Below are 72,089 nucleotides of genomic sequence, written 5' to 3' on the forward strand. Positions count from 1 at the left end.
TTCTGCCGCCGATTAAAAGCGCCACAAACACGAATCCACTGCACCTCCACTCGCACAGATAGATATAGCCGCAAGCCAAGTCTAAAAGTTTCAAAATGAGACGGCATCTGGAGCATTTTGCTTCTTGGTTCTGGCATTCAGTGCAGTCGTCTGTGTCGATGGGGCAGCGTTCGGTACAAATGAAGTTTATTATGCAGTGCAACATATGCCAGATCTCATAACCCATGATGTGACGCTCATTTTCTCAGTCATTTTATCTAGACTGCCTCCTGTTTAAGCTTGGATTATGGTTCTGAGAGGCCCAAGGCTCCAGCTTCAATATGAAAGCCCCCACTTGCTGTTATTATGTCCATTGTAAGTTCATTATTGTAGATGAGATTTTTGTTTGTTTTCACAAACAATGGTAATCAATACAATGTCACAAATGCTTATTTTGAACCCAGAACAATCTTTTAATTATGTACTTTTGGCCCATTTCAAACCCATAATATGAGAAGTCAGAAGAAGCCAACATTTAAAATGTAAAATAAGTTAATAATACCACAAACAAACCTGTAAGATAATGAATAATAATAATGATCAGTCTAGCAAGCGACAAGTTCAAACTAGACGGAAATGTAAGGGATACGATACAGTCATACCGCTTATTACATGGCATTTCACCACATAAATAATTATGAGGATAAGAGATATTGATTTGAGTGAAACTCTTTTACCTGTTGGTTATCTTATAATCCATTACAGTGTACAAAACAATCGTCGGGAAATGGCAGCAGATGCGTATAAACAAGAGAGCAAATCTGTGATACCCGGATGATATAATAACTGTGCACGAAATATTGATTTGAGTTTTAATATTAGCTCACCAAACGCAAAACTTATATGAAGAAAAAACATTCCTAAGCATACAACGTGACTTCAGTAACCCGGATGAGCCTGTGTTATCATTTTTTACTGGTTGTTATCGGGGAATAAAACCACTGAATGGCGCGATTGACCAATCAGAATCAAGTATTCCACAGAGCCGTGTAATAATAACAAGTAATATTTATCATTATAATTATTCTCTTCATTTTTATTTAGTCAGCATGATTATCATTACAGTCTCCCAATAATTTTATCCCTTAAAACTAATCTTTGATCACCAAAATTGCATGTATGTGACAAAAATTCCTTCATGCTATAAAATAGTTTGAATTAATTAATTAACTATTGTCATAGTTAATGATAAGCTAAAGCACTTCGGCACATTGACCTGATTGGTTACAAGGTAGTTTGTGACGTCAGAAACACCAGCGATTTCAAATCGCGGTTTTAAAACTGTCTTTGGTTCACTGGAGTTTTAAAGAGAAAACACTCAGCAATGGTTTTGACTTATGAATCTGCAAATGGTTTGTCTTAAAGCATATTAAAAACACCACATAGATCAACAACAAAAACTTGACTTTCACCACAGGGTTTTTTTTTAATAAAAAATAATCATAAATTAAATAAAAAATTAAGAGAATAACAATAATGATAATAAATATTATTTTTGTAATATAATTGATATAATGTTGCTATAATAATAACTCTTTTAAAGTTATCGTTATTATGTTCATTTTAATTTAATTATTATAATTGAAATGTAATGCTGATATAAAAGTAATTGGTCTAATAATGATCTTTTCTTTTTAAATAAACACCCAGGAAATTAGCATACAACCTTTAGACTTTTATCAGAATTTTTGGTCAACACAAAAGTATAAGCACCAATTATTTCAAAGACCTATAACCAATTCGAAGGGTGTCTTTTGTCAAACAGTTGGAAAACCTGCCAGCGGTTGTTCTCACAGTCATTTCCCCTTTCGGATTTGATCAATACACTCACTCTCCTCTCTCTGCACTTCTCATTCACACTCTGAAGTGAACATCGTCACTTCAACGTACAAAACAATCCCCTGCTGCACTCCCACTGAATGTCCCTCACCATGTGTCCATGCATCTCTCCGATCTCCCACTCACTCTTCAGGACGGCCAGTATGATTCTCCACGCAGTCTTTCCCTCGTGTGTCTCAACTGCAGTGCTTGTAATGCGCTGCCATATCTTTAAAGTTGCCATTTAAAGCTTTTATGTCAGTTCGTAAAAGGATACGGAAGCCACTACAGCTCCGTGTTATGAAAACCTTATTTTAAACTTCGCAATTATGTCTCTGACGGTTTAACGATGATTATAGATGAGATGAAATTATCATGATCCATCATAATTATGAAGGTCTCGGTACTTTCTCTCCCGGCTCCGGCATAGGCTATAAATGTATATTGCTGCCACTTGGGAACTTTAACCTCAGACAGTGTCTTACACTGAAAATGCTATACAGAGCAAACAGGGACATTTCTGAGGTGAACGCCGGCCGGTCAACTGATACGTTGAAGTCAAACTGAACTGAGAAACGGGCAGAATAATTGATATGACGAGATAATCGCTGACAGATAACCTTTCCTTTTTGTTCATTAGCTGTGAAAGTCGAAGGGGTTGCGCATGTCATTTTCAGAAAACTTCGAAGGCTCAGAATAAGAACGTTACAGGAATACTTTCTCGAACACGCGCGAATTAATTAATAACAAGAACCGTGATTGGTCAATTTCCATGTCAATCAAACCGTGGTTGTTTTTAATTGGGCGGGTCTTGGCCAGAATAATTTGATAGTTGATAGCTACGATCTGTTTCGAAGTTGTAAATTTTATTTTACAAGAAAATACTATTTTCGGTAACTTTATTTTACAATGTCCTTGTTACAGATGTTACATGTACTTACTATAGCAATAACAGTTAATTATGCATAATTACATGCAACTAACCCTCAACCAAATCCTAATCCTACCCTAACCATATAAGAACATGTAGTTAATTAAAATTACACTGTACTTAAATATTTAATTACACTGTAACAATGACACCTTAAAATAAAGTGTAACCCTATTTTGTACTTCGAAATGTCATTTAATTCTCTGTTTTACTTGATTCTTCGTAATTATGGAAATTTACTAGCAATTTCTGTGGGGGGGGGGGGGGTTTGCTGCCTTAAATTTTTAAGTACAATCAACTTGGATGTTGTCATTTAAACTTAAATTGACTTAAAAAATGGTTGAAAATTGTCTAACTTATTTTGATGAGTTAAACTAAAGCAAGCGTGTTGTCATATCTTTTTGATCATATAATTTTTTAGTTTTCATGAGTGAAAACCATATCTGTTTTCAGTGTCTATACTTTTGAAACAGCTTGTATTTTAATATTGATCCCAGTCAATACTTTACTTTTGCTTTTCATAAGACATAAGTTGCCTTTCTAGAATGATAACAGACAAAAACAAATGTTCTGTACTTTTTATTTTTTCAGTGTTTTCTCTCTTTGTCAGAGTGTGTGTGCAAATACATTTTTTTTTTTTTTAGATCTCAATGGTAAAACACGTTGAGAGCACAACCAGGACAACCGGAAAACAGGCAAAATAAATGGAAGTGAGTCATACATCACGATTAGGGTTTTCAGATATGGCAATAATGCACAGTGACGGGTAGTTTGTCGATGTCGTTCCAAGACCTTTGTTTTGAACCATTGTACTCGTTCACAAAGCAATTGGACTGGACACTCACTCCATCTCACTCCAACTGGATCTCTCTCGTCTCTCCATGCATCCCAAGAAAACAGAAAACACACGAGAGGTCTGACCTCACCTTGACCTGGAGAAGCTCTGTTGTCAGTCATTCGATATCTTGCTGAATATTCAACTTTGTTTTGTTGTGCGTCTCTACAAATTCGGCCAGCTAAACCAACAGCCTGTTCGACACACAGTCTGCAACTAACGCTGTAATTCATTTGTGTTGTGGCACTAGAGATCCATCCGTTATATCTAGGGTGACATATATAATCTACATCAGAAGCAAAAGAAATTTGTTTTGACACCGGCCTGTCAGGTTCCAGTCAGACGAGCTCAACGTCTTTTTGTTTAATAGTCCACAGCAAGATTTTGAAATGAACCGTTACTGGCAGGAAAAAAAAAAGACAATCTGTCCACCGAACAATATCAACACCTTCACTATTAATTACACAACATGTCAGGGAAATAAACAGGCCCTGCGAGAAGACATCGACATGCACGTTGTGGCGTAGTTGGACAGATTTGCAGTTGCAGTTCTGACTCCTTTGGCACTTTTTTTGAATCGTTTTTCACATTCAGCGTGGTTTGATGCATAAATATCCCTCCACGCCGGCAGATGATCAAATATCACAGTTACGAAACTTCACCACACATCAAGAACGACACAATACACTTCTGAAATGGACGAATCCACCACATATTGTGCTGTTTTTGCATAACCATGCATTTGTACAAAGCATGTGAGTCTTTTTTATTCCCCCTTCGGCTTTGTTGTGTAGTGAAACACAACATGTCGGCTTACAGTACACGAGTATTACATTTGATAAAGCAAATGCAGGTAATTTACACCATTCTCCTGTTATCTCTCCGGCAGAGGATCTTCTTGAAGGATCTTCGGAAGTCATTGTTGAAGATGGTGTATATAATGGGATTGAGGGAGCTGTTGCAGTAGCCGAACCAGAAGAAGAACTTGAAGAGCGTCAGGGGAACGCAGCAGGCGCAAAACGCCATCAGCGTGTAGGTGAAGAAGAACGGGAACCAGCAGATGACGAACACGCCGATGACCACGGCCAGGACAAACGTGAAGCGCTTCTCCCGGTTCTGGCGGCCCTTCCACCGGCTGCTCTTGACGGCCTGGCAGGCCTCAAGTTTGTCCACGTCCCCCGGTTTGATTTGGCTCAGCTTGGTCTTTCCCTTCGAGCTCTTCTTCTTGAGGGAGCACGGATTGGAGACCTTGTGGTCCGAGGAGGACGATTCCTCCATGTCCATGCCGTTTAACTCGCCCTTGTCGTCCGGATCCCCGTTGAGCTTCTCATGAGGGTCGATATCCTTCTTCCCCGCTTCCTTTTTCCTCCGGTCCCCCGGAGGCGCTCTGGTTCTCTTCTTGGCGATCTGGTAGATTCGGACGTACACGAGGACCATGATGATGCAGGGCAGGAAAAACGACCCGATTGAAGAGGAAATAATGTACCATTTTTCTTTGTTGATCTCGCAGATGTTCCCCTCTTTCTTCTCTATGGTTATAAGAGGCGGGAAGGAGATCACGGCGGCGATGACCCAAACGATAAAAACGATGCGTTTGATTCGTTGCGGCGTGCGCTTGAGGTTGTACTCGATGGCTTGCGTGATCGACCAGTACCTGTCCAGGCTGATGGCGCACAGGTGAGTGATGGAGGCCGTGCAGAAGAGGACGTCCAAGGCCAGGTAGATTTCGCACCACACCTGTCCAAAGACCCAGGAGCCCATCAGCTCATTCGCCAGCGAGAACGGCATCACCAGAGTGGCCACCAGTATGTCGGCGGAGGCCAGCGAGACCAGGAACAGGTTCTGGGGAGCCCGGAGAGCTCGGCTCGTGAACACGGCGATGATCACCAGCACGTTGCCGAAGACGATGAGGAGGATGAGGAGCCCCACCAGAACGCTCAAAGGAAGGGCCACTAGCAGGGTGTACGGCTGTTCTGTCCCATTGGTCGCATTGTCACACTCCATTGCTGAGAGTCACGATCTCTTCCTCTCACAACTGAAATTATGTATTCAATTGATGGCACTTCATTTTTTCTGTATTATTGAAGGCAAAAGTGACATTTTTGGTCACTTTGACATCTACAAAAAAGGAGGAAATTTGTATTATTCAAATAAATAAGGAGAGATGCATTTGATAAGCAATAAAAAAGTGAAATCATTTTAAAAATCAAAACAAATAATTAAAAAAAAATGTTTTTTCATACTTTGTTTAAGAAATATACCATATTATTAAAACAGGAAAAAGTAAGGCAGGAATGGACCTTACCTTTGTGGGGAGAAAAGCCTGATACGACACAAACTTTTTAAGCCATCCAAGAAATCTTCCTCAGAGTGTAACTTCTCTTTTTAAAGTCGCTCGGCGTGACAAAAACGGCATGGTTAATTCCTCGCATCTCTTCGGTGGAGCGTGTGAAGACCGCGCTTCATCATCAGCGCTCAACTCAGCTGTGCGCGCGCAGGATCTTAATCGTGTTAGCTGTGTGTGTGTGTGTGTGAGAGAGAGAGAGAGAGAGAGAGAGAGAGAGAGAGAGAGAGAGAGAGAGAGAGAGAGAGAGAGAGAGAGAGAGAGAGAGAGAGAGAGAGAGAGAGAGAGAGAGAGAGAGAGAGAGAGAGAGAGAGAGAGAGAGAGAGAGACTTGCACTGCCACTGAGGAGAGTGTGAGTGCGCGCGCTCGCTCGCGTTCTAAACGACTTCCCTCATTATTCTGCTGTACTTGAGCCACGCCCTCTTTCTCATGACGTTGCTTAGCAGCAGCCGCCAGTAACATTCAAAACCACTTAAAACACTTTTTATACGTGCCTGACTGGTTTAAATCAATTAAACCATTATTCTGTTTTAGTGATAAGAGAGAATCAACTAAGTGCTTGTGTTCTAGTGATGCATAATCATCAACTCGATGAACAACGTGCAAACACTAGACTAAATACACATGCTGTTAATAAATATTGTTATATAACGTTACCTCAATTATGCAGTAGTTTATGATCATTAAGTAGATCGTTTTATATACGCTGAGGTGAATTTCAAACCAAATGTTACCCTAAAAGTAAAGGAATATCTACCTGATTCGATACTTTAGATCTGACTGAAGTAAACAGATTTGCACTCACTGGGATCCTACTCGTGTCGATGACGTTTCCAGCGCTGAAAATCAGCTATTTAAAAAAAAAAATCTCTCACATTTCCAGGCTTTCCATGGCCGTGGGAACACTAAAATTATCCGAAAACGTTACTGCAAAATAGTTTTTTTCACGGACCAGGCAAAAGAGATGAACGAGAAACCAATAAACAACGCAGAGGAAGTACTGAGTCAGGAGCGGCGAAACAGCGACACCTGCCGGAAATGTAAGATACCGCTATCAACGCTACACAAAAATAATACACATAGTTGGATCAGATGACAAGAAAGTAATGATACAACACGACCTACTGTAGAATAGTTACATTCACCGTAGGTTATACAGGAGACTGAGTAAAATATGTTGTTGTGAATTTATATAAAGTTTTATTAATTATATTTAGCCCATTAGACATACAGTACCGTGTAAGGATCCTCTATGAAATATCTGCTGCACTATTCTCTATTGGTCGTCATACAGCTACAAAACAGTGTCCTACATAGCATTTTATTAAGACAAACACAATTTATCCCTTTTCTAAAATTCTAAGGGCCATTAAGAAGAAAGAGACAATATTGTTGTTCACAAAAAAAAAAAAAAGATTTATTAACACCATTTTATGAATTATGATGACTCCCCTATGGCTTGCCACTCTTATTTAACTGTTTTTCTATCCTCCTGTCAAAGTGCTCCTGCTCACTGATAAAAAAAAAAAAAAAAAACATAAAAAAAAATGAAAAAGGACATCCATGGTGAATTTGATCTTGTCACTGTGTGTGTGTGTGTGTGTGTGTGTGTGTGTGTGTGTGTGTGTGTGTGTGTGTGTGTGTAGCCTAGAATTGATGTCAGGTGAGTGTGGATTGCATCAGTTTGCTCCTGATCTTCAAGGTACGGCACAGGCACTTGTTGGTGGAACACTTTTGGAAAAGTGTCAAGCCACTTTGATTTATTTTGGCCACCGATGATGGACTGTGCAGAGAAAATTGAAAATGACATTAAAACATGCCCATGTCTGTCTCTGTAAGTCGTTTATTTACTAGACAGGCTATTGGTTTGGAATGTAGTTAAAAAAGAGATGGGTGTTTATAGTTTATACAAGTTTAGAGAGAGAGAGAGATTTTAATTTCCTTAAGCAAACACACACCTTTATGAGATGCAAGTTAAAGAGAACTTGGTAAAGACAAAACCCACATTAAATGCACAAACCCTACATTTTTAGTCCAGATCAGTAAGCTTTTAAAAAAAAGAAAGAAAGTATATTAAGATATAAATTAGATAATCTCATTTATAAGAAACAACTCAAACCAGAATCTACATTCAAACATATGGGAAAAGTTTTTAGTGTGGGTTTTATCATGTATGACGTACGTTGGAAATAATCAAAATATTTTGAGTGTGTGCGCAGTTCAACTCTTTACTTAGAGAGAGAGAGATTTACATACATATATGCCTATTATAAATGTGTATTTTGTGTGTTCACACCATAGACTGTAAAAAAAAACCCAAATTCCAATATCTAGGACTGTAATGTTGCCCCAGAAACCCCGTGGAGTAGGCTATGTTTCAATGCAAGGAGTAAACAGGGTCTTACCAGAAGAGGCCATCTTACGCAAGCTAAAGACTGCAGGCAACAAACGAAAATTAAAAAGAAAATTAATTTGAAAGTGAGTAGAGAAGGGACCGCTAAACTACACGTGGTTAGCTAAGTTTGAGCCAGAGAACATCAACCTGACCGTCAAGAACTTCTTTATGACTCTCGAAATAAATTATAGACCCATCCATTGATATATAGAAATGAATTGATATCTATCTACCTACCCTAGCTTTATATAGCCAATCGTTTATAAATAATAAATGTTGCATCACTGCTAAACAACAACTTTCGCAGATTATTTACCATTCCTCAGCCCGTGTCTGTACAGCCTCCCCCTACTGGCCGCATCGGGAACAACGGGGCCGTGTATCACCGCCGGCTCCAGGTCTGCAGCCTCCTCCTCCTCCTCCTCACACTCGATGCAGATCATAATGGGAAATGCGTAGTTAACCAAAATGTGAAACCATCTTATATCTCAGTTTCTTCAAAGTGGCCACAGTCTGTCTATATTCGTGAGGAGCTTTTTAAGCAGTATTGACGGACTTCACATGCACGCCGGACACTCTTTACTTCTGCTTAGTGTATCAGTTTAAACCAAATCAATTAAAATTGTTTTCATTTAAAATATTTTTTTAAGCTCATTTGATTCTCATTAAGATGAAAAAGTGTTTTTATGATCATGAGATATTGAAGTCAAAGACATTCTTAAAACATTTTCATTAAAACATTAGACAATCTCAATATTGAAACATGTTCAGACATGTTTTACTGAGACTATAGACAGACTGATAGAAAGACAGACAGACAAAGAGACAAACAGATAAACAGACAGAGACAGACAGATAGATAGTCTAACAGGCAAACAAATAGCCAAAGTGAGTTTTCATAGTTTTATACTCTCTCTGACATAAGCAAAGATTATTGATCTGGACTGGGAAATGTATGACGGGTGAGAGTAGCATATTTGACATTCATAAGGCAGTCAAATGAGCATTTATTTGAAGAATGCTTATCAAAGCAAAGACTTGATCTGACGGAAGAGGGTCCTGTTACTCGTTCGGGCTGAGTCAGAAAGAAAGAGAAATCAAGAGTCCCCTTTAAGGCTGTTTTGTTTTTCTTCTTCTAGAGAAAAGTATGTTAGACATGTCCGCACAACACTTGATACCCTATGAAGAGTAAAAAAAAGAGAAACATTTTGCAGTTACGAAAGAGCAACACTTTTATCTTTTGCACTTTTTTACATCCCTGTCCACACAACCAGACAAATATGAATCTTAAAAAAAAAAGAAAAAGAAAGAAAATCAACATGCTTTTGTCCTATACATAGCAAGGCAAAAAGAAAAGAAAAGCAGGAAACATAACATTCCTATGTTTAAGAAAAAAAAACACGGAATATGAACTTCATTTATACAGCTTCAATGGCCAAAATGCACAGACAATATATAAAAAAAAATAAACCATACCCTTAAGCTCCAATCATAAGGATTCACCAGAACAATACAAGAGCAACATGAAAAACTGCCACCGCGGCTGATTACAACTGCACTGTCATTATTCACCATCAAAAGTACAATTACGTTTTCATTGTCTGTTTAAGTGACTACATTCCTGATTTGTGATGCATTCTCATCCAAAACCGATCATACTGTTACCCCACATAAAACCAGCCTGCATAAATGGCACATAAATTAAACAAAAATTAAACTGAAATGGGACACATCACAAGGCCGTGTCCCTAATGCACGTCTCACTTGAAGTACTCAAAGGCATTTATTGTCACATCATAATTCCATTTTTAACATCTAACTATTCCCTCACACACACACACACGCTCACGAAAGAAAACTCAAATGTACAGTTCTAAGCTTATACAAAACCAGGAATGCAATGCCTCTGGCGTATAGTTAAGCATGAACAGAGAAAGCCCTTTTTACAATGTTTGTATTTGTATTCTCGGCCGAGCAGGTCCAGAGGGAGTTCGTCTGTAGCAGAACCGGCCCGAGAACCCAGTCCGTAACGTCTCGCGCGGGCCGGCTCTCTCACAGCATTACGTTTCTAGGAGGTCCGTAAGCAGCAACAGGTTCTGCTGGTTGATAAAAAAGCAGCGAATTGTGTCCTTTTCATGGCCCCACGAATGCCAAGTGCCTCTCCGAAACCTTTACACTGCTGCCAACGCACACGTCTTTACGGATCAAAGGAAAGAGCGAGAGGGAACATGGAAAAGGAAAGGAAAAGCGTGGACAGAACACCAACAACATATTGGCTTGAGAAACTAGTGGAGGTGGAAATTTACAGTCACTTGATATAATAATACTAAACCAAAAGAAATTCCATCTGTTCTTGAACACAACTACATTGTTTAAAAAGGCAAAATTAAAAATATATAAAATCAAAACATTTCAGTTTTTAATTGCAATACTTGATCTGCACCATGCGAAAGTGATATGATAGAAACAAACTAGTCAGACAGAAGTTTAAATCAAAACATTTAATAAAGAGAAAGAAGAATAAGGTTCTTAATAGAATGTTTACGTTCGAATTTGCTGAGGCAAATTTGTTTCATTCATTGCTATAAAATATACATGATAGAGAATTAAAATAAAAGATAAAGTACTTCAGAAACAACAACAATAATAATAATAATAAATGCCCCCATCCATACGTTTAATCGGTAACATGAAATATCACGACCCTTTTACTTGAGGAGGATGCCAAATATCAGTACAAAGTGCATTAAAGGCAGCAGCATTAGAGGGGCGGTGTGTGTGACGAACGGTGCAAAAAAAGAAAAACAGTAACCAACCGTTGTTTAATATTCTGGAGCAGAAATCAAGAGGTGAAGTTTAAAACTGGTCCGATGACACGGACCAGGAAATCCTTCAAATGCGGAATAAAAAAACAAAATTAAAAAAGGATTTAAGTGATGTTGAATGGGCGTTTGGCATTCCTCACAGTAAACGTGGGCCTTCAACTGCTAGCATTGTTCAGCACCTGATATGATATGTAGATGCGACTCTCACCAATAGGACACAAGCAGAGCGCAACACTGGATATGGCAAACAAGTAAACAATTACAAAGAGACCCCCGATACCAGGGTGACGCACTAGCTTGATAAACCCATGACGTGATTGCTGTCAAAAGTGATTTTTGATTCATCCGTTGCTTCGTTTTCACACTATATCGCAGAAAGAAAGAAAAAGAGAATTGCAGATCTATCATTTTAAAACGTCCGAATGGCGAACGGGAATGAGTATTTCGAAAAGGGACCGACAAAATAATCAACAATAAATTATACTTTAGCAAATTCATCCTTTTTGTATTAAAAACCTCTTGGATATTTATGTTCAGACACAAACCACCCAACTGCACTGGATAGGCACAATTCTATAATAAACAACAATTTAAAAAAAAAAAGAAAGAAAGAAAACGCACTAAATTTTGTTCACTGCTTCCAAACAGGTCCTCTGTACAATAAAAAAAAACTTTTGGTTGTGGGATGATAAAAAATAAAAAGAACTGGCTAAAATCAAATCAAATAACTCGCATACAGTATGGCGGCAGCAGCAGCAAAAAAATGAACTTGTAGAAATGTTTTGTTTTTGCATACAACTGTTTCCCGGCATCGAAAACCCCTGTAATGACTTTCAATAAATTGGCAAAATGATTGGAACATTTTAAGAGCGCCTCTTCAGAATCACTAATGTACATTAATTTTGGCAACAGAAGTCTAGACGTTGTTTTCTACGGGGGACCTAATTGGCTATGATTCCTCCATCAATTGGAACCCAGTTGCGCAGTTTCTTGTCCTAGATATGATGAGCACGACGGCACGGTAGCGTCGCGTGACGATTGGGTTTCCTCTTTGTACGGTGTGCGAGCGTCTCAGACCATGGCCCGGTAGGGACCCTGCATCTTGAGGAACTGGATGATGAAGGAAGGGCCTCCGGCGACGATCTGCGGTGGGAGGTGGCTGAGGGGGCAGTTCTCGATGCTCATGATGGACAGCTTGCTGCACAGGGCCAGCTCGAACGGCAGACTGTGCAGGTTAGGGTTGTCGTTCAGGTACAGGTCCTCCAGGTTCTCCAGTGTGCCTGTGGGTGGGACAGAATAGGCTGTGAGCGAGTTGCGTGTAGGGCTGTCACTTTACGTTCGAAAATCGATTGCACAATCGATCGGACCAACCAACACAAGTATCGAAAACGAAAAGAGGGAATCGATTTTAACGACTTTTTTTTTTTTTTTTTTTTTTTTAACCAAAAATGTGTTTTAGGTGGACAGATCAATACAGCACACAGATCTTGTAGGATGTTGGAAAATAACAATGCCTTTTCTGTTAACCAAATGCTTTTTAATATTCGCTATTACTTCAATGCAAGTGAACAAGAGCGCCGTTATTTGTTGCGTAGCGACGTGTGTGTTCAAGTAAGCCAGAAATGCGCAGATTCTGCTCAATACGCTGTATTTAATATATCAGGAGGACTCACGAGTTGCGTATTTGCGCTAAATCCGCGCAGATTTGGCTTACACGAACTTCCACAGCAAAGAAAGTGAGTAAACATAGAAATACGCCAGATCGGCTCGTGATTGGACAGCGTTACCCGCCAAAGTTCATTTTTACCCGCATTTGGCGGGAGTTAATTTCAATCCCTGAATGCTGCGCTCCTGTTTGTCATTGTGCACGAAACTTCACGCCAATAAATCATCAGGAATATTGCTGACTTGTGCGTCTCAAGCGCCCTCTTTACGCTCGTCCTAATGCCTGTTAGGTGTCCGTGGATTTGCCTATATTTGGTGTTGAGAATGGAAACGAAAATGGAAAATCGATTTTACAATCGATTCAATGAACACTTACGTCTCAAAAATCGAACAGGATTTTTTCACAAAAGTGACAGCCCTAGTTGCGTGTGTGTGTGTGTGTGTGTGTGTGTGTGTGTGTGTGTGTGTGTGTGTGTGTGTGAGGGCGGCGGGTGAGGTCGTACCGATCTCCTCGGGTAGGTGCTGCAGTAGATTCTCTCCCAAGCCCAGGTACGTCAGGTTGGTCAGGTGACCGATTCCTCTCGGCAAAGTGGTCAGCTGGTTATTGGTCAACACAAGTTTCTGCAAATAAATGCTTGAAATGAGTTTCACAATCAAAACAAACAGTATAACAGCATCCATACAGTTCATCATGTGTCCTTTGTTGCAGTGCATTCTGGGAATGCCCTGTCCACAAACAAACCTTAGGAAAAAAAAAAATCATCCAAACATACTTGTAATTTTTAGTACGGAGCACCTAAATGGGACATGGGGATGCGAAACAACCGAGATGGAAGGAAAAATTATACTTCACTGCTTTTGCGTTCTGGACATCATTTTTAATATTATTATTTTAATGTTTATGCAAACAAAAAGTGCATATTAATGTTAATTTGATTTGTTGTTTGTTGGTTTTCGACATAAAAAATAAAATAAAAACATGTGAACTTATTTGTCTGTGTAGTATCAGTACTTTCTGAACCTTTCCAACACATTTTAACGATATACCGTGATCAGTTTGGTCACTAATCATGACATTTAGTCTCTAGTTATGATGCACTATACATGTTTTTACAGTATGCAAAGTACCATTTTCAGAATTCTCTGATTCTATATAAAGAATTCTCTGATCCTATATAAAGAATTCTCTGATTCTATTTAAAGAATTCTCTGATCCTATATAAAGAATTCTCTGATTCTGTTCTGTCCTGTGACATTAAAGAGTGACGTATATATAGGGCTACAAAAATAGCTTTCAGGTGTAAAACAGTTTGGATAGTTGTTAATATGAGAGTTGTTTAAAGTGATTTAAGTATTGTATAACATGTCTAGCTCTTGGCCAATTTCATAAAAAAAAAAAAAAAGTAGCTCTCAAATGAAAAAAAAGGTTGGAGACCCCTGCTTTACATTCACTCGTAAAAGTTTAGGTTCTTGCAAAATGTTTGCGTTTTCTTGTAAAACTTTTGCAATCCCTCACAAAGCATTTGCATTCCTTCAAAAAAGTTTGCTGCTGTTTGTAAAAGGTTTGCGTTCTCTTTAATAAAAAAAATTGCGTTCCCCCATAAAACTTTGTGCACACTTTGTGTTCTCTCATAAAGCATTTGTATTTCCCCAAGAAACCTCGCTCACAGAACTTATTAGAACCCAGAACTAATATGAGGTGGGAGGAAGAACTATATTTCAATGCTTTTGTGAGCAAGTTTCATGGGGGAACGAAATACATCAAATGCATTAAATTATATTTTTTCCTCCAATCTATTTGACATCATCATGTCCCCTTAGGTGCTCCGTACAGTTCTGCAAAGTTTCAATATAAAAGTTTGACCCACCCAACTAAAAAAAAAAAATGTACACAGTATTAGTCAGCTGCCTATGTAGACAAATGTCCAACCTGCAGATCCTTAAGGTAGGCAATCTCATTCGGGAGGGACTCCAGTTTGTTCTCCTCCAGGTCAAGCTCTCGTAGTTTCCTCAAGTTCCCAATCCCATGAGGCAACTTCTTCAAGAGATTGTTGGACAATATGAGGACCTGAAGGAACCAATGGAAAAACAGAGTCAAAACACAGACCTAACTACATGACAAAAATGGGTTTGCAATCATGAAACTCTTGTTAAAATACAGAACATGATGTCACCTCTAAAGACACAAGTCCGCAGATATCCTCTGGAATCTTGGTAAGCTGGTTTGTTGCCAGGTTCAGCTCCACCATACTGGTCCACGTCCCAAAATCCAGCGGAAGAGATGTTAACTGGTTGTCCTGTAAATATAGTTTAAAAAAAACTTTGAATGGTAATGTTTTTCACATTTACATACTTGGCCATGCAAAACTACCCACAATGCTGCTTTTCAGTCCAGGACAAAACAGCCCACCCACAAGCCTCTACCATATTCTGCTCTGTAGTTAAAGCCCGTGTCCTACATATCTTCAGCAGTGACCTCATGTGAACAATCACCTTCATATTGAGCTTGCTGAGCACTTTGGCTCGGGAGAAGATGCCGAAGGGGATCTTGTTGATACGGTTGTGCTCCATGTTGAGTGAGTAGATGGTGGAAAACTGGGACGGGCCGCCCACTGGGTAAGACTGGAAACAGTTCCGCGCCAGCGTCAGACTCGTCAGGTTCACCAGACTGGACAGAAGCCCCTGAGGAGGAACAGACAGGGATCGATAAATATACACAAACGGGACCCTGACAAGTAATACAAGACTGAAAATGATTAAAAGCTGGAATGTGGAGAAGCAAGCCTCACCTCTGGTAACACTGAGATGTTGTTGTTCTCAAGGTTGAGCTCTTCCAGCTCTCGGCACTTCGCTAAAGATCGAGGGATTGCTGACAGGCGGTTGTATCTCAGACCCAGACGGTTTATACTCGACAAATTACCTGAAACAGTAAATTAATGTTGAGAAATGCCACAGACACTTAAGTTTATGGTTCAAGGGCCAGATTTATTAACAGCTTGGCTGGCGCAAAACCCTCTTTTGGCGTTAAAAACTACTGTCAGGATTTACCAAAGACACGCACTGAAAAATTAGCGCTAAAAAGGCTTGACAGGGTTATTTTTGCGGCTGATCTTATTGCATATGCATTTGTAGGAGTTTCCCTTTCAGAAGCAATATTTATGGGAGGAAAGTATTTAAGCCGATCATGCAAGGGGATTTACTAAGGTTTGCGCTAGTCAATTTACTGGTATTTGCGCTAATATGTACCGTCCAAACAAGCCTGTCTTAAACCACACTAATTTGCGCTGCTTTTGGTAGATTGTGTTGGTCATTATGGAAATGATCCGGCTGCGTCTGTGTTCTTTAATGTGAACTTTCCACTCCCATCTGCGCTTTTATGGGATTTCACTCTCACGTTAATTTGCCCTGTTTAGTAAATCTGGTCCCAAATGTGTTGTCTGTGGTCCAAATAAGTTTATGGTCCAAAACTGTTGATCTAGTCCAGGGGTAGGCAAGTTCGGTCTTAGAGAGCCGCTGTCCTGCAGAGTTTGGTTCCAACACTGAAAAAAACCTCTCCTGCCTATAGCCTTAGTAATCCTGAAGACATTGATTATCTTGTTCAGGTGTGTTTGAATAGGGTTGGAACTAAATTCTGCAGGACAGCGGCTCTCTAGGACCGAACTTGCCTACCCCTGATCTAGTCTTTACACGGGCATATAGGCATACTTCCTCCACTGATCAGATTATACTTATTAATGCTCACAAAACCAACACATTTCCCCAAAGCAGAACTGTAGAGTACAATTTTTGTTTAGCCTCCAACCATGAGCAGATCCTCACCTATAGTCTCAGGTAGGTCAAGAAGTTCATTGTGCTGCAGGTCAAGGTTGGTGATCTGAGTGCAATTGCCGATCTCTTTAGGAAGGTGCTCCAACTGGTTGTGGGCTACATCCAGCGTAATCAAGTTACAGAGCTCACCTATAACACAAGCCAGCAGAATCATCGCAAATGAACACTCAACGTTAATACTTGCAAGAGATTTAATGGAATGACACTATATATATTTATATTTTTATAAAAATAAATAGATAATAGAACATGGTCAGATTTGTTAACCAATCAGAAGACCCGGACTCAAAAAACTCCCAGAGCAGCCAATATATACCGATAAGGCAATCATTATTTTTATGCTATGGCTGATAACATATCGTCGCTGTCCGATGAAAACCGCGTATGTCCATTTTGCCGATTTTGAGATTTTTCGACGGATAGAATGTCCAGGTTCATTTCCGTATACAGCATGCTTCACATTATCTAAATGACCAATGAAAAGTTGTGAAATCATGTCATCTGATTTTCACGTTTATCCATTTGGTGTCAAAGCTGTCAATCACGCCGCGTATCTCCCACCCTGTGGATGCATCTCGCCGGTCTCGTGAAGTTTCGAAAATGGTTTCGAAGCACTGCTACTTGGGCGCAGAGATATCACGCAACACCTGAAATAAAGCTGCCACAAAGAACCGGCGAAAGTAATGATTATGCATGAAACATTTGAATTGTTGATAAAGTTGACGATGCAGACTCGCCATCTTCGCAGTAGTGAACGCGCCCATAGAGAGAAATGCACACTTCATATGAAGTGCTTCTTATTTATTAATCCAGGCAAATTTGTTGATGAAACATTGATTAAAATGAAGATACAATTTATACCAAACGAAATAAAATTTAAAGAAAGGCTTTCCACAAAACAAAACTTAGTAGATCAAAATCTGACCCAATCCAAATGTTTTCCGATATAGGCCTATTGGTCATCTTATGATCCTATCTTACTCATCTCATGCGGTTCCGTTTTCATATAATCAACATAGATGAAATAAAAAAAATAACATTATATTATTTAAACATAAATATGAAACGTATGTTTAAGTTTTTTAACTTATAAGCGTCACACCGCTCCGCTTTGCTCACATGCTAATAATCAAATAATCGATCTTCGAATCTTCGAATATTATTTTTGCTTGAAAATTTCGTTTTGTATAAATTGAATCTTCATTTTAATCAATGTTTTCATCAACAAATTTGCAAGCTTTATTTCAGGTGTTGCTTGATAGCCCATCTCTGCGCCCAAGTAGCAGTGCTTCCCCCTCATTGTATCAGTCTAGCATTGCCATGTCAGTGTATTGATTCATTGTCCCTTCATAGTTTGCAAGAGACATATAATAAACTGAGCGTATTAATAAACTGAGCGTAGCCTATTCATCTGTCAATATGAAACGCGACTGGGTCATTCTAATTAATGATCGGAAAAACGCGTATCGACCACCGTTACTGTAAAATATGCACGTATGTCCATTTAAACTCGATTTTGGTCAAATGTGGATTATATCATTACACTGGCAAGAATATGGTTACATTTAAAGTTGTCATACCAAGTATGACAACGCTACGTTCAACTGCTTTTGAAATTACGTGTTTTTTTCACTTCCTGAAAAGTAACCGTTTTGGACATACGTGAGTTTCATTGGGCAGCGACGATATATACATTATATTTATATATATACACACACACACACACAATCCGATATCAATTAATACAGCCATTATATATATTTTTCGATTTCGATTTTATATATTTTTTTTATATTTTTATATATATTTTTCGCCTTTAAAAAGGAAAAAAGGAATAGTTTTAAGCAGCAGCAGCAGCAGCAGCTCACTCACCGATCTCCGCGGGCAGCTGTTTAATCTTGTTCTCTCGGATGCTGAGCATGGTGAGTTTGGACAGATTCTTGATGTCCTTCTCCACGGTGGTGATCCGGTTAAAGCGCAGGTAGAGCGTGGTGAGGGAGGTGACGCGGTACACCACGGCCGGGATCTCCCGCAGCTTGTTATGCCGCAGGTCGAGCATACGCAACTTCTTCAGGTTGTCCAGTGAGTCGGGCAGGCTGGTGAGAGAGTTCTCGCTGAGCGCCAGCGTCACCAGTCCTGACAGGCATCCCAACTCGGGCGGCAGACTTTGCAGCTTGTTGCTGTACAGGTAGAGCTCGGTCAGCTGGGTCAGCTCCCTAATGGAAGAGGGCAAGAGATGGATGGATCTCTTGGACAGGTCCAGGCGCATCGAGTTCTCCTCACGGCACTTGTTCAGCTCCTTGATGACCTCTGCGTTGCTGGATTTTTTGCGCGTGCTAGGCGGCGGGTTGGGCCGCTTTATCGTGCTGTCCAACGTGAAGGCCACCGCGGGCGAAGCGCCGCTCGTGTCTTTCTTCCCGTCTTTGGCATCTTTCCCTTTGGTTTTGGATTTCCCTTCAGCTTTGGGTTCCCTCTCCTTAGAGTCTTTATCTTTGCCCAGAGTACTGCTCATGGCGAAAGCCCCGCTGCCCAATGGCACATGGGACCCTCAGTCTCTCGCTCTCTTTCTATCGCTCTAGTATTTTGCTCGTTATTCAAGGGCAGAACCAAAGGGAGGGGCTGTTATATCGGTGTGTGCTCATACATACCCGTGTTCCTTCACCAGTGTCGGTGGACCGAGGCAGCCTGTACTCCTGCAGGGGTTAAAACTCCATAGGGGCGACGCGTGTGTGTTGTAGTCGGTGTGGCGAGGAGGCCAGCAGCCTCATGCTTGTTTGAACTGCACTCTTTCCCTCGGCTCGGCTAGAGCTGTTCTACACAGACAGGTCGCCGGGATTCACATCCTTTGGCTGTAGAACAAAACAAACAGTTTCAGTTAAGACGCACAATGCCCCAAAGACGAGAATGACTTGCAGACAAAGTGTCGTTCAAATTTCAGAGTGAGAAAGGTCTTTAAGAGCTTCCCTCAATGACGCAAATGTGAGCTGCTATCTAATAAACATACAGTTCCTTCCTGTATGCTTGTACCACAAACGCTTTCAGGAAGAAGCAGCATCAAGTCATTCAGGCCGTCAATGGTCAGCCACTTGAGGCAATTATGAGCAATTAAATCTCAAATCTCTTTCGGCGATGCATCAGATGATCCTTTACTGGTGCATGTGCGGGAAAATATTAACTAGCCTGCAAGAAAAATTATATAGGGTACTAAGCTTCCACAATTGGAAAAGCCTTAAAGCGTTTCAATGATAAGAATGCATTAGACTCATTTTAAGGGTGTGGACAAAACCAGGCTAGATTCTTCCGAAAGCACAACTGGGGCCGTAATAATATAGTTGGCTTTTTATATTGTAACTAAAGCAAACACTAAAACAGTGTTTCCCCTAGGATTTTTTTCAGGGGGGGGGGTTATTGCAAAAAAAAAAAAAAAAATTTGCAATAAAAAAGCATGTCTAATTAATTGAAACCATGTATTATGAATCATTAAACAATACATTTTTTTTTAAATATATTAAAAAAAATGTCACTAATTCTGTGTTGTGTTTTTTCTGGTAATAAAATGAAGACATAAAACACAAATTGTATCATTTATCATCAATTTTAATCATATGAAATTAAATAAAACTTTGTCAAATAACTTGCTGCACAATGAGTTTTACTGTTAAAATTAAAACATGGATTATTCCAGTTTTGATGATAATTTATTTGGATTGGTGTTAGTGTATTATTACATTGGGACATATCTAAATTCAAATGTACAACAGTAATATATTTCTGTCAAGTTAAACCGAACTTTTATTTTTACGGGTTGCCGTGAAGACCTTTTGAGTTTCTGTGTGTTTATGTCATGATGATAGTTTTTCTCAAATGAAGCGGTGAAATGATCACGAAGTGACTTTCCTACTGTCTATGTGACTTTCAGAGTGGATCTAGAGCCTGGAGAGGAAGTTCATGCATTTGTGTCTTCATATAGGCCAAAAAACAGCGCAAGCGTCACACGTGCTTCAGTGTGTGAGTGTGTGTGTGTGTGTGTGTGTGGTAAATGAAACTGCGCGTCGGCGGCACCATTCATTCACACAGAACATGCAGGATTCGTATTTAAATAGTCTTTGCGTTTTAATATTCACACACACTAGTCTACATCGCGATTTGATTTCAAGTGTACTGAACTGCTTTCTATTTATTCCTCAAATTTACAAATTCCGTGAAATTCCGCGTTATACACTAAATTCCTTTTTTATGACTGGATTTCGTCAGCATTTTAGGGGGGGCGGGGGGTCGTTTTAGGGGAAACACTGCTAAAATATTATCAGGAAAATATTTTCTTTCTATCAGGTTGACAGTTGGGCCGGACACATCGATGACGTTGATTGCATAAAAATGATTTGCGTGTGTTATAATGAAATGAGTGTGATATAATGAGTATAATGCAAGTGCCACTGAAGTAAATCAAGCTCAACACTATTCATTCACTATTGACTAATAACAGGGATGTATGCTGCATTCAAAACGAACTAGAATAAGGTTGTCAGCAGTTTGTTATGCTATAATACGCATTCTATAACCGAACTGACACCTGCAAAGTTTCAGGATTCAACTGCATTCTCTGCAAACCTGTGCTGTCTGAATGAAATATTGAAAGATCAATGCTGTTGAAAGGTTAAGTTAGAGTTATTATTTATTGGTAATGAAGGGTTGGTCAAAATCCCTTGCCTCTTCAAATACATATATAACCATATATCATTTTGAATGGTTATATACTTCCTTTATAAAAATCAATAATCAAATATATTCATTATCACATAATAATTTTTATATTCTTGTGCTTGTGAAATTATATTTTCTTAAATGCATGGATGCAAGTAACCAGTTTCTTTTAGGTGCATTCCAATCTTACTTTGAGATTGCACGTAGTACACGCAGGACCCGAAGGCCACGTAACCCACAAGGCCGTTTGTCTCTTTCTCTGGGATCAGTAGAAAGGTTAGAGGGTCCTAAAGGCAGCGTGGGCACATATGATTCTTCGCTGGACATATGGTCAAGCTATATTGAGTGTTACTATCAAACTTTAATTGTTGTATTAAAATGTATTCTTTGCAGTATATTTCCTTCCTTGGGAGTAAATGCCAGTGATCTGTTTTTCTCCCAAACGAGTGAATGTTTTAGCATTATGTTTTGGTATACTTAACTGATAATAAGGAGCTCAGACTCTCTTCAGCCTTGATGGGAGCTGTTATTTGCTAGTGTCTGTTATTTGTGTGTGTGTGCGTATAACATTCTATGTAGGTTCTGGACGGTCGGACCAGACACCCCGGCGCCCTTCTCTAACCTGCGAGGCCACCACAGACCTAAATCCAATGAGTGGACGACAACTATCTTTACTAATGGCGATAGGCACCCCTATCTCCTCACATGTGTTAAATTGTTTAGGCTCTTAATGTTTCTTAGCCAATGAGAATCATTCAACCTGTAAGCAATGACGTAGCTTAGACCTTGGAAATGGTATAACTGCTGGGATCTTTGTAACTGTAAGCGGGGCGGCCTACGAACTCCTGTGTGAGTCTTGAAGCTGACTTCTGCTGATGAAAATGCAAACTATCTTCAGTAAAACTTTTCTTTAATTTTTTATAATTCTGACTCCGGGTCTTCATTCTTCATATCTGGTTCTGGGTCTTTGACTGTATACCCCTTACAGTTATGGTGGAGGATGCGCTGGCAATTATTCTCGGTGACACCCCTGGCAAATCAACAAACAAGGTAGTAAGCTTTTGTTAATTGTTAGGGCTGTCTGACTGGAGGAGATTTTGAAGGAGAGCGGGAGAGCTTCACTCCGATGAGGCGAGTGAAGCTTCACTCCGATGAGGCGAGTGAAGGAGTAAGTTAATTATACTGCTGACAGTATAAGAAGTCGCTGAGAGCGTCGTTAAGGGTAACGGCAGCAGACAGCGCAAGCGAAGCGTGCTCTGTGGGGGCCCCGCTGGGCATTACTGGTGTAGCACCACCCCAGCAGAGCACGTCCCTGGGCTAGAGGTCCAGTGGCACCGTAAACCTGCTCAATCTCTTCCATCTCAGATAGGGGATCCCCGAACTTAGTGAAGTGAATCAGGCAGTTAGGGATACTAACAATAATAGGGTTGTTTGCCAGGGATGCATCAGGAACAATTCCGAGAGAAAAATTTAAAAAGTTGTGACCCAAATTGGCATGGACCAGTATATGTAACTGTGATTTTGGAGTATACTTTGCAGTTTCATCACGCAGAAGCCAAGCTGTGTTGTTCAAAGATCGCCGCCTCCATTTCTGCAATAACTTCAGGTGAGTATGAACCATGATTAAGATATGGCAGAAAAATGTAATAACTTAATCAGTAACCTGAAGAGTCCTGAAACAAATAGTGAGTCAGGAAAAGCAAACGCTGTAAGCAGCTGTGCTCTAAAGCCCTCACTTTAAATAAATTTGCAGAAATGATTAAGTAAATGGTAGTCAGGATTTTGATTCTGATTGGAAATTTAAAAAACTTGACTGGCTACAAACAAACAAAGAAACTGAAAAATTAAAATGTTTAGCCTCGTATTGCTTACGATGATTACAAGAAGCAAGTGAAAGAAATTCTGGGTCTGGGATAATTTCCCTGGACAAGCGACTAAAGTTAAACAGACACTTTGTGAAAACAACTTAGAATATTTTGCAGCTTATGAAAATTAATGTTCTGCCAATAATAATGATGAAGATTATGATTGGGTTATTATGATTAAATCCGCCACTGGTGGACTGTAAAAGAATACAGAGAACTGCTTAATCAGTGGCTCTGTTTACATTCCTGAATGGGACACACACTGCTTCAAGGGCGTGCTTGTTGGAGCCGTTGAGGCTGACACATGAACCCTTTTGAAGAAAAGATCTATAATACTAATTTTTATAAGTGAATTGATGAATACAGGTTGATGTAAAATTAATGACTCCAACAAATGTGAGTTGCAAAATATATCAAAGTAACTAAAAGGATGATTGTGTTGTAATTCAACATTTTAAAAAGGTTTTAGATGATATAGAGAGACTAATCTCACAGATGATTTACAATAACTGCAAAAGTATCACAAGCAGAGAGTGCTTGCCTCGTCAAACTTAGTGTGTGAATCCTAATTGGAGATTGATAAACTCCAAGAGAAATCTTAAGTCAAATATTAAACTATGGTTGAGAACTTGACAATTAAAATTGAGATTGAGAAATGTGAAACGTTATTGAGAACTAGAATAATTATTTTTATGTAAGAACAAATAAGCAGAAGCAGTACTGGATTAACAGTTGCTAAATGCTGATTAAACAAACAGCTTGAAAAGTTGACCATGAAAGAACTAGAAGCTGATGTTTTGCTTTCAAAAGATAAGTTTGTTATTGGCTGTAATGAAACAGTTTGCTTATCTGAATCTGATGTGTGCTGTGGCTGAAACTGCCAGTGCAACAGACTCAATCTGAGTGGAAATTTGTAATGCCTAAATTTCCTGATGTGTGGGCAAAAGACAAATATAAATAATATGTTTATTTGAAACCGTATGTAATATCTGGCAAAGATGCCTTAAGCTGGGATAGAGTTAAAAGATGGTAGATAAAGTTAGACGTTCAGAGTGCAGTGTACCAGTCCCTCCCTCATTCAATGTCTCTCTCTCAGTCAATGTCAGCTAAAAGCTGTTACCTGAGTCGGTGTCATAAGTGATAATAAGCTATTTGTAGTGACATCTTTGATTAGGTTATTTTAGGACCCGTAACTTCTTTGTCTGATCTTAGTCCCCACCATGAAACGGGGGAGGGGCAGACGGAAAAGTACACTGAATGTACGGTTGTGATCTAAATTCACTGAGTATAATCCAAGTAGCTAGGTTGCTGCTTTTAAGATAGTTAATGGATTTAAGTGATTAAATACTGTTGTTCTGACCTGTCTCCATATGTGAACACTATTAGGCAATCCGAATGGCTCTGGTGACTCTTGAACGTGCCTTTCCTAAGCTCTAGAAAACAGCTGAGTTCTGTTGAAGCAAACAGCCTGTGATGGGAAAGAGCGGTCACCAGTGGGCACGAGTGGCTACTCAATGACGGGTAAGACCTTCTATTGGCCAGACAGGGGGCAACCCAAGCCAGAGTGGATCACGTAAAGTCACTGGGCATCTCAAGATGGAGGTGTTTATGTGAGAAAGGTATGAGAGTGGAGCGGATGACTGTGAGGCCAGCAGCATCCTTTATCGTTAGGGCGGATGCGCTGTGAGGAGTTACAGACAGTCTGACCCCGAAACGTGAGTGTTCCTCTAATACCAATCACCAGAAACCGCATTCATTGTATGGCTTGTTTTTTTTTTATTGTGACAAGCGTCTGCAAATATGCCAGGGGAAAACACCCTGATGGAGATTATAGATAAAGGGCTAACAGGAGTGGGCTTTCAAGAGCCAGCTGAGGCCATGAAGTGATTCCCATTAGTTGTTGTGGAGACAGTAGCAAAACTTTTTATGTACTGGTTTGCCTTATGGGCAAGGAAAATCATAGTGTTGATTTTGAACTAATAGGTCTATGACATAGTTTTAACTCCTGAAGGTCGTTAGACATGGTGGTGGCTAAAGATGAAGACAGTTTTTGTAGATTTGAGAAAAGTCTGGATAACAAGGTGAATGGTCAAAGGTTATTGTAATTAATTTAATATTACATTTTGTCTAAGTTACAGCCTTAGAAGGCTGTTGAAAAAGATTATTTATTTATAGTGAGAGAGACTGCTTGAGCAGAGGAAGGGATGGTAACTGTGTCTGTCTTTCCATTATTGGCCTGCTAGAGCAAGCTGAAGCAAAATAATGATAATGAAACAAAACAACCCAGCTGACCTTGTTAAATTCTAATGAATAATGAACAAGACATGCTTTGAAACTGGTTGGGAGACCATGTAAAATTAGGTAGAAGCTACCGGAAAATGGGAAGTTTAAAATCTTATTTAAAATTTAAATCTTTTAGCAATAATATAAAGAAAAATTAACATTGAAAATGAACAGTTAACATATGTGTGTCTAGTATGAGTGCGTGTGATGGTGACAGCACTTTATGTCTTGTATGTATTAGTTTGGGGTACTATTATTTCCTGATTTTGAGGATATTGTGTCATTAACCTCTGGAATTAGTGTTTTATCATTACAGATGGGTTAAGTGAAATGACCAACTTTAGAAAAGTTGATAATTCTAAGACAATCTGATGAAAAGACAATGCAGAACATGGGATGAGCTTTAATTGGAGTGGTTTTCCAGCTCTGTCTGCTATTGGTAATTATGAATGCTTTTGTCATTTATGATATTGAACTGAATTACTCTCTGGATTAGTATTTTATATAAATTGGAATTGTAAAGAAGATTGCCGTCCATTATGGGGTAAAACTCTTGTCTAAATTCAACTGAGGGTCTAAATTTAAATAGACAACTAGGTGGGATCAGAAGGAACTGGCATGTAGGGCAAGATGGAAGAAATATAGTAGAAGAAAATGTATGTTATGAAAATACAATTTCTGATAGGATTTATGGAAGTCAAATTAAGTTTAAATGGTATGAAAAAGGTTAGGGTTAGACATTGTATGATTGACAGGGATTCAAGTGATATAAGGATAAGGAATGGACAAAAGCTTTATTAAGCAGAATGGGGAACGATCCTATATTTTAGTGGTAAAATAATGACTGAAATGATGATGTGAATTTGTTTTATTTTATTTCTATTTTTGAAACAAACAAAAAAGGGTATAAGATGTTATACAATTAAAATGGTACATGCTATGTGACTGTAAACTGAAGGATGATTTCAGTAAAGACTTAAAGTGCTTACATCGATTATTATGGGTCTTAATTATTAATATTTTATTGTTTGTTGTTTATTTTTAGTTAGACAACCATTGTGTTTTAAACCTAAAGGGTCTATAAAAGGGGTAGTGAAAATAATGGATTAACCATCCAACTTTGTTTATAATAAATGGATTTGGAAATCATAATTTTATAAATAAATAAAAAACTAGTGCATATATTCTGGTACTCATGATTATAGACAATGTCTTTATTTAGGATCTGAGTAGTGACTGTGGATCTAGCCCATGCTAGTAGGAATACAGCAATAGTGCTTGCTTATTTAGCCTGGCTTCCAAAGAAAAAATATGTACTTGTTTCGTAATCAGTTATGTGTTTTATAAAAATTTTAACCTGACTGATAAACTGAGGAAGAATGACATTGATGTCCTGTTGTGAGTGGAAGGTGGGAGAGCCTCTTAATGGGGACTGGAATTTTTAGTATCCAGCATGTCCATGACGAGGTGAAGAGACAAGTGTGACCCGTCAGGGGAGCATGCGTCACCACTCCTCCCTTCCGTAGTGACCTCACTGGTTAGACCAGACGTGGCGGTATTGGACCCCACATTGGTCTAAAACGGGGGACTGAAGGGTTGGTCAAAATCCCTTGCCTCTTCAAATACATATATAACCATATATCATTTTGAATGGTTATATACTTCCTTTATAAAAATCAATAATCAAATATATTCATTATCACATAATAATTTTTATATTCTTGTGCTTGTGAAATTATATTTTCTTAAATGCATGGATGCAAGTAACCAGTTTCTTTTAGGTGCATTCCAATCTTACTTTGAGATTGCACGTAGTACACGCAGGACCCGAAGGCCACGTAACCCACAAGGCCGTTTGTCTCTTTCTCTGGGATCAGTAGAAAGGTTAGAGGGTCCTAAAGGCAGCGTGGGCACATATGATTCTTCGCTGGACATATGGTCAAGCTATATTGAGTGTTACTATCAAACTTTAATTGTTGTATTAAAATGTATTCTTTGCAGTATATTTCCTTCCTTGGGAGTAAATGCCAGTGATCTGTTTTTCTCCCAAACGAGTGAATGTTTTAGCATTATGTTTTGGTATACTTAACTGATAATAAGGAGCTCAGACTCTCTTCAGCCTTGATGGGAGCTGTTATTTGCTAGTGTCTGTTATTTGTGTGTGTGTGCGTATAACATTCTATGTAGGTTCTGGACGGTCGGACCAGACACCCCGGCGCCCTTCTCTAACCTGCGAGGCCACCACAGACCTAAATCCAATGAGTGGACGACAACTATCTTTACTAATGGCGATAGGCACCCCTATCTCCTCACATGTGTTAAATTGTTTAGGCTCTTAATGTTTCTTAGCCAATGAGAATCATTCAACCTGTAAGCAATGACGTAGCTTAGACCTTGGAAATGGTATAACTGCTGGGATCTTTGTAACTGTAAGCGGGGCGGCCTACGAACTCCTGTGTGAGTCTTGAAGCTGACTTCTGCTGATGAAAATGCAAACTATCTTCAGTAAAACTTTTCTTTAATTTTTTATAATTCTGACTCCGGGTCTTCATTCTTCATATCTGGTTCTGGGTCTTTGACTGTATACCCCTTACAGTTATGGTGGAGGATGCGCTGGCAATTATTCTCGGTGACACCCCTGGCAAATCAACAAACAAGGTAGTAAGCTTTTGTTAATTGTTAGGGCTGTCTGACTGGAGGAGATTTTGAAGGAGAGCGGGAGAGCTTCACTCCGATGAGGCGAGTGAAGCTTCACTCCGATGAGGCGAGTGAAGGAGTAAGTTAATTATACTGCTGACAGTATAAGAAGTCGCTGAGAGCGTCGTTAAGGGTAACGGCAGCAGACAGCGCAAGCGAAGCGTGCTCTGTGGGGGCCCCGCTGGGCATTACTGGTGTAGCACCACCCCAGCAGAGCACGTCCCTGGGCTAGAGGTCCAGTGGCACCGTAAACCTGCTCAATCTCTTCCATCTCAGATAGGGGATCCCCGAACTTAGTGAAGTGAATCAGGCAGTTAGGGATACTAACAATAATAGGGTTGTTTGCCAGGGATGCATCAGGAACAATTCCGAGAGAAAAATTTAAAAAGTTGTGACCCAAATTGGCATGGACCAGTATATGTAACTGTGATTTTGGAGTATACTTTGCAGTTTCATCACGCAGAAGCCAAGCTGTGTTGTTCAAAGATCGCCGCCTCCATTTCTGCAATAACTTCAGGTGAGTATGAACCATGATTAAGATATGGCAGAAAAATGTAATAACTTAATCAGTAACCTGAAGAGTCCTGAAACAAATAGTGAGTCAGGAAAAGCAAACGCTGTAAGCAGCTGTGCTCTAAAGCCCTCACTTTAAATAAATTTGCAGAAATGATTAAGTAAATGGTAGTCAGGATTTTGATTCTGATTGGAAATTTAAAAAACTTGACTGGCTACAAACAAACAAAGAAACTGAAAAATTAAAATGTTTAGCCTCGTATTGCTTACGATGATTACAAGAAGCAAGTGAAAGAAATTCTGGGTCTGGGATAATTTCCCTGGACAAGCGACTAAAGTTAAACAGACACTTTGTGAAAACAACTTAGAATATTTTGCAGCTTATGAAAATTAATGTTCTGCCAATAATAATGATGAAGATTATGATTGGGTTATTATGATTAAATCCGCCACTGGTGGACTGTAAAAGAATACAGAGAACTGCTTAATCAGTGGCTCTGTTTACATTCCTGAATGGGACACACACTGCTTCAAGGGCGTGCTTGTTGGAGCCGTTGAGGCTGACACATGAACCCTTTTGAAGAAAAGATCTATAATACTAATTTTTATAAGTGAATTGATGAATACAGGTTGATGTAAAATTAATGACTCCAACAAATGTGAGTTGCAAAATATATCAAAGTAACTAAAAGGATGATTGTGTTGTAATTCAACATTTTAAAAAGGTTTTAGATGATATAGAGAGACTAATCTCACAGATGATTTACAATAACTGCAAAAGTATCACAAGCAGAGAGTGCTTGCCTCGTCAAACTTAGTGTGTGAATCCTAATTGGAGATTGATAAACTCCAAGAGAAATCTTAAGTCAAATATTAAACTATGGTTGAGAACTTGACAATTAAAATTGAGATTGAGAAATGTGAAACGTTATTGAGAACTAGAATAATTATTTTTATGTAAGAACAAATAAGCAGAAGCAGTACTGGATTAACAGTTGCTAAATGCTGATTAAACAAACAGCTTGAAAAGTTGACCATGAAAGAACTAGAAGCTGATGTTTTGCTTTCAAAAGATAAGTTTGTTATTGGCTGTAATGAAACAGTTTGCTTATCTGAATCTGATGTGTGCTGTGGCTGAAACTGCCAGTGCAACAGACTCAATCTGAGTGGAAATTTGTAATGCCTAAATTTCCTGATGTGTGGGCAAAAGACAAATATAAATAATATGTTTATTTGAAACCGTATGTAATATCTGGCAAAGATGCCTTAAGCTGGGATAGAGTTAAAAGATGGTAGATAAAGTTAGACGTTCAGAGTGCAGTGTACCAGTCCCTCCCTCATTCAATGTCTCTCTCTCAGTCAATGTCAGCTAAAAGCTGTTACCTGAGTCGGTGTCATAAGTGATAATAAGCTATTTGTAGTGACATCTTTGATTAGGTTATTTTAGGACCCGTAACTTCTTTGTCTGATCTTAGTCCCCACCATGAAACGGGGGAGGGGCAGACGGAAAAGTACACTGAATGTACGGTTGTGATCTAAATTCACTGAGTATAATCCAAGTAGCTAGGTTGCTGCTTTTAAGATAGTTAATGGATTTAAGTGATTAAATACTGTTGTTCTGACCTGTCTCCATATGTGAACACTATTAGGCAATCCGAATGGCTCTGGTGACTCTTGAACGTGCCTTTCCTAAGCTCTAGAAAACAGCTGAGTTCTGTTGAAGCAAACAGCCTGTGATGGGAAAGAGCGGTCACCAGTGGGCACGAGTGGCTACTCAATGACGGGTAAGACCTTCTATTGGCCAGACAGGGGGCAACCCAAGCCAGAGTGGATCACGTAAAGTCACTGGGCATCTCAAGATGGAGGTGTTTATGTGAGAAAGGTATGAGAGTGGAGCGGATGACTGTGAGGCCAGCAGCATCCTTTATCGTTAGGGCGGATGCGCTGTGAGGAGTTACAGACAGTCTGACCCCGAAACGTGAGTGTTCCTCTAATACCAATCACCAGAAACCGCATTCATTGTATGGCTTGTTTTTTTTTTATTGTGACAAGCGTCTGCAAATATGCCAGGGGAAAACACCCTGATGGAGATTATAGATAAAGGGCTAACAGGAGTGGGCTTTCAAGAGCCAGCTGAGGCCATGAAGTGATTCCCATTAGTTGTTGTGGAGACAGTAGCAAAACTTTTTATGTACTGGTTTGCCTTATGGGCAAGGAAAATCATAGTGTTGATTTTGAACTAATAGGTCTATGACATAGTTTTAACTCCTGAAGGTCGTTAGACATGGTGGTGGCTAAAGATGAAGACAGTTTTTGTAGATTTGAGAAAAGTCTGGATAACAAGGTGAATGGTCAAAGGTTATTGTAATTAATTTAATATTACATTTTGTCTAAGTTACAGCCTTAGAAGGCTGTTGAAAAAGATTATTTATTTATAGTGAGAGAGACTGCTTGAGCAGAGGAAGGGATGGTAACTGTGTCTGTCTTTCCATTATTGGCCTGCTAGAGCAAGCTGAAGCAAAATAATGATAATGAAACAAAACAACCCAGCTGACCTTGTTAAATTCTAATGAATAATGAACAAGACATGCTTTGAAACTGGTTGGGAGACCATGTAAAATTAGGTAGAAGCTACCGGAAAATGGGAAGTTTAAAATCTTATTTAAAATTTAAATCTTTTAGCAATAATATAAAGAAAAATTAACATTGAAAATGAACAGTTAACATATGTGTGTCTAGTATGAGTGCGTGTGATGGTGACAGCACTTTATGTCTTGTATGTATTAGTTTGGGGTACTATTATTTCCTGATTTTGAGGATATTGTGTCATTAACCTCTGGAATTAGTGTTTTATCATTACAGATGGGTTAAGTGAAATGACCAACTTTAGAAAAGTTGATAATTCTAAGACAATCTGATGAAAAGACAATGCAGAACATGGGATGAGCTTTAATTGGAGTGGTTTTCCAGCTCTGTCTGCTATTGGTAATTATGAATGCTTTTGTCATTTATGATATTGAACTGAATTACTCTCTGGATTAGTATTTTATATAAATTGGAATTGTAAAGAAGATTGCCGTCCATTATGGGGTAAAACTCTTGTCTAAATTCAACTGAGGGTCTAAATTTAAATAGACAACTAGGTGGGATCAGAAGGAACTGGCATGTAGGGCAAGATGGAAGAAATATAGTAGAAGAAAATGTATGTTATGAAAATACAATTTCTGATAGGATTTATGGAAGTCAAATTAAGTTTAAATGGTATGAAAAAGGTTAGGGTTAGACATTGTATGATTGACAGGGATTCAAGTGATATAAGGATAAGGAATGGACAAAAGCTTTATTAAGCAGAATGGGGAACGATCCTATATTTTAGTGGTAAAATAATGACTGAAATGATGATGTGAATTTGTTTTATTTTATTTCTATTTTTGAAACAAACAAAAAAGGGTATAAGATGTTATACAATTAAAATGGTACATGCTATGTGACTGTAAACTGAAGGATGATTTCAGTAAAGACTTAAAGTGCTTACATCGATTATTATGGGTCTTAATTATTAATATTTTATTGTTTGTTGTTTATTTTTAGTTAGACAACCATTGTGTTTTAAACCTAAAGGGTCTATAAAAGGGGTAGTGAAAATAATGGATTAACCATCCAACTTTGTTTATAATAAATGGATTTGGAAATCATAATTTTATAAATAAATAAAAAACTAGTGCATATATTCTGGTACTCATGATTATAGACAATGTCTTTATTTAGGATCTGAGTAGTGACTGTGGATCTAGCCCATGCTAGTAGGAATACAGCAATAGTGCTTGCTTATTTAGCCTGGCTTCCAAAGAAAAAATATGTACTTGTTTCGTAATCAGTTATGTGTTTTATAAAAATTTTAACCTGACTGATAAACTGAGGAAGAATGACATTGATGTCCTGTTGTGAGTGGAAGGTGGGAGAGCCTCTTAATGGGGACTGGAATTTTTAGTATCCAGCATGTCCATGACGAGGTGAAGAGACAAGTGTGACCCGTCAGGGGAGCATGCGTCACCACTCCTCCCTTCCGTAGTGACCTCACTGGTTAGACCAGACGTGGCGGTATTGGACCCCACATTGGTCTAAAACGGGGGACTGAAGGGTTGGTCAAAATCCCTTGCCTCTTCAAATACATATATAACCATATATCATTTTGAATGGTTATATACTTCCTTTATAAAAATCAATAATCAAATATATTCATTATCACATAATAATTTTTATATTCTTGTGCTTGTGAAATTATATTTTCTTAAATGCATGGATGCAAGTAACCAGTTTCTTTTAGGTGCATTCCAATCTTACTTTGAGATTGCACGTAGTACACGCAGGACCCGAAGGCCACGTAACCCACAAGGCCGTTTGTCTCTTTCTCTGGGATCAGTAGAAAGGTTAGAGGGTCCTAAAGGCAGCGTGGGCACATATGATTCTTCGCTGGACATATGGTCAAGCTATATTGAGTGTTACTATCAAACTTTAATTGTTGTATTAAAATGTATTCTTTGCAGTATATTTCCTTCCTTGGGAGTAAATGCCAGTGATCTGTTTTTCTCCCAAACGAGTGAATGTTTTAGCATTATGTTTTGGTATACTTAACTGATAATAAGGAGCTCAGACTCTCTTCAGCCTTGATGGGAGCTGTTATTTGCTAGTGTCTGTTATTTGTGTGTGTGTGCGTATAACATTCTATGTAGGTTCTGGACGGTCGGACCAGACACCCCGGCGCCCTTCTCTAACCTGCGAGGCCACCACAGACCTAAATCCAATGAGTGGACGACAACTATCTTTACTAATGGCGATAGGCACCCCTATCTCCTCACATGTGTTAAATTGTTTAGGCTCTTAATGTTTCTTAGCCAATGAGAATCATTCAACCTGTAAGCAATGACGTAGCTTAGACCTTGGAAATGGTATAACTGCTGGGATCTTTGTAACTGTAAGCGGGGCGGCCTACGAACTCCTGTGTGAGTCTTGAAGCTGACTTCTGCTGATGAAAATGCAAACTATCTTCAGTAAAACTTTTCTTTAATTTTTTATAATTCTGACTCCGGGTCTTCATTCTTCATATCTGGTTCTGGGTCTTTGACTGTATACCCCTTACAGTTATGGTGGAGGATGCGCTGGCAATTATTCTCGGTGACACCCCTGGCAAATCAACAAACAAGGTAGTAAGCTTTTGTTAATTGTTAGGGCTGTCTGACTGGAGGAGATTTTGAAGGAGAGCGGGAGAGCTTCACTCCGATGAGGCGAGTGAAGCTTCACTCCGATGAGGCGAGTGAAGGAGTAAGTTAATTATACTGCTGACAGTATAAGAAGTCGCTGAGAGCGTCGTTAAGGGTAACGGCAGCAGACAGCGCAAGCGAAGCGTGCTCTGTGGGGGCCCCGCTGGGCATTACTGGTGTAGCACCACCCCAGCAGAGCACGTCCCTGGGCTAGAGGTCCAGTGGCACCGTAAACCTGCTCAATCTCTTCCATCTCAGATAGGGGATCCCCGAACTTAGTGAAGTGAATCAGGCAGTTAGGGATACTAACAATAATAGGGTTGTTTGCCAGGGATGCATCAGGAACAATTCCGAGAGAAAAATTTAAAAAGTTGTGACCCAAATTGGCATGGACCAGTATATGTAACTGTGATTTTGGAGTATACTTTGCAGTTTCATCACGCAGAAGCCAAGCTGTGTTGTTCAAAGATCGCCGCCTCCATTTCTGCAATAACTTCAGGTGAGTATGAACCATGATTAAGATATGGCAGAAAAATGTAATAACTTAATCAGTAACCTGAAGAGTCCTGAAACAAATAGTGAGTCAGGAAAAGCAAACGCTGTAAGCAGCTGTGCTCTAAAGCCCTCACTTTAAATAAATTTGCAGAAATGATTAAGTAAATGGTAGTCAGGATTTTGATTCTGATTGGAAATTTAAAAAACTTGACTGGCTACAAACAAACAAAGAAACTGAAAAATTAAAATGTTTAGCCTCGTATTGCTTACGATGATTACAAGAAGCAAGTGAAAGAAATTCTGGGTCTGGGATAATTTCCCTGGACAAGCGACTAAAGTTAAACAGACACTTTGTGAAAACAACTTAGAATATTTTGCAGCTTATGAAAATTAATGTTCTGCCAATAATAATGATGAAGATTATGATTGGGTTATTATGATTAAATCCGCCACTGGTGGACTGTAAAAGAATACAGAGAACTGCTTAATCAGTGGCTCTGTTTACATTCCTGAATGGGACACACACTGCTTCAAGGGCGTGCTTGTTGGAGCCGTTGAGGCTGACACATGAACCCTTTTGAAGAAAAGATCTATAATACTAATTTTTATAAGTGAATTGATGAATACAGGTTGATGTAAAATTAATGACTCCAACAAATGTGAGTTGCAAAATATATCAAAGTAACTAAAAGGATGATTGTGTTGTAATTCAACATTTTAAAAAGGTTTTAGATGATATAGAGAGACTAATCTCACAGATGATTTACAATAACTGCAAAAGTATCACAAGCAGAGAGTGCTTGCCTCGTCAAACTTAGTGTGTGAATCCTAATTGGAGATTGATAAACTCCAAGAGAAATCTTAAGTCAAATATTAAACTATGGTTGAGAACTTGACAATTAAAATTGAGATTGAGAAATGTGAAACGTTATTGAGAACTAGAATAATTATTTTTATGTAAGAACAAATAAGCAGAAGCAGTACTGGATTAACAGTTGCTAAATGCTGATTAAACAAACAGCTTGAAAAGTTGACCATGAAAGAACTAGAAGCTGATGTTTTGCTTTCAAAAGATAAGTTTGTTATTGGCTGTAATGAAACAGTTTGCTTATCTGAATCTGATGTGTGCTGTGGCTGAAACTGCCAGTGCAACAGACTCAATCTGAGTGGAAATTTGTAATGCCTAAATTTCCTGATGTGTGGGCAAAAGACAAATATAAATAATATGTTTATTTGAAACCGTATGTAATATCTGGCAAAGATGCCTTAAGCTGGGATAGAGTTAAAAGATGGTAGATAAAGTTAGACGTTCAGAGTGCAGTGTACCAGTCCCTCCCTCATTCAATGTCTCTCTCTCAGTCAATGTCAGCTAAAAGCTGTTACCTGAGTCGGTGTCATAAGTGATAATAAGCTATTTGTAGTGACATCTTTGATTAGGTTATTTTAGGACCCGTAACTTCTTTGTCTGATCTTAGTCCCCACCATGAAACGGGGGAGGGGCAGACGGAAAAGTACACTGAATGTACGGTTGTGATCTAAATTCACTGAGTATAATCCAAGTAGCTAGGTTGCTGCTTTTAAGATAGTTAATGGATTTAAGTGATTAAATACTGTTGTTCTGACCTGTCTCCATATGTGAACACTATTAGGCAATCCGAATGGCTCTGGTGACTCTTGAACGTGCCTTTCCTAAGCTCTAGAAAACAGCTGAGTTCTGTTGAAGCAAACAGCCTGTGATGGGAAAGAGCGGTCACCAGTGGGCACGAGTGGCTACTCAATGACGGGTAAGACCTTCTATTGGCCAGACAGGGGGCAACCCAAGCCAGAGTGGATCACGTAAAGTCACTGGGCATCTCAAGATGGAGGTGTTTATGTGAGAAAGGTATGAGAGTGGAGCGGATGACTGTGAGGCCAGCAGCATCCTTTATCGTTAGGGCGGATGCGCTGTGAGGAGTTACAGACAGTCTGACCCCGAAACGTGAGTGTTCCTCTAATACCAATCACCAGAAACCGCATTCATTGTATGGCTTGTTTTTTTTTTATTGTGACAAGCGTCTGCAAATATGCCAGGGGAAAACACCCTGATGGAGATTATAGATAAAGGGCTAACAGGAGTGGGCTTTCAAGAGCCAGCTGAGGCCATGAAGTGATTCCCATTAGTTGTTGTGGAGACAGTAGCAAAACTTTTTATGTACTGGTTTGCCTTATGGGCAAGGAAAATCATAGTGTTGATTTTGAACTAATAGGTCTATGACATAGTTTTAACTCCTGAAGGTCGTTAGACATGGTGGTGGCTAAAGATGAAGACAGTTTTTGTAGATTTGAGAAAAGTCTGGATAACAAGGTGAATGGTCAAAGGTTATTGTAATTAATTTAATATTACATTTTGTCTAAGTTACAGCCTTAGAAGGCTGTTGAAAAAGATTATTTATTTATAGTGAGAGAGACTGCTTGAGCAGAGGAAGGGATGGTAACTGTGTCTGTCTTTCCATTATTGGCCTGCTAGAGCAAGCTGAAGCAAAATAATGATAATGAAACAAAACAACCCAGCTGACCTTGTTAAATTCTAATGAATAATGAACAAGACATGCTTTGAAACTGGTTGGGAGACCATGTAAAATTAGGTAGAAGCTACCGGAAAATGGGAAGTTTAAAATCTTATTTAAAATTTAAATCTTTTAGCAATAATATAAAGAAAAATTAACATTGAAAATGAACAGTTAACATATGTGTGTCTAGTATGAGTGCGTGTGATGGTGACAGCACTTTATGTCTTGTATGTATTAGTTTGGGGTACTATTATTTCCTGATTTTGAGGATATTGTGTCATTAACCTCTGGAATTAGTGTTTTATCATTACAGATGGGTTAAGTGAAATGACCAACTTTAGAAAAGTTGATAATTCTAAGACAATCTGATGAAAAGACAATGCAGAACATGGGATGAGCTTTAATTGGAGTGGTTTTCCAGCTCTGTCTGCTATTGGTAATTATGAATGCTTTTGTCATTTATGATATTGAACTGAATTACTCTCTGGATTAGTATTTTATATAAATTGGAATTGTAAAGAAGATTGCCGTCCATTATGGGGTAAAACTCTTGTCTAAATTCAACTGAGGGTCTAAATTTAAATAGACAACTAGGTGGGATCAGAAGGAACTGGCATGTAGGGCAAGATGGAAGAAATATAGTAGAAGAAAATGTATGTTATGAAAATACAATTTCTGATAGGATTTATGGAAGTCAAATTAAGTTTAAATGGTATGAAAAAGGTTAGGGTTAGACATTGTATGATTGACAGGGATTCAAGTGATATAAGGATAAGGAATGGACAAAAGCTTTATTAAGCAGAATGGGGAACGATCCTATATTTTAGTGGTAAAATAATGACTGAAATGATGATGTGAATTTGTTTTATTTTATTTCTATTTTTGAAACAAACAAAAAAGGGTATAAGATGTTATACAATTAAAATGGTACATGCTATGTGACTGTAAACTGAAGGATGATTTCAGTAAAGACTTAAAGTGCTTACATCGATTATTATGGGTCTTAATTATTAATATTTTATTGTTTGTTGTTTATTTTTAGTTAGACAACCATTGTGTTTTAAACCTAAAGGGTCTATAAAAGGGGTAGTGAAAATAATGGATTAACCATCCAACTTTGTTTATAATAAATGGATTTGGAAATCATAATTTTATAAATAAATAAAAAACTAGTGCATATATTCTGGTACTCATGATTATAGACAATGTCTTTATTTAGGATCTGAGTAGTGACTGTGGATCTAGCCCATGCTAGTAGGAATACAGCAATAGTGCTTGCTTATTTAGCCTGGCTTCCAAAGAAAAAATATGTACTTGTTTCGTAATCAGTTATGTGTTTTATAAAAATTTTAACCTGACTGATAAACTGAGGAAGAATGACATTGATGTCCTGTTGTGAGTGGAAGGTGGGAGAGCCTCTTAATGGGGACTGGAATTTTTAGTATCCAGCATGTCCATGACGAGGTGAAGAGACAAGTGTGACCCGTCAGGGGAGCATGCGTCACCACTCCTCCCTTCCGTAGTGACCTCACTGGTTAGACCAGACGTGGCGGTATTGGACCCCACATTGGTCTAAAACGGGGGACTGAAGGGTTGGTCAAAATCCCTTGCCTCTTCAAATACATATATAACCATATATCATTTTGAATGGTTATATACTTCCTTTATAAAAATCAATAATCAAATATATTCATTATCACATAATAATTTTTATATTCTTGTGCTTGTGAAATTATATTTTCTTAAATGCATGGATGCAAGTAACCAGTTTCTTTTAGGTGCATTCCAATCTTACTTTGAGATTGCACGTAGTACACGCAGGACCCGAAGGCCACGTAACCCACAAGGCCGTTTGTCTCTTTCTCTGGGATCAGTAGAAAGGTTAGAGGGTCCTAAAGGCAGCGTGGGCACATATGATTCTTCGCTGGACATATGGTCAAGCTATATTGAGTGTTACTATCAAACTTTAATTGTTGTATTAAAATGTATTCTTTGCAGTATATTTCCTTCCTTGGGAGTAAATGCCAGTGATCTGTTTTTCTCCCAAACGAGTGAATGTTTTAGCATTATGTTTTGGTATACTTAACTGATAATAAGGAGCTCAGACTCTCTTCAGCCTTGATGGGAGCTGTTATTTGCTAGTGTCTGTTATTTGTGTGTGTGTGCGTATAACATTCTATGTAGGTTCTGGACGGTCGGACCAGACACCCCGGCGCCCTTCTCTAACCTGCGAGGCCACCACAGACCTAAATCCAATGAGTGGACGACAACTATCTTTACTAATGGCGATAGGCACCCCTATCTCCTCACATGTGTTAAATTGTTTAGGCTCTTAATGTTTCTTAGCCAATGAGAATCATTCAACCTGTAAGCAATGACGTAGCTTAGACCTTGGAAATGGTATAACTGCTGGGATCTTTGTAACTGTAAGCGGGGCGGCCTACGAACTCCTGTGTGAGTCTTGAAGCTGACTTCTGCTGATGAAAATGCAAACTATCTTCAGTAAAACTTTTCTTTAATTTTTTATAATTCTGACTCCGGGTCTTCATTCTTCATATCTGGTTCTGGGTCTTTGACTGTATACCCCTTACAGTAAGCTAATGAAAGGATTCGTGAAGCACTAATAATGATTTTTCACGGCCGATTCAATTTTTTTTACAAGCAAATTGACAATCCGATACCGGTTGCCGATATTTCCCCTTTGATTAGGCAAATATATTTGATGTTTATTTGCTCTATAACATGCCAAACTGACCTTAAACAAACTGCACCGACTCATCGATTTTAATGCTCTGCCATGACACCTTAAGCTTGACATCGACTAGTCGCTGGTCATGGCCTATAAAGGGCGCAACAGGATAAGAAATCTTGGAAGTCCACTTTAAAGCTTCATGTCCAAACAGTTAAAATGACAAATACATACATACTCAGAGCGCTCCATAAGGTGTTTTATTATTCTATCTAGATGCTCAAAATTGATCGGGAGAATGGACGTTTTAAACAGCTTATTGTACACGTCATTTAATTCCCGTTCTGCATTGTAACACACACACATACAGAAGCTCGATAGAGCTGTTTCAAAGATATAGCCGCCGAGTGAAATGACTTGCCTGAAAGGGACTTTGATGTAGTGGAAAAAATGTCACGTGAGTTTTGTATCCGATAGGCCTTTATAGAGACCACCGATCAAACTATATAAAGCTATTATCAGCCGATAACGGCATATTAACAAATAAATTAAATGTTTAACAATTCCAAATGATTTCTGATTGGGTTTTAGTGAGCAGAATTAAACTGTAATATCAAATTTGTTACAATTTAGAGTAAACAAAAACAAAATCACACAGAACATAATTCATTATCATCTTAAGTGCACGTAGGGCAGGGCGATATGATCCCCGATTTTTTCACAAAAAATCCGATTTACGATTTAAATCGATTTTTTTTCTCTCCCTACTTAAAATCAATCTGCAGATGACAAAGAAATTGTTCAAAACAAGTTTTAACTTTATTTTGTTTTGATATTCCCTTCTGGGATATTATCTGAATTAAAGTGTAATCAGAAACAACAAGCCAAAAAGACAAGAGGGCAGGCCCAGTCTTTGTAAATAGTGTAAATGTAACATAACATAAAATGGGTGGATTGGGGGGGTGTGTAAAAAAAAAAAAAACTTGCATCACAATAAGTTTATTGTGATTGTCAAATTATTTGGTAACTAAACATAATTGTATCAAGTTTATTAACTATAAACACAATGTTTACATGGTACAAAGACTGGTATGCTACTGTTTTTATTATTGCTTAAAACAAATTTTACAATTTCAATTCAATTCTTGTGATTTTGACTCTGATATTGATTCAATATCAATTCCTTTGGATAAATATTAGGTACAGTAGATACGTTAATGTGTTATGTTAATTGTTCTCCAAAAATAAATCACCTAATGCTGTAAACATACAGAGAGCCCTGTCAGCTATTATTATTAAAGGTTAAAACTAACTCAAATTAAACATAATGCGTTTTTTATAATAACAAACAACGTTATAATATTTTAATGATATAGGTAAAATATAATAAATGTGTAATATAGTTATCATATTTAGCAAAATACTCCTCTCTATAGCAATTATTTTAAGTCCAACTAACGTGCGTGCTATGGGTCATTAAAAGGCATTCCTGAGGTAAATGTAACGTTACGTGACATATGTTGTTCTCCAGCTGTTTTATGGACATCTTTCCGCGGTTGAAAAACACTGATCGATCGATTTTATTAGCTACATTTGGGTAAGTTAGTAGTAATGAGCCGCTTGAACCGTTAGTAGCCGCTTGAACTGAGATCTGTCAGCGATCTTTCACGTCACATTTACAAGCGCCAAAACTGTGTTTATTGTTTGAATTTCGTATTAAAATTGACCGAATCTGAGAGCTGAGAATCTGTTTCATATCAATAGTAACCTGCTCTGTCTAGTCTGTCGGTGTCAGTGTCCTCTTGATCTTTGCTTCGCGATGTTTCTCTGCGTTAGAAAATGGATGTGTGCGTGAGAGCGTGTAAAAAGAGACAATTGCGTGTCTCACACTGAACTCGTGAGAGTTGACAGCCCTGCAGATTCAGTTTGTAAATGTTTTCGGCGGGTGTGCTTCTGCTGCCGCGGTCTTGTTCATTTGCCATGTTGTTTGTGTATCTCCATCATGGCAAGCGCTGAGCCCGGTCGGAACTACGGGAGCCCAGATTGGCGCGTCGGCGGTTGTTAAAGAGAAAACCGATTTTCATTCAAAAAAAAATCGGCGTAAACTCACGTAAACTACACATTCGAGTTAATCGATAAAATCGATTTATCGCCCAGCCCTAAGTGCACGTTTACCATGACAGCCCCCAAAATAAATTCTTAAATACCTTTTTTTCTGTACACTTTAGTACACAGACCCCTGCTCACCTGCTCATAAAAATATAAAGCAGTTTTGCATCGGGTTTCCATCAACCACCTTTACCTGTGAGATGCCAGGTGTCTCACGATGTTCATTAAATCACCAATGACATTCAACACTCAGTAATCCCAATAAAAACGTCAACCAAACCGAATCAGTAAAGCCTCAGTACTCTGTTAGATGCAATCTTTGCATAAGCATGTGTTCCTCAGCCCTGTATTGTGAAATTCAATGTGCAGTCGAAGTGTGTGTGTGCCGAGTCCAAGCACAGATCAGAGCTGCAGAAAGGTTAATGCCGCTGGGAATAATCTTTGGGAGTGCCCTTCAAAGCTCAGGCCTCCCGCAGGTCAGAAGACCTTTACGGCCAAAGAGTCCAGCTCGTCTACAATAATAATAAAGCAATGTGTAGACGCACATGAACACTCTGACAGATACTGACAGATGGCATATGCACCAAACTCCTCACATTAAGACAGCAATGTGTCATACATTAACTGACCTCCACTATCACTGAATGCGTAACTGAGGTTACCTGAAGAGAAGACAAAATATCTTTCAGTTTCATGACCTTCCACCTACTAATCTGGTTTACTTCTTGAGATGAGCGGAGTCCCCAGAGTGAATTGCAGCAGTTTCTGCTGACCTGTGTCCATGGAAAATGCTTTGATTGAACTGTAAACAGGTCACTTTGTAAGCCACTTCAAAGCCTTTGATTTACTGTGGGATCTGTATGTTTCCACTGTCAACTTTAGATGCTGACACTCGTGAAATCTCCTTTAAATCAGAGGCAGGTAAGCCTACACAACTTCAGATAAGCTGCCTAGAAATCCCAAGGCTGTGATATTTCGCAGAAAAGCCACTTCTGAGCAAGACACTGGTTTCGCAGAACAGGTCTGCTATGAGGGAAGAGTAAAACAAAACAAACATTTGCAGATCAATATCCAAATATGAACAGAACCCCATCCAAATAAATACGTATACAGAAAACAAAAGGCTTTTGAAACATGGGCTATGGTAAACTGTAAAATGGTTGCCATCTCTTCCCTTTCTAACAGGGATGGGCAGAAGCACTCAAAAGTGACAGCAATGACTGATCATAAAAATACATTAAAGCTGCAGTAGAGAGTTTTGAGAAAACGTTGACTTAGCCTGAAAATTTGAACAAGCTCAACTTACAGGTCCCACCCCCTCTTGCTCTCTGCTGCGCTACAGCCCTCCCTCCACAGCGGAGCCTGTCGTGAACGCGCAGGCTAGTAAACAGGGCCACCGATGACGGCGGATAACCAGTTATGGCACATTCACTAGTAGGGACGAAACATCAACAATATGCTTTACATTGACTAAGGCCTGCCCATACTTTGACAACAAACTTGGTCCTCAAATCATTACGTATTTTGCAATACATGTAATGTAACTTTAAAACGTTCCACCCTTTCTATAAGTTATAAATAGCTAGTAAGATAATATAACGGTAACTAACATAAGAGTAAGTAATTATTCTAGCGATATATAATGCTAGATAAGGTGTGCTAGTACATTATTTCAGCAACATGACAAGCCAGTGAATTAGCAGGTTTCAATTGTTGCTTAGCAGAGTGCGTGACATTTTATCTACATGTTATGCGGCTAGAGTTTTGACACCGAGTCAATGGGCTCTGTGTAATTCTTTCTTTTTCGCTTGTTTATCGTCATCGGTCTTTTTCCTTTTACCTCTTTGTTTTATGAGCAGGTGTCACTCGAGAATTGGCAGTTTAGGTTGTTTCTCCGTCATAAGCACAGCTGCGGCACGCCGGCAATCTTGAGTTTGAACGACGGCTCGCGCTCCGGCGCTCGCGCTGTGCAAGAGAGGGGTGTGATCAGCGCGTACAAGAGCGTGATTGACACTGCTAAGACACTCCTCTCGGCTCTGATTGGTTGTTTCTGACCGGGAGCGTGTATTTCTGCAAATGGCAATAGGACCACTGGGAGGAGCCAGAGGAGCTTGATTTTTTCACAGATTATCTGTCTCATATTCTACTGTCAGGACATAATGACAGTTTTAACAAATATGTCAAAAATATTATTTTTTACAAAAGTTACCTAAAGCAGCTTTAAGAGTGGGATTTTTTTTAGCTTTTCTAAATGGTTCATACCAATTAATTATCAGCAACAAATATACACAAATGTGTCAAAAAGAGGCTAATTTGGATCCACAGGTGGTGCAAGATCCTAGCCTGGGTTTCCCCATACTACCTTGCCGCAGCACGATTTTATTCACGCTGCTAGGTAGTCTGGATACCATGGACCAAATTTTCGCCTCATCTAGGGAACCAATCACAGAACGGGGAGGGAGCAGCAAGACGATGACGACGTCTATGCGACACACCGAAGCAGTTTGTTTATACCCAGTGGTTAATTTGTAAAGTGGGAGGTCCCGGAGCATAGAGGGGGGGTGGATCCGGCGACTCAAAACGGGGGTTGGAGGAAACGAAAAAAAGAAATGAAAAAAAAAGCTATGTAGCTCTCTCTTCGTTCTCTGACTAAAAAAAAACCCTTAACAACGATGTGTGTGTATCAGGGCAATGTTTATTTTAATTTCAGAACATGCACTACATGGGTGCAAAATGTAAAAAACAAACAAAAAAAACTTTTCACAAGCAGCAAGGGGGTCGCACAACGGACGAGAAGCGCCGAGTCGCGTCTAGGACAACTCGAGCAGGGGCGGCGCCAGATAATTTTAAAGCAGGTGCTGAGGGGCGCATCTTACTAATGCTGTTCAATTTTCATAATCAGCATGTAAAAAAATAACATTATAATATTTTTACAAAAATTAAACAAAATGCGCTTATTTAATGGCTACAACAACACATAGTGGGCCATATATACAGACTCTCTAAATATTGACATTGACATTAACAATGCTGTAGAAGTGCAGTTTGTTACGAGCTAAATGTTAACTAATCTATAGTTAGGTTAGGTTAGCCTACCGATTTTTTATACACCGATTCAGAGGTCTCGTGAGTTCAGTGTTGGACAGGTCAGTTGTTTAAACTATTCATTAAAGTAAAGTTAAAATCAGTGTTAATTTCGTTGACGAAAATAACGACGAAAATTATTCGTCAACGACATTTTTTCACAGACGAAAACGAGACGATAACTAAATAAAACCTAGTTTTGAATGACAAAGACTATGACGAAAATCTATTGACATTTTCGTCAACGAATAAAAACTAGACGAAAATGTTAGATAGTGACGATTTGGGAAGCGATCCGTCAGAACTGATGTCCTGAGCGTGTGTGATAGATGCGCACATTTGTAGGCTACTGTAACGTGATCTACCCCGCGGTCATAAAACGTTAAAAAATGTGAACGTCTGGGAGAATGAGTAGAGCAGACATATAGATCTGAATAAGAGTGACAATGCAAAAAAGAGTTCTATTCGGTGCGGTTTTCTGTGCGCACACACCTAACCCGAAGCGTGCAGTCATGCACAACACACCTACAGCGCGCGAGTAGGCTACTGAATTGAGCTCTCTTTCGTGTCTGAATGGACAAATACACACAACAGTCTGTCTAAATGTCCGTTTTAGAGAGTATTCATGTAAACTATGCTGGTTATGTCTTAAACTGTGAGTGTATCGGATGTGCATCAGTGCAATTGTATCCGCATGTCATTGGACATGATCCGACGTCTTAAAGTGACAGTGGCAATAAACATAATGCGGTCCGTGTCCTTAATTTTGATCAAGCAACAAAAGAAAAAGAGAAAAGCATTCACTGTTTGTTAATAGCTTTAATAAGGATTAATTATATTGAATTCATACAAATAAATATGTCTGCTTGAAAGAATAAAGAATGATGTATGCAAGTAGTTATAAGGAATGCATATATCATTCATTGTAAAGAAGACTGTGTTGTACTTTAGGAAAAGTGGTTTTATTTAATTTTAAGATATTTTTTAAGTAACAGCAGTTAAATCTGTATCTGTATTGCATGTTCAAACTTAAAAATCATTCATATTAATAGGTTAATAGATGTTTTCTCCGGGAGTAAATGGGTTTGGAAATTTTAGAGAAATTCTAAATTAACGCATTACAATTGAACTAAACCCATTATATTTTAGTCGACTAAATCTACTGTAGATTTAGTCGACTAAAATGTTATTGTATTTCGTCGACTAAAACTAGACTAAAACTAAAACAATTCAGATGACTAAAATATGACTAAAACTAAATGCCATTTTAGTCAAAAGACTAAGACTAAAACTAAATCAAAATTTGCTGACAAAATTAACACTGGTTAAAATGAGTCATTCGTTTGCGTAGGCCTATCGGACGTGTCATTAGTGGACGTCCAGCCACGGCACGCTTGTGTGATTATCTCGGCAGTTTAGGACAAGATTTGCGTCAATACAGAAAACATTTAATCACTGGATAGGTTTTTTCGGTTATTGAAATGTGGTTTATGTCAGCTGAATGGGCGGAACGCTTTTTAGAGAAGATAATAAGGCAACGTGTTTTTTTTTTTTTGCACAATTCACACACCGCGGTAATTCAGGAGAAAAAATCTCCAAATGCTCCACGTGAAACTGCGATCTTCCGACCTTTTACTATCGTGTCAAGTGATTTTGATTAATATGCGCGCGCGAGAGAGAGAGCAAAACAGCGCTCGTGTTGTTTGAAGACGTGAGAGTGCGCGCGCGCGGCCGGGACGCGCTCTCTCTCTCTGCTCGTTATGCGCCCTGTCAAGCGCAGCAGTCATTCTACATCACTTACCGATCAAAAAAGGCTTTGGCGGGACAAAAAATTGCTTTGGTGACCGCCAAAAAAATTAAATGCTGGAAAAACCCCTGTTATTATGTCGAAATAACGAGAATCTCACCTGAAAATCCGATAACATCAGCAATTTTAATTCAAGCAACTGATTTCTGTAAATGAATGTAAAACTAAATGTATATTGCATGCAGCACAGGGTGAAGTCAAACAGTATTTACATTAATAAATGCCGAATGGTGCTACCGGTGTGTGTAGAGAATAATGTGTTAGAATTTTAAAGACGTGGCGCTGCGCGACGCGGCGCTGCGCTTCTCGCTGTGCGACTCACTTTACCCTGAAAATTCACCTCAAAAACGCATCGAAACTGCAAACACAAGATTTTTGTGGAACTTCAATGGGGAATAAAGACTAACAAGACAGATAACAACATTGAACACTACACAAACAGTAATTATTAATTTGCCATAGTGACACAGGAGGTGCTGGATCCAATAAAAAAAGGTTCCGGATCCAACGTCGGAGGTGCCGGAACATGTTCCGGCGTGTTCCGGCTCAAATTAAGCCCTGTTTATACCTATGGATCCAACATGGCAGCAGAAGCGAAGTTACCTTTCGATGCAGTTTCACACCGCAAGCGTGAGCGGCACTTGAGCAGCGCGTCAGCATAACTACATCGTCACTGCAGCTGCATTTATAACATTGATAGTCTTGAAAGTTTGTAATGGGGAGGTGTACAACATTCACATACATGTTAAACAACCCAGAAAATGGCTCCAATCTATTAGTTTCAGTCATACTTTCGATATGCTTACAAGACTGCAACTCCGCGGATAAAAACAAAACACACAAATAAACCACACACTCGGGTTTGATTTGGGTTGTGCTAGCCTGTAGCTGTCTGTGTGTTACATAAACTAAAAGAACGTTTATATATAATATTTTCTGGCTAGTTTACTTTAGTTTTTTTTTATTATAATACACAACTTTCACCCAAACTGAATAATTAAAAACAAGTTTTTACCGGGCAGCCTAAATCTTCTATAAATATTTTTGAGTCTTTATTTTCTTTTATTTGCCTACTCAAGTTCTTGTTAAAACTCACTAGACATGCTTATTCTGTGCATTTTAGGCACTTTTTGTGTGAAATCATATTTATTTTTTGTCCATCAAAAGTGTGCTTTCACTTTAATTTAGCGTGAGCAGAGCAGCAAAAACAGATTCGACGCCGAAACCCCCGCTTCACTGCTCAAGCGCCGCTCCTGCTCCCACTGTGAATGCACTCATTGATTAACATAAAAAAAAAAAAACGCCGCTCACGCATGCGGTGTGAAACGACCGTTAGATACACGCCATCGTGTACACATAGATCTCTGACCTTTGCTCTGACCCATCGTCTTCTGCCTCGTCTAATTTCTGTCGCTCTACATACGTCAACTAGTATAATTGAAACGATTGGCTATGAGCTACGTACAGGCGCATTTGATAGACTTTATTAGCACCCAATAAACGGCTCTGGGCATTCGTAAACCACGCCTCAAATACGAGAAAATGAACATGTGGTTCCCACTTCCCAGACCCAAGTCTCAATGAGACTTAGGTCTGACATTAGCCAGGCTAGCAAGATCCTGGAAAAAAAGCATCAAAACCAACAGTCAAAGAATTGAGTCTTGTCTCGAATAGACATAACCAAAACGCCTGTGTGTACTTTCTAGGGGTGTAACAATATATATCGATATATCGCAAAATAAAGTTGTGACAATATATATCGGAAAACGGAGATGTGAACAATGAATAGTGATATTAATTAGTTTTATCCAAGATTCAGCTTCCTAAAAACTAAGTTTACAGAGTTTCAGTAACAGTACTACATCAAACTACTATATATAATATTGAATATTATGCATAAAGATGCAATGGGGGAATATTTGTGGGTCCTGATAATGCCAAATGTCTGCACGAAACTTAATGCACGGATCCAATATACTGATACACATGCGATGTCTTTCTCGACTGTTCACGTTCACTTAAAGGTGCCCTAGAATGTGTTGAAATAATATTTTAATTTTGTCTCTTATACCTACATAGAGGGTATGTGGCTTATTTAAGGGCATTTAAAATGTCCAGATATGGTTTTACGGGTCCATTTTCAACTCTAGAAATTGGCCCTACAATGAAATGGTCTGTTTTTACCTTATTTGGAAAGGTCATGAATAGTAATGAGGAGTTCTGCTCTGATTGGCCGTTTCATTTGAACCTCATTGTGTTCAAAGATCATCTGTGTTCCCTCACACAAGACGATAGGATCATCTGTTTGGCAGCCTACATCATTAGTACGCAAGGGCTGTGGTGCACTCTGAAATACAAGCGTGCAAAATAACCATACGTCCGTTTTCAAAAATTAAAACATTTTAACAAATGGACTAACGTTAGATGCCTTGTCAAATAAATATAGCTTTAACTTATGTGGTGGAGAATGTGACGTTAGCTAGAAGCAACTAAACTAACGTAGTTAGCCCCTGACGTGTTGTTGATGAAATAGACGAAAGTAAAATTATTTGACAAAAGGGAATTTACATATGAATTTACATATGAATTTACATATGTATCTACAGTAGGGCTGTTGGAACGAATTCCGAAATTCTAATATAATTCGAATATTAAAAAAATCAATACTATTCGAATGCTGAAGTTACTATTCGAATATTGTTTTTTTTATGTATATTTTAATTTTTTTATATATATAAACAGGAAAGAGGCCGCACTATGCATAAATTGTTTTATTTGCACAAACGCGTTTCAAGAAGGCACGCGCCGAAACGCGTTTGTGCAAATAAAACAATTTATGCATAGTGCGGCCTCTTTCCTGTTTAACGTTATATATTCTAATCATCAGGCCAGCATTCTTAAAGTTTAAGTTTAATCATTGAGTGAAGCCTGCTCCTATTCCCATTCATTAATTTTTTTTATATGGAATCTTGCCTTTCTCGCCACCTTGACTTACACACATGTGAAAATGAAATGCTTTTGTTTCGTCTGATGAACAATAACGTTTTTGAATCGTAACACAATTGTGCACGTTATCCACGCTGTATCATCATAACAATACTGTAAAAAATGGTAAATGTTTAACAACGTAAAAAAGCGCCCGTGAAGCGCAAATATCTTGGTGAAAACTCAACGGATTCGGCGAGCACCAAACTCGTTGCAACCGTCTAGTCGAACTGAAAAGAACGATATAAGTTTCAGAATTTTTGGTGGTGTTTTAGCGGAGATATTAGCCGAAAACCATCGGTAGCGCTTCAACCATATTCAGCACGAATAAAATGTTTATTGTAATGTTAGATATCCCTCTAGTGGACAGAACGTGTAACAACAACCACATGCTATAGTGGCATTGGCGATCCATAAGCCTGAGTAATGTCGTAAATATTAATAATAGGATGAATTTGAGCATTTAATATTCGAATATTATTCGAATATTAAATAAAATAAGGAATGGAATTTGAATAGTATTATAGAGGAAGATTGACAGCCCTAATCTACAGTATTATTTTGTAGATTTATATGACAACACAGGCAGTAAATATTAACCTCAGCGTAAATACTTTGTCATACTAGTTATGTATGCTCGTTTCTTGGAGTTCGCTATTGTTACTGTACTAGGATCTTGCGCTGGATAGATAACAGTGTAAATTGTCGTTAATGAAATCACTAGTTTACCGCTTGCGGGAATATAGTTGGAATTGAATCTTCAGTATGAGATGCTGAGAGAAGCCTGCTTTATATTGTCCCAGGTTAGAAAATAAGTCCGTGGTGAAATGGGCAGAGCAAACTAACAACTTCCAATTAAACTGTTGCGGTATCCGATTATAGATAAACATCAACCACGCCTGTTGACATTTCTTTTCTGTGGGAAGGGTTTGAAAAGTCCTCATCCCCTGCACAGCCTGGAACATAACATTTGTCTGTCTCCATGATCTGCCATTTTCCCTATGATCCTCGCTTGTCTCTTCACCTGCAGAACTTCAGATGATTCAGCTGGCATTGAACATGGGCTGGCATATGCAAATTTTTGGAGGCGTGCATATCAATGATCCCGACTGTTGCGTCACAGTCGGTGTTGTGTGGAGATTCGCCTATTTTTCAGGGGTGTTTTTCAAAAATGAGATTTAAATAAGAAGGAGAAAACAATGGTGTTTGAGACTCACTGTGTGTCATGTCCATGTACTGAACTCTTGTTATTTAACTATGCCAAGATAAATTCAATTTCAAATTCTAGGGCACCTTTAAGACATAACCGACTATGTTTGCATTTTGACATAATTTTGAGTGAATTTGTCCGTTCAAGTGCAAAATGACGTGAAAAACAGCTCAATTTAGTATTCTGAGACACAGCTTTCCGTGTGCGTATAGAAAGCTTCTCACACAGCGCGCATGCGAATAATAAACTTTCATGACGATGCAACACTGACCCGGGACAGTTGACGTAACGGTCACAGTCCTGAGCGGCTGAGCCTTTTTTTGGACTGGTCCCGGGCCATCAAACAGTCCTCATCGTCGAGCCCAGCGCTTTTGTTATTGTTTTGTGCCTGTCCGAATGAGCACTATCAACACCGGGAGATGACGGCATAAATAAATGTTCATATTAGAGCATACAGAACTCGCATCGAACAAAGTGACTGTTTCTCTCGACAGGAGATTTATGTAATGCAGGCAGCGGCTCTATCAGCGTCTCGTCTCCTTCGCTTGCCATGCTGAACTGCAACACACCAACATGTGTGAGGAACCGTGATGTCAACAACAGATTTACATACTAACAGTTGATTGGACAGCTACTCTCATGTAAAAAGCATGCGGAGCGTATCCATCGACAGAAACATACATAAGAACTCTGTCCATCTGTTTTAGGCATTATTTCACCAAACCATATTATAGATGCGTCGTCAGATTTGAGATTAACCGTTGTGCAAATGCGTACCAAATCATGGGAGGAAAACGGCATGGTTCGTGTGGTTCGTTTTTTTTTACAGAGAACCGTTACACCCCTACTCTCTACTAAGGCTGGGCGATATGGCAAAAAAAATCAAATCTGGATTTTTTTCAGAATGATTGACCAATTCTGTTTCAACTTTTTAAAAAACGTAAGTACAATATAATTCAAGTAATGTTCTCTTTATTAACCATCTGGTTAAAAAAAGGTCTATTCTAAGTGCACCACACCTGAAGTGATCAACAATGTAAACCAAATGACTTATTTGTTAAATATCTTTGCAGAAAATATTCATGAAATATGAAGGCAAATATTGTCCACACTTATGTTGTCTTTTGTTGGACAAGAGGTTCATAAATGTTTGGAAAGATGTTTAAAGCGTGTTGCTTTTATAACAAATGCACGTTATAAGTGGCTCAAACTCAGTGCTTTCAGACTGAGCAGCGTTTACAGAGCCGTACTTCAATGACAAGCTGCACACAACAAATAATCTCAGCCTTTGCCATTTCATAATCGCGATAAGCCAAATCGGTTTAAGTGCGATTTTATGTAAATTACGATTCATCATGCAGTCCTACTATATACTCAGAAATAATATAAAAATAAAATAAAAAATGCTAAATATTTCTTTCCCAAACCTTAAGCAATAAATAACACCAGTAATAGGCTATTATTAACAGCAAATGCTTCGTAAAAACAGAAAGACAGCACCTTTCAGCCTCTCACTATCATGCAAACTAGTAGTTCTTTACAGGTTTTTGCATTTCATTGTGCTATTTTTCTATTGTTTTTATGTTTGACAGACGTGTTTGGCTGTTGCACTCATGTCTCGCGTCTTTTGCAGCGTCTCTCACCCATGAAACGGCATTTTAAAAATGTGGTGCTCAAGTTTAAAAAAAATTCAACTCAAGTCTAATAACTTCGCTTTTTCCCATTCCACTGCCAGGGTCTGGGTTTTTTTCAAAGCAATAACTCATGTCTGAGTGAACAGCGATGAGTTGAACGTTCGTAGAGCGTCACACACGTACGGTTAATCCGGCGCGCCATCATGTGGTCAGATCATTCTCTTGTCTTAACTGCTATCATTGCTGAATTGTCAACATGTCTATAATTGTAACGTTTGCTACCATTTTTATTCAAAACAGCAATTTCTCGATTTAAAAATAATAAAATAATGGCAAAACATTACATTTTAATTAATCAGAAAAAAAAAAATCTGAAAGAAATCGCCCAGCCCTACTTTATCTTAGTATCGCCAGTTAGGGTTGTCACGATACCAGGACAGTCCCACATGATTGCGTTCCTAAACACTAGGTATCCGCCAGCGAACGCATGACAGCGTTTATTGCATTTATGATAAAGGAAGAAAAAAAAAGTCGCAGTGGCTAACCGATTGCAGCAACTTCCATTTTCATTACAGATATTGTGCGCCAATTTCCCAGGAATTTACGATTTTGTTCTCTTGGGATGGAGACGCTGCTTTATTTGCAAATGTTTTATGCGATATTCCAATTTTGCACATAAGTAAAATATGCTACTTTGGATAGAAACATAGCTAGTGTGGCTCTTACAATTGCGTGTGACTTAGCTTAACTTATTTCTGAAATATTATATAACTGCTTTATTAAAAATCTGTATCCCAAAATCATTAACATTTGACAACAGACTGAGAGGCATCCTCCCGCCCTCAATATTTCTTGCTTAAATGAAGACAGAATTTTCCTTTTTGGGTGAACTATCCCTTTAACTGAAATCAAAATTGCTCAATTACAAAAGCACCACACCGAAATCAATAATTCTGTAAAACTACAAGTCTAGATTGGAAACTCATTGTGCCTGCTCAAAAGACAAAACAATATAAAGATTATTACATTGATCATCAGCTATAATAATTATCAGCTGTTGGACAGTGCATCTCAAATGAAACACAAAGTGCAGGGGAAAAAAACAGGACAGTTAATATGAAGAAAACCGGAGAGATTCTGGATGTGTGTGTGGTGGGCGAAGACTGTTGAACAGCACAGTACGGCAGGGGTCATCCTGCATAACTTTCTCCTAATCTTACATCCGACTGCAGGAAAAAATACATCTTTCCTCCCTTACCACACATCTAACATACTTACATCAGCTCGGAGAGATGATGCATCTGATATTTATAAAACTGATCCTGAAATGCACAGGAATGCCAACTAAGACAGAAGCAAATAACAATTGTTTACCATAGCATCAAAATTGCATGGCTGAGTGCAATACAGGGATGATGTATAAAGTCTACATTAGTTCATGAGTCATGACATATTTATTTAGCTAAATATGACAATGTCACTTGCTCAGATCCACTGTAGGATGTTGGCTTTAAAACAAGGCCACCAAACCCACAGAACTCTGCCTAAATAGGTTACAGATGCACTTGTGCACATGCTACAAATAACACACACACGCACAAAGTCGAATCAGAACAGGGCATTTTTCCTGACATTGCAGCAAAATATCCCTCAATTAAAGACTATTCTTTAATCTCACACATTTTTACCAACAGTTTCAGTGTCATATGCAATGTAATAGTCTTTCTGAGAACTGACAGCACAAGGGTACACAATAAAACCACAACAGCAATAACAAAAAAGTGCAAACCAAAAGCTTTGATTAAGACTTACAACTTCTAGTGAATGTATTTCAATGTAGATTAGGGCCTAAGTTACATATATAACCCTGCACATCAACGGGACAGGAAGAGATGCAAATGCCCAGTTTCGTATACCAATAGACCAGATTATCATCCTACAGCACATTTACATGTATAATAAAACGTTTAAAATGGTAAGCAATAAAAAATCTGATGTGTGAGGGGGCTCAGAGTACAAAGCGTCTGTTTTGATATGGCTAACTAGCTAAACATTCCTTGCTATTAAACCACAGAAACACCATACATGTCATTAATACCGACTAACATTATATAAGTTTCAAAAAATAAAAAAACGAAAATAATCTGAGCACATTCGCTGTGTCGTGATATATGACAGCATATACGGAAAGCTTGAAAGCTGGCTAAGGAAATCTCTCTGCTAGCATTAGCCACCCTTCAGCTGCGGCTAACAGGCTAGCAACATTAGCCCTGCGCGAGCTCCCAAAAAAAAAAAAAAAACACCACAAAAGACAAATGTCACCTCACACTTCTCACCAAACTCGTACATTTTGGAATAAGCGGCCTCATCTTGACGACAAAGCGATGAACGTCCCGTAGTTGAGGACTTAAATGTTCGTTCTTCTTTTCATACAGGCCCTCTGTGAAAACAAACTGTCATCCGCCAAACGGCACTCGGATCAGCTCGAGCTCAAAGCGGGAAGAGCTCCGCAGCGTGCGCGTGCGTGTGCGCGTGCGTTAGTAATGGAAAGTCCGACTCTTTTCCACGAATCGGTTCTTTCGAACGGTTCGTTTTAAAGAATCAGTTAAAAGGTATCAACGAATCTTTCAGTCATCATGAAATCAAAATTGACAATATTGCAGTATTTATTCTAAATAATCATAAACTTAATCAAAATGATGACGTGTTTACTGACGTGAGGGTGAACCAATAGCAAACCAAAACCATCCAATCAATTCCCCATAAAAAAAATCAAGTCCCGCCCTAATTTTTTTCTTGTTCGAGAACCGTTTCTTTCGGATATACGTCCCAATAGGAGGGAAAAAAGATTAATCACAACTTTCATTTCATGCTGACTTTAAAGCTGCCTTCGGCAACATTATTTTGATCATATTCAGTGAAATCGACACTATAATCCGACAGAACAACATAAATAAAATGGTTTTAGAAAAAAACCCGAGCTTCTAACTCCACCTGGAGCGTGTTATTTGTTTTGGAAAAATCCACAGCTCCCGGATCATCGGGTCCAATCAGCGCAGGGGGGTGTGAGACCTGACTGTCAATCACAGATCGGGCGCAGTTACAATCACATGCACACGCCTAAGTTCGCGGAAGTTCGCGCAGTAACGAAGAGTGATGGCGGAAAATCAAGTAAGCTCATTTAGAGTATAAATGACGTTAGCAGTTGCAATCTATCGGTAGATTAGCCAGGACAGCATACCTCCAAATACTCCATGGTGTTGATGGATGCTGATGAGACGGGCGCGTTCACAGATAACCTGGTGCACACGCACTGACGAGCACGAACTCGGTGGGAGGTATTCGTTGATAGTGGGGGAGGGGCATGAGAGTTGTAAACATTCAAAATTTTGCCGAAGTCCACTCAATCTGCCAGACTTGCCGACTGCAGCTTTAAACCCCCTCCCCTGCAGGTTCACGTACGTCTGCCTCCATTTCAAACAGTCTGAACACCAAATCACTGATCCACCAATTCCCAGTCTGCATCCGAAATGACATACTTCCCTACTATACAGTATGCGAAAGGCAGTATGTGACAAGAGTGTCCGAATTCACAGTACTCATAAAAGAGTAGGCAAAAAGTACCCGGATGACCTACTTCTTCCGGCGAGATTCTGGCCCTGTCCCAAATGGCGCACTTCATGCGGACTTTCGGTCTCGTGGACTTAAATTGCGCGTGCTCGCCGAGTCTACGAGTCCGTAGGCCGTCCCATTTAGCATTTTAAGGCTCTGAAGTGTGCTCAGCAGCGCCCCCTTTGTACCCTTGAAGCGGTCTTCCGCGAAGCCCGCATAGATGCAGGCTCCACGCACTTTAACTACCCAGGAATCCTTGCGAAAGGCCAATCAGACAACGGATGGGAGGAGATTTCGCTCACGGACAATTGTTAACATGGCTGAGAAGAAAATATTTAAGTGTAATTATCATTACGGTTTTTATGACAAGTTTATACAAACATTATGATCATCGAGCAGTGGTTGATGTCTCAAACATAGGCTAATAATAGCGAGCTGAATAATACGATGGCATTATGATTCATTAAATAAATAGAACCGAATGTCAGGGCTTTACTGAGTCATACGTAAACACAACAACAATAGGCAGCATATTTCCCCGAACCTGTAGCTCCTGTCCATAACAACAATCAGACCGTCTTCCTGTTTCCGGCGTGACGATCGAGTCTGTCCCAAAAATACCTCTCAATGCGCCCTCGCGGACTCGCGCTTAGGGCCCTATACGTCTGCACTACATGACGTCACTGAAGTGTGGACTCTGAGGAAGTCCACAAGTCCGGAGTGTGCCATTTGGGACAGGGCCTCTGAAGTGTGCATTCGATGGACACTTTACTATCCCATGAGGCCACGGGAGAGGATTTATGAATGGCAGTGAAGCGACGCAACTGACGCTGGTAGATCACATGATAATGACAACATGGTGTCATACTACACACATTCATACTTTATAGAACATACTTTTTGAATGGTCACAAAGTAAGTAGCCTACTTATTGAAAATAAGTACCAAGAGTGTATGTGATTTCAAACACAGCCCTACATTTTTTTTTCTTTTACGACAATCCACTACACAGTCCTAGCCAACTAAATAGTAAGCATATTGGGACACAGGGCTCGCTCTTAGTTGGTTGTCCCTGTCACAATACCCACACTTGTGGTCTTGGCCCCTCGACAGCAAGGATGTCCCCGGTCTGAAAAATGGCAAAGCTCAGTGGCCTTGAATTCACACTAAATCTGTCTCTGCTTCGGAGAGATGTCTGAGGTTAAGCGACTCCCATCATTCACCTTTTCACTCTCACATGAAATGCCGGAACAAGCAGATTCCAGATTTTGCCCGTAAAATTTGGCAGAGCAAAAACAAATGTGAATGCACTTTACAGTACATTTTTAGGCATTACATAGTCTATCATTTGTGAGTTAACGTAAAATGTCGCACATTTTATTAGTGCAATTACTAAATAGTTTAATTTGTTAAACAGGAACCTCTAAACAGACTTTAATTCTATAAAAGTTCAAAGAAAAAAATTTCTTTACAATTGAAAGAAATTTAAAATAATAATAATTACATGAATTTTTAAAACAAGTGTTTGCCATCAGGTTATCAAAAAAAGAAAAGAAAAAGCAAAGCAAATAGTTTAGCTTTCGTGAATGCATTCAATCGATTCATTGAAAAGATCCGATTCAAAAGACCCGTGTTCGCGTGAGCGCGCAGCAGCAGTCGTGCCCGTACTGTCGGTTGAACTGACACTGTATATTTTTTTCTTTTTAACATTTTTTATAATGTCTTTCTTTTTCCTTGATTTCATTATTTACTTAAACGTATTTACATTCTGTAATAAATATCTGTGTGCGATAAATGTTTTATACGCTTTCGCAATGTTGTGAATGTTAACAATCATACCAATAAAGCTTTGTTGACTCTGACTTTATGACCATTTTGGGACAAATCAGTCTTTTGTTTACAGTCTGGCGGCTCAGACGCATTCCGCGCGCGCATACTTGGCTTTCGCGGCACCTTTCTTTTTATTCCCACACACACTCTCTCTTTCTTTTCGCAAGCGTACGGAATATGTGAAAAAAGAACACACACACACACACACACACACACACACACACACACACACACACACACACACACACACACACACACACACACACTCACTCTCTCTCTCTCTCTCTCTCTACACACACACACACACACACACGAACGCACATAAAGCAGCGGCCATTCCGGGACTGAACAAAAGAGCGCATTCAAACCCACCGAACGCGACCAGCGCCGCGTCTGTCGCGCTCGACCGCCGAACGCGCGCGTTTATCGCGCCGAAGATAAACCCTGTGCCGCGGAAGGTGCGACTCTGAGCCGCGCAGAGCGTTAAAGTGCTTTACCTTGAGAGGTGTGACTCCGCCATCCTTGTTTCCTCCTCCTGTCCAGCAGCGCTGCAGCTCGCGCGCGACGCTCCCCTCCCCAGCGCGCGTCACTGACGCGTCACGAGACTTCTGGAGCTCCAGATTTATTTCTGTTTGGGAAATTTCGCAGCAACAATGGCAGACGCAATAAAACACCCTGGCGGTGATCAGCAAAGAAAGTGGTGAATTGGAGGACGGAGAATTCATTAAATATAAAAAAACTGAAATATGGACGACTTTTTAAAAGATTTTCTGTAATAAATGTGCGGTTTAGTGACACAATGAGGAGAAATGTGCCTAAATGTTGTGAAAATACTCTACGTGCATAACAACAACAACTAAAATAATGGTCCAGAAATATGCGTATGATGATCATGACCCAAAAGTTTAACATCTATCCATCTAATAAATCGTATGAAAATGATTTCCACCTTCATCAGCAACAAACATTCAACGCCATTGACGCTAGGCGGCAGCAACGGATCATTTGTCTCGCGACAGACGAGTCGGAGCTGAACCGGAAGTGCGTATAACATCAGCTGATGAGATAAACGGTAAATCCACGAACCGAAATATATTTCGTGCTTTTTGCGTTATTTAGAGTGCATTAACTATATGGATATAATAGTCTTTTGCATTACATTAACAGGAACCTTGCTGAAGCACAATGCCTGAAGTGAAGTCAATGTTTAGAGAGGTTCTGCCTAAACAAGGTGAGTTTTTCCACTGGTGTAGTTTTGTTTTGCCCAGCAAGCTCGTGGTCGATGTAGTGCGGGGCTTTCCAAACCTCACCCCTATACAGACCCGAGTGAACATGACAGAGATGAACAACTGCAGCACTGGAATCCACAGCTCAACTTTACCCAATGCGGGTTACACAGGTCTATCTATCAGTCAGTGTTGTGTTTCATCCGTGCAGGTCAGCTTTCCATGGAGGACGTGCCCACCATGGTCCTGTGCAAGCCCAAACTGCTCCCTCTGAAGTCCGTGACGCTGGAGAAACTGGAGAAGATGCAGCAAGAAGCTCAGGAGATCATTAAACAGCAAGAACTGGCTTTAAAGGAACAGACTGAAAAGGCAGAGTAGGGTATACACTTCTAAGGATCAAGTGCACACTTCCATCACAGCCTAATATCATCGCAGACAGTTTACTGTAATAGCCAGTCATCATCGCTCATGTATTATGGTCAACTTGTTCTTTTGCTAGAATCTATATTTATGCGTGAGGTTTTGTATGCTTTAGTTCATACGGTGGCGTAGGCACTTCATTTAGATATGTTCAAATCTGTTTTATTTAAAAGAGGCTGTTCAGTTTTAGATCTGTTTTTATTAAACATGTCAGCAAGCTTATTCACAACAGTTGCAGCTGTGTTTGAAATGGCTATATTCTCATAATCAATGTACAAATATGTTAAACTGTAAGTCAGTGTGATCGTTTTTCTTTTCTTTGAATAAAATGGCAGCTAATTAATACATGAAATTGGGATTATCGACAGGCCTTTATATTTTGTCTTTTTAAAAATACGTTCCACTTTGTAAATGTCTTATTTAAATATTTATCGATCTTCAAATGTTCTTTTTTTTAAATAAAGCAATACTTTTTTCAGTAAGAACATCCTGCTATCTCAGGAATAAATTACATGTTAAAATATATTAAAATGTAAAACTGTTTAAATTGTAAATAATTTTACAATACTGCATTTTTTTTACTGTATTTCTTATCAAAAAGATGCATGACTTCTTTCAAAAGAATGAAAAAACGTCCACATTTATCCATCATCTGTCTGTCTGCCCTTCTTTCCATCTATCCATCCATCTGTGTATCTATCCATCCATCTTGTATCTATCCATCCATCTGTGTATCTATCCTTCCATCTGTGTATGTGTCCATCCATCTGTGTATCTATCCATCCATCTGTGTATCTATCCATCCATCTGTGTATCTATCCATCCATCTGTCCATCCGCTCACCGTGATTTTGCCAAGTAAGACATGGTCCTGGATCAACATTCCTGTCCCAAAATGTAGTCCTTCCCAATCCCTAACCCTACCCATAACTTTTCCCTAAAATCAGAGGGTAATGAAAGGTTAATAACACTGATGTTTAAGTACTTCACTCTGGTTCTAAGCCTAAACTTGACTAACTGTAAACTTGTCCCTCAAATCTGATTGGTTGATTGGAAAGTTGATCCAGGAACATGTGGTACTTGGTGAAATCACGTTCACCCTGTCCATCCAGCCATCCATCAATCAATAACTCCCAAGTGAGTAATGACAAACTTTATTATTTATCAACCATTTTAAACAAAGAGCAAGTAAGTTAAGTACGTTTCACATCCACCAGTCTACTGAAATATAAAAATAAATGTTCTTGACACTTCTGTGAAATGATCCCAGCTGCTGTGCATTGTCCATCCGTCAGTGACCATCAGAAATGACACCTTTGAGAAGTCAAGGAGAAAATAAACTCAAGCACAGTCATACAAAAAGCAGCCCAGGAGGGAGAAAGAGCTTCCAACTTACATGCCCCCCACTTATAAAGCTATGTACACGACTCCACAAGTCTACAAACACTGCTAACTGGAGCACAGGAGTGGCAGTGAACTCGGGAATACAAAACATGGAATGACTAAGTCATAAGTGTGGCACTTTCAGGATTAGCTTAAAAAGTGACATCAGAAGGATCGGTTGGGGGGGATTTACATCTCCTTTGGATTTGAAAAGTGCCTGGCCCTTCGGTCACATCGTGCGTTCTGACAGGAGCAAAGTTTTTTAGTACTTAAACTTGCATGACAAATACAAGCAACTTAAAGAAACACAGAGCTCCAGTGAGCATCAGAGGCGGAGCAGCTGCCACAGGAAGGGCTCGTGGGACGCCTGGACTCAGAAGCTGTCCAGCTTCAGCCGCCCGCCGTCTCCTTCACTCATGAACCTCTTCCTGCCCCTGACAACATCAAAAAACAAACTATTAGCGCGTTTATTTGGGTACATAAAATCATTTTTAATATACTAATAAATTATGTAATAATAAAATATACATTTCATAAGAAATATGACAAAGAACTATTTTATTTGGATACATGACAAATTATTTTTAAAAAAGTAAACAAAAAAAGAGAATTTGGGTACATGACATTTTTATGTAATAATAATAATAATAATATATAAATACATTTTATTTATTACTACTACTGATAAATATAATAATAAATATACATTTCATAGGAAATGTATATTACAAAAAAGGAAAAAACTATTTCATTTGGGTATATGACAGAGTTTTGATGTAATATTAAATCTTTATGTAATATTTTGCATATATTAAAACTATAAATAAAGTATTTATTGATATTATATAAAAAATATATTTATAGTTTTAATATATGCAAAATATTACATAAAGATTTAATATTACATCAAAACTATTTGTCATATACCCAAATTAAATAGTTTTTTTCCTTTTTTGTAATATACATTTCCTATGAAATGTATATTTATTATTATATTTATCAGAAGTAGTAATAAATCAAATGTATTTATATATTATTATTATTACAAAATGTATTATTATTACATAAAGTATTTATTGATATTATATACAAAATATATGTAATAATAATACATTTTGTAATAATATTGAATGCATTTTCATTACTATTCATAAATAATTTTTTATATAGTAACAATTTATGTAAAATTATACATATTTTTATACATTACTGCAATTCATAATAAATGCAATTATAACAATAAATATGTATGTAGTAATAACAAAGCTAAGTTATGTCTTTATACAAAAAAACAAACCCCTCACTCACTCACCGACAAGGACAGAGGTCCCGGAGTTTTTTATCAATGACCCCGGCGTTAAAGCTCTGCTCCACGAACTGCTCCAGGAGCGAATACGCACACGGCACATCAATACTGATATCTGCCATGTCCAGGTAGACCCTTTCAAACCCCTGTAAGAGGACACCATTCAGATAAGAGGCACTTTTAAAGCTGCAGTGACTGGAAACGCCCAGCAGGCGATGCTCGTACCCGTCTCAGCTGGTCCACAGTGATGACGGTGGAGGCGCACAGACACTTCAGCAACTGTAGGACGATCTGAAGCGTTCGGTCGCCTTTAGACTCCAGCACCATGATAACCGCCTGAAGACAACACAGATAATCAGGCGGAGCCGAACCAGGCTTGAAATGCCTGTTTTCTAGCCGTTATTACCTCATAAACAAACTCGTGATGAAAATGTGGCACTTCCAGTTCTCTCAAACAGCGCTCGGCTTCCACGGCGTCACCTGATAACAGGTACTCCTTCAGCAGGAGGTTAACCTGCAACAACAACGGTTATGCAATCCGTTAAGAGTTAGCATGTGTTGACGCTTAATGTGCCGTGAAATCTCCGGTGTTATGTCACGCAGCCGGTGAGTGTGTGTCCTTGCCTCTTTAATGAGTTGATTGACAGGTCTCTGGCCGCCGCCTGAACCCCAGAGGCTGTCGATGCGAAGGCCGGTCCATCGACTCATTCTCAGCAGCACAGCCGCGCGATCCAGTGCAGCTCTGGTGAAACACACACACACACACCCACGTCACACTCGCAGAAGAGCACAGGATAACACACACAGCGTGTAAAACACTCCATACCTGGCGTATTCGCAGTCTACTCGTCCTTTGTAGCCATCTATGAAGCTTTTTGAGAGGATGTTATCCGCAGCGGCTCGAGCGATGAACTGGCCGAGCATCTACAAGACAACGGCAAATGGGAATTAGCCATTTAACATGTACAGGATAAGATCACTCTTTCTGAGAGCTTTTCCATGACAAACACCACTGCGATCACAGGATCCAAAAAAGAAAAAGATATTCATTAATAATTAGGCCTATTAGAATTTCATTTATTCATTTTACATTTAACATTTATTAATAATAATAATAATATTAATATTAAATATTACCAGTGAATAATAAAACATTTAGAAATCCTTACATTTGATCAACACTAACAAAAAGATGAAAATTAATTCACATTTCTTGGTCCATTCTCTATTCACACTGTCATTAATAAAATCTTTTAACTATAATCACCAATATATATATATAACTTCATAATCCCAGGTAAATATAACTCTTTCTGAGAGCTTTCCACAGAAAGCATTTCCATATTTCTTGTTGACACCAAAAAAGGAACTGAAATAATTAGTAATTAAATTAATTTCTTTTAAGCTGCAAAAATGTACAAATAATCAAAATATTATTAAACAGTTCCACATAAAATGTTACTTTTTGGTCATCTCTAATCTAGGTCCATTTTAAAATAATAATAATAATAAATATTTATTTTATTTTGTATTCACGCTGTCATAATACAAATAAGAAGAGATTTAAAATGTCCAGGGAAAGATCACTCTAAGAGTTTTCCACTGAAAGCATTATATTTCATGTTCACACACACACACAATTTGCACAGAATCCAAAAGGAACTGAAATCAGACAACTCCGCAGATATTGAATTTAAAAGTGCATAAAATAGGCCAAGTTCCTCATCGTAACATTTTTGAAATTCCATTGAAATGTGTGTAACGGTAAACAGAGCAGTTGTGTGCACAGCTGGAGGAAACACACTGTCAGATAATGCAGTCATACACATCAGTTCACACTGATGGAGCAGGTGGTCAGTGTTTGTGCACGTGCTACCCTTTGTATTGGGACCGTATTGGGTGTGAAGGGAAGAAAGGGTTGTGTTTGCCCCATTCTAGCGCTCAAACAACATCTGCTCTAGTGTATGGAGTGAGGGCTGACAGGAGAGAGCTGGGTAAATGTGTTTGTACAGCAGAGAGTGTGTTTGGAGGCACAGCGCTGACCCAGCATTCTGCACACAGACAGACAAAAGCACAAGCTCTGGTGTTTGTATGAAGCCAAAGGAAACAGCTGAAAGTTTCTTCTGACTGGTTCATCTGCACCACCGGACGCGCTCCGACCACAGGCTTTTCATTGTTAACCGCAGCTTATCAAACGCGCGTTTAGCAAAGCGAACATGAAGACGCACCGGAGCTTAGAAACTGTGCCAAATGTTACGCTGCAAAAGTGAAGAGAGAGAGAGCGGTTCAAGATTATGAACTTTAGCTGATGATTAAATGTCATAAAGATGATTGCGATTAATCTATTCTGTTCATGCCAATTCACCTCAAGAAATCATTTATTCAGATTTAATGTTGATTCATAATAAAAGAAGCATTTATAATTTTCGTTAAAGCTTTGAAAGCTGCCATAAAGTATAAAAATATGATATATATGTGTGTGTGTGTGTGTGTGTTATATATATATATATATATATATATACACGTAAAATATTTAACTTTTTGGTCAACCTGGTCTACTTTCCAATTACACTCATGAATATAATAATAAGTATAGTATATTATGTATACTATATATAATAATTGTATTAAAGTACCAATATATTATTACAGTAATAGTCTAATAATATATATATTATTCCAAAATAAATTCAAAAGTGATTTACTAGAACTAGACTCGCGTGCGGACGTTACTGTAAGCCAGTGATTATAGTTTATAAAGTGATAAATATGGATATTTTTCTTACAAAAACCCATCGCTTTGCTTCAGAGGGGCTTTATTAACCCACTGGATTATTTTTATGATGGATGAATGCGCTTTTTGGAGCTTCAAAAACTCACACTATTCACTCCCATTATAAAGGTTGGAAGAGCCAGGATATTTTTTTAAATATAATTCTGTGTTTGGCTGAATGAATAAAGTCATATACACCTAGGAGTAAATCATGGGGTAATATTAATTTTTGGGTGAACTATTCTTTTAGATGTCCTTTGGCATAAACCTGGCATAATCTAAGCCCTGTCTGTGAAACCAGGCCTAAATTAAATGTCAATTGTAAAAAATATATGAATGCTAATCATATATTTTAATGTTTAATCCATAGGGTTAAGGGGTTTGAACAACTCCCCAGAAGTCTGTGCAGTAGTACAGTGACCGACAGGTGCGCTAGCTTTAGCGTGTTACCTGTGGAGCCGCTGGCGTGTCCAGCACCAGGTCGGGCAGCTCTTTGAGCAGTTTGTGGAAGGAGGCCTCCACGTCACCGGCCGTGAGCACGCGCCCGCAGAGCTCGCTGAGCAGTCGGGACGTCAGCTCCCTGTGGCTGGCTTTCGCCTCCAGCGCTAGCGATACGGCTAGCATGGGCACGTCGCCACGCATGCCACTCAGGTTCAGCTCGGCAAGCAGTTCCTGAAGGAACGGAGTGAGATGTTCTGATTATAATGAGAACGCACCGCTCCCAGGTTTGCACAGGCTTGTTTACTCATAAAAATAATTGCATGACACCGATTAGATATGAAAGGGCAAAAGCCGTCTCCTCGTTCAACAACACAGTCATAAATCTCACCGCCACTTCATTAGCATCCCCGTGCTCAAAGTACTCTTGAACTATAGGAGTGACCGTCTTCTCAAACGTCTCTTCGTCCAGAGGGAGGACGACCGTCTCGTATACGCAGTTCTCCTGGAGAAACACAAAGTGTGATGGCTTCGTGTGCCAATTTCATGGCTAAAACCCAAAAGCGAGCGTGTCGCGCGGCTCTTACCTGCTCCGCATCGTAATTGGGATCTTTCACATCAACTTTCACATCTTCGTCATAAACTTCCCCCGGTGTTCCCCATACGCCTTTACCGCCAGCTCCACCTATAGATACAAAACACATCTTTTCAAAACAACAAAGTGCATTGGAGGAACTTGTGACGTCATGTCGAGAACGGATTGAAGAACGAAAACTCTTTCAGTTCCTTCTGCTGTAGCACATGAAAGTACACGGTTCATGCGATTGTCATGTTAACCGCACAGTGTCGCCCCTTCTGAAACGATTCCCCTAAACAGGGCCGGGCCCCTTTAATTCACTCCTGGTGACATCATCTCTCGATATGTGCTGAGCTCGGACCATAAGCGTCAAACTGATACTGAACCAAAAAAACTGAAACTGATTAAAAAAACACCAAAGCAGTTTGTGTACGCAAGGCTTAGCATGGCGTAGATGTTCTGCTACACACTTAAGCTGCCCTAAACCGGTATGACTACTACTTTTGTGGAACATAAAAGAAGATATTGTATGTTCTTTATACCATAAAATGGAAGTCAAAAGGCTCCAATGTTGTTTGGTTACCAACAGTCTTCAAAATATCTTGTTCTGTTTTCCGCAGAAGAAAAAGTCATACAGGTTTGGAACAACTTGAAAGAATTTCCCTTTTTGATTGGCTAGAGACCCGCGACACGATAAAGCTAAATGAATCGCCGTCGAATGGAGCTTTCCACTGAACACAAACCGATTGATTTCTTTCGGCTAATTCGCACTTGTACGATAGGTGGCGCTGACCGAGAATACATTTTTCCTCATATCTGAATAATAGGCAGACGTGCATTATTTGTAGTGTTTTATAATATACTGAACGCTACACCTGCTAAGCATTTCTCATTCTTTATTGTTATAAAAAATAAATTACAATAAATAAATAACAGAACATATCTCGTCATAATCATAATTTTTTGGCTTCATTTTTAGAAACGTTTCTCTCAGTTGTTTGTGCGCAGAACCGAACGAGAACGTCATCATTTAGAAGTTATGATCACGTAATATGATGGACAGCTCTAGAACGAATGAGCTCTTTAGATCGCATAATTCAGTGGAAAATGAATAGAAATGATAATCTGTATAAAGAGCATGTAAGAATGAATCTGCTCAACATCCATTCTCTTCTCTCTTCCGGAGTACTTTTCTTCTGTGTTTACACAGGTTCTCAAAACAGTGCCACCATTCTCACAAGTTTGTGCAACAGCTCAAATCTAATTGAACGGCTCGTTTCATCGCGGGGCAACAAAGAAAAAAAGACACACTGGTCGATTGAACGCGCCTGGTGTGAAGAGCTCCATAGGGATATAATGTTTCGATTCAAAAGCGTCATCACGACGTACATGTGTCGCTTAATTGCGCTCAGTGTGAAAGGCCCTTCAATCTTTCAGTAAACTAGTTCACTTTCGGCTGTAGTATGCAAGTGCATTTTGAAAATACCTTTTAATGACCTGAATCACAGGTCAAAATAAATAAGCTTTAGTAAAAATTGGGCCGTAATTTGCTTAAGGTTTTAAATTAATTGAATTAACTAATATCATCAAACTAATAATTTTTTTGCAGAGAATGTATTTTTTTTAGGATGATTTTTGCAACCATGCTATTTAATTTAATTTAAAGGCACAATGAAATGCAAGTATCAAATGATCTTTTTTTATTGTGACATACGAGTTAAAATAAAATGTAGGGTGGAGACTTGATTCTATCCACTGGTTGTTGATTGGATGGAGGCAGATCTGAAAGCGAGCTTGCAGTCGATTGTAAGAAAGGGGCGGAGTTTAAAGACTGATTGGATAAGTCTGTCATTCACCCGAAAAATCGGAATTACGTCATTTTGATTAAGAACTACGAGGTAAAAAAAAAAAAAAACACATGCAGGGATAAATCGTACACAACAAGATCAACATGCATTTAAAAAAATATACAGGGTGAATGCCGACTTTAAAAGTATCTCATGTTTGCTCAAACTAGATCAAATGAGAAATTTGACAAAGAAAACATCATCAATTTTGTATTTCTGGTTTAAGGGCAAATAGTGCTGAGAACAGGCGCGCTCAACTCCCAAACTGTTTATGGGTGCGAGTTATAAAGAAGGGCAAAACAACACAATTAGCTTCTGCTCAGCTTGACCGTAAAGACGATTGTCAATATGCTGTAATCCATTTTTCAGGCCTATTGTATTTGGATAAAGTGGGGCACTTCCAAACCTACTACATTTTCACTGCAACGCCTACATCTGAAGGATTCTGGCCAAAAAAAGCGAACAGGATCTCCTGCCCTGCCCTGCGGGCTGACTTAACCAGCAGTTACATAACACAAACAGGGCCGACTGTGCCATCGCAGAGCGAATCAAAAAGAGAAGTGTGCCATTAAGTCATCTTGCGGGGGTGATGGGGGAGGTGGAAAGGTCAGGAGGGGCGATAATCTCAGCTAAAACACTAATCTAGACGATTAAATGATCACCGTCAGACACAAAGAAAGTCGAATGTTGTTTTTTTGCAGGCTTGGCATTAGGTTAGCAAGTCAGCATACATGTGGCGTACTTGACGCAGCCAGTCGGACAGTATGTAGGCCGTTTCTGCAAGCCAGACTTTTACAAATCAATTCAGGTCTGTTGCACTCAGAGACGTTGAACCCTCTACAAAGGACCAGCACTGTGTAAAACAACATCTGAATGAATGGGAGTGATCGTCTGTTATGAACGTATGTGTGAAAACGGGTGGAGTTTGATAGATTATGTGTGTCAGTCCGTTCACTCTGATGTTTCTTATCCGTCTAACTGGCTAAAATAAAGCAGTGAATGCTGGAACAGATCCAGGTCAACATTGAACACATATAAACGAAGCCCAAGCGCACTGGACTTCCGGAACTTTCAGAATTCCAGAATTCCAAATGCAATTCATTCATATTCACGTGCAGTTCCAAAGATCAGTTAAATCAAAACATCTACAGTCCAGAATGTTTTCATCTGTTGGGTGTGGACACAAATATAGTTGTGGTTCTTGGTGTGAACGGGCTTTAAGGAATGAAAACAGCACCAATACCTTTCTTCGGCAGGCCTCGTCCCTTGCCCATCCTGGACCTCCGGTTGAGCAGTTTGCCCTTTGGGCTGGTGGGCGGGACCGTGGACCGGACCGCATCACTGTTATCACTCAGCGAGTCGCCCCGGCCCGAGTCCCGGGAGGAGTTCTTCCTCAGACGTCTCTTCACCTTGGCCTTGAGTCTTGCCTCGTGAATGCTGCCGGTGGGGGCCAATATCCAGTTTCCGTTGATCTCATTATTGACATTTCCAGCGAAGGTGCTGTCCTCGTCCCCGGAAGGGAAGGAATCGCTAAGATTTCCGGCCTCTGTGGATGACAATATGTGAATATTCATGACACCTTATATTATGAGACTAAATATACATAAAAATAGCATTAGCACTAGGGACCAAAGTTTGGGCCCCTTTAAATATGTTTTATTCCACCAAGAGAGTAAAAACAAGTGATAGTCCTGACCTTGGCAAATTTGCCAAGGCTTATATCAAATACCAAATATAAGGGCAAATAGTTCTCAAACACTGACCTAAAAACATTTCAAATGATATAAAATCACTATCTCAAGCGATAAAAATCCACTTAAACTTACCAACAGGGTTTGCATTTAGCCATGCCTCACAGTCAGTTGCCATGGTTAGTTTTACAGCGTATGAAGTGTGCCTTTGCACCTAGAAATGCAGAAATATTAACGTTAATATGTCTAAAACATAAATGAGTTGTTAAATGAACACATGTAAGTTAGACAGCCGCTCCAATCAGCAGCGTCCATTTGGCTCATACACAAGCCTGATACAATGAATGGACACATTACCACACAGACAGAAGATCTGCAGTCTCTAAAACAAATTGTTTTGGCGAAGCAATACTTAGTTTTTATAATAATTGTATTAACGTGTTTTACATTTGAGAGCACGCATTTAATATTTGGCGTTACGTGCACGCGCAAATGCACGAGCGCAACATAAACATAAACAAAGCCTCGGGACGTGCAGCGAACAAACGCGTTTTTGGCTTTATTTGACGCAGCGTTTAAGGTAAAATCTTCAAAAGTGTAATATGTAACAAAATAAGTTTCTTCCCAACAACAGCCAGTCGTTAAAAGAACAAATCCTACTAACCTGCTTTATCGCGTAGCCCAAGTGCGAACGTACTCTCTCCGCTGATGTTGATTTTGTGTTCTCTGCCCAGCAACTCGACAGTGTAATGCTGCCCTGCGAGCTCTCTGATTGGTCAGAATAATAGAGGCGGATAACAAAATGACCAATGAAAATTGAGTTCTGACGAAGCAGGTCTTTCTCGTATTTTCTACGAGACGCCTCGTTCGTTGAAGATCGTGACTTTCCGCCGCCCGCCGATGGACGCTGGAACACAGCAGGTGATGTCATTATGTAATACACTGCGCATGGGTGAGGATGAAGTCACCTTTTCTCTGTTATATTGATTGACCCATTAAAAAAAAAAGACGATGGGTAAAAAAAGATGCAAGGGTTATTTCATAACGTGCAAGACAATAGGCCTACATGTCATTCAGGGCCATCATGGGACATGATATTTTCCAAAATGTTTATTCAATATTTGCATCAATGCAACCCAAAAATAATTATACAGATTTTTCTTCCAGAAAATGGGATGCTATTATTAACAGAATATAAAACAGCGGAGAAAAAGTTTTCCAGAACCATTCCAATAATATACTCGCATTATAACACACACACTCACTCAGTTTTTTTTATTTTTTTATCTTTAAACAAATAAATTTGATAATTAGACAAATAAGCATGGTCCAGTTCAAGTATCCTTAAAGTCTGAGCTCTGTGTACAGCAATGATGAAAAGCAAAATAGTATGACAGACATTACACAGAAACAGCTTTCCACTGTTCAACCGATTTTCTTTTTTTTTAGCATTTTGAGATTTTCACTATACCTCACCACCCAAAAGGCACTTTAAAAAAGTGATTATTTCAAGCATGAAACAGATTCAAGACCTGAACACTGACAAACAACAACAACAGAATATTCACAAGTATTAACCTGAGGATAATTTTACACCTCTTGAACTTAAATAGAAATTTAAATAAGGCACATCTGAAGTCTATAGAGGCAAATCAACACATATACGCAAGCTTTAGAGTATGAATGAGGCAGATGCAAATGATGTAAACACTACACTTACCAGTGCATTTCACATTCTAATACATATTTTTCACAGTGTAATAAAAATTCCTGGACTGCAGCGGACACACACCACCTTGTGTCCTACGCTTAAGGGCAGTGTATTAAAGAGACAGTTTACTGAAAAACAAAATTACATTTCTCTATGACATTCTTTCTTTCTTCCATAGAACAGAAATGAAGATATTTAGCAGAAAGTTCCTGCTTACTTCTTTCCATACAAAGAAAATAAATGGGAACTGAGGCTGTTACAGTGTTACAGTGGTTTTTCAAAGCCTCGCTCATGACATGTGGGAGAAAAAAAAAGATATTTGTTAAGTTATAAGAAGATAACTTATTCGATCACTCGTTTCAGTTAAAATGTAATCCATTACTTAATACAAATTACGATATGAAAATTGTAGTTATTAGCGTAACCTATTACACGTCACATTTTAGGTAATATAATCGGATTACTTTTTGATTACTTTTGACTATAGGAAATCAAATATCAAATATGAAACCGATATGAACATTTTGGCAGATGCCGATAACCGATAATTCTTTATATTTGAAAGCCGATAACCAATATGAATCCTAATTTTTATACAATTTTTAAATTTGGAAATATAAATCCAATTTTTTATATCATTTTTTAAGAGCCTGATTACAAAAACAAAAGTCTCACCATTAAAAGCCACGTCCCAAGCACACAATTATTATT

General features: G+C 39.0%; 3 protein-coding genes across 4 annotated transcripts; all 3 read right to left on the reverse strand.

Moving 5' to 3' along the window:
* Positions 1-3,354: 3,354 nt before the first annotated feature.
* On the reverse strand, positions 3,355-6,212 carry adra2a (adrenoceptor alpha 2A). The gene is made up of 2 exons (XM_056269757.1): positions 5,929-6,212; positions 3,355-5,741 (listed from the first exon to the last, which is right to left on the reverse strand). Exon 2 carries the CDS (start codon positions 5,625-5,627, stop codon positions 4,482-4,484), a length of 1,146 nt encoding a protein of 381 aa, XP_056125732.1. The 5' UTR covers positions 5,628-5,741; positions 5,929-6,212; the 3' UTR covers positions 3,355-4,481.
* A 5,402-nt stretch (positions 6,213-11,614) lies between these two features.
* shoc2 (SHOC2 leucine rich repeat scaffold protein) lies at positions 11,615-58,650 on the reverse strand. Of its 2 annotated transcripts, none has more exons than XM_056269756.1 (9): positions 58,505-58,650; positions 18,553-19,529; positions 16,672-16,809; positions 15,642-15,772; positions 15,346-15,534; positions 15,027-15,149; positions 14,783-14,920; positions 13,356-13,473; positions 11,615-12,467 (listed from the first exon to the last, which is right to left on the reverse strand). In XM_056269756.1, exons 2-9 carry the CDS (start codon positions 19,190-19,192, stop codon positions 12,259-12,261), a joined length of 1,686 nt encoding a protein of 561 aa, XP_056125731.1. In that variant the 5' UTR covers positions 19,193-19,529; positions 58,505-58,650; the 3' UTR covers positions 11,615-12,258. The 2 variants fall into 2 exon arrangements, with proteins under 2 accessions (XP_056125731.1, XP_056125730.1); XM_056269755.1 differs by lacking the exon at positions 58,505-58,650 and adding an exon at positions 54,913-55,077.
* Positions 58,651-60,794: 2,144 nt separating this feature from the next.
* pdcd4b (programmed cell death 4b) lies at positions 60,795-70,636 on the reverse strand. Its single transcript, XM_056269758.1, has 12 exons — positions 70,332-70,636; positions 69,803-69,881; positions 69,220-69,522; positions 66,140-66,237; positions 65,944-66,057; positions 65,565-65,786; positions 63,168-63,265; positions 62,966-63,083; positions 62,748-62,855; positions 62,567-62,677; positions 62,348-62,487; positions 60,795-61,469 (listed from the first exon to the last, which is right to left on the reverse strand). The coding sequence occupies exons 1-12, from the start codon at positions 70,596-70,598 to the stop codon at positions 61,409-61,411; spliced, it is 1,719 nt and encodes a 572-aa protein (XP_056125733.1). The 5' UTR covers positions 70,599-70,636; the 3' UTR covers positions 60,795-61,408.
* Positions 70,637-72,089: the final 1,453 nt, after the last annotated feature.

This window comes from Rhinichthys klamathensis, unplaced genomic scaffold (genome assembly GCF_029890125.1).
Source record: "Rhinichthys klamathensis goyatoka isolate OS25496 unplaced genomic scaffold, OSU_Roscu_1.1 h1tg000289l_1, whole genome shotgun sequence".
Classification (NCBI taxonomy): domain Eukaryota; kingdom Metazoa; phylum Chordata; class Actinopteri; order Cypriniformes; family Leuciscidae; genus Rhinichthys; species Rhinichthys klamathensis.

What these genes read in the sequence shown, in the direction of transcription:
- adra2a (XM_056269757.1), bottom strand. Translation starts at nt 5,627, where the DNA reads ATGGAGTGTGACAATGCGACCAATGGGACAGAACAGCCGTACACCCTG.
- shoc2 (XM_056269756.1), bottom strand. Translation starts at nt 19,192, where the DNA reads ATGAGCAGTACTCTGGGCAAAGATAAAGACTCTAAGGAGAGGGAACCC. An exon ending in ACATCTCAGTGTTACCAGAG is followed by an intron (nt 15,535 to 15,641) that starts GTGAGGCTTGCT and finishes GTTCCTCCTCAG; the next exon opens with GGGCTTCTGTCCAGTCTGGT. An exon ending in CCTACCTTAAGGATCTGCAG is followed by an intron (nt 13,474 to 14,782) that starts GTTGGACATTTG and finishes ATTTATTTGCAG; the next exon opens with AAACTTGTGTTGACCAATAA.
- pdcd4b (XM_056269758.1), bottom strand. Translation starts at nt 70,598, where the DNA reads ATGACATCACCTGCTGTGTTCCAGCGTCCATCGGCGGGCGGCGGAAAG. An exon ending in GCTAAATGCAAACCCTGTTG is followed by an intron (nt 69,523 to 69,802) that starts GTAAGTTTAAGT and finishes TGTCATCCACAG; the next exon opens with AGGCCGGAAATCTTAGCGAT. An exon ending in CTGTGGACCAGCTGAGACGG is followed by an intron (nt 62,488 to 62,566) that starts GTACGAGCATCG and finishes GTCCTCTTACAG; the next exon opens with GGGTTTGAAAGGGTCTACCT.